The sequence below is a fragment of the Heptranchias perlo genome, chromosome 12 (genome assembly GCF_035084215.1).
Source record: "Heptranchias perlo isolate sHepPer1 chromosome 12, sHepPer1.hap1, whole genome shotgun sequence".
NCBI classification, from domain to species: domain Eukaryota; kingdom Metazoa; phylum Chordata; class Chondrichthyes; order Hexanchiformes; family Hexanchidae; genus Heptranchias; species Heptranchias perlo.
In genome coordinates this window covers 39,720,112-39,792,200 of record NC_090336.1, presented here as the reverse complement: position 1 = coordinate 39,792,200, position 72,089 = coordinate 39,720,112, and the positions used below count along the sequence as shown (strand labels likewise).

The following is a 72,089-nucleotide window of genomic DNA, read 5'->3' as shown; positions in this document are numbered from 1 at the left end:
CAAATACGGAGAAGCAAGTGCAGGTGCAATTGCAGAAGGTGCAACCCGATGGCGAAAGGGCTGGCTCCAGGGTTTCTTCAACCACTAGACCCAGGGATTGGGACCAGTACTTTGAGAATATTCCACTCAGTCTGTACAGTTTGGGGCATCCTTGGTGAAGTCCACAACTTATGTTCAGTAGCGTTGCATGACTGCCTGACTGAGCTACAGGCCACCATGGACAATGTGGCCACTCCAAGGCACTCTGCAGTAGAGCACCCACTGTTGAAGTCATAAATACATGCATAGCTACCATGACAAATGCTATGACTAGACTACACAGACCTTGGGCTCCTATTTACAACCGTGTCTGCATTCACCATGTTGGAGAATCAACTTGAGACGGCCAACACACAGAGCTTCAATAACCTCATCGCTATACAGCGGTTTGTTCTCAAACAGATCTGTAGCTATGCTGAGGGAGGTGTCCTTTAAGGTGAAGCCATATCCGAACTTCCCTGCAACTTCACTCAAATGGCACAAGATATGTCCCCAAACATATAGGCCCAGGCAGTCACCACATCACTCATTGTTCAGTCAATATCCTACCAAAGTTACGGCAGGAAACCAAGAGAACCCCCATGGGATTTCCAGGCCTAGGCTTTACACTGGGCATTTACGATCCTTCAGGCAATGTCACAGCCACTCAATCATCCTTGAAGTCTAGAAACTGGGCAGGCCATTCTAACACGTCAATCCATTGATTGTTTAGAAAGTCTTTTACAAACAAGATTATTTTGGTCAATGTAAGCTGAAATGTGAACCACCTTTCCATATAACCTTTCCAGGTTGCGGTAGGATCAGAAGTTTCTATTGATTGTCTCTGTTACTATGTCCATAATACTAGCAATGATATGCCTAACACCATTCAAAATGCAGCATCAGTGGGTAAATAGCCTGTTCTTGATTTCAGAGCTAAAGAAAACACATTGGTCACAATCACATACATATCAGAGGATAGCAGGTTATTTTCAAATTAATCCAACCATCCAAGGATGCATCAGCTTAAAACCATGAACTTTCACATATGATTTTGCAAATGCCTGCTTTTTCCTATGGTGTCCACCAGGCAGTGCTTTCTATAAGCCACCCAACTGGTACAGATGACTTTAACTGACTGTATGAAAACTGTCAGTTATTTCATCGTCCCAAAATTACTCATGAGACTGGGTGCTTCTTCTTGACCACATGATGTAGAGTTCATTTGGTAACTATAAGAGTTTTTCCAGGCTACAGAAACAGGAGTCGAATGTGGTAACACCTCTCCGCTGCTAGATTATGTCATTTGTGGAGAATTTTGTCAGATCAAGTCAAAAGGCTATTGCATAGTAACACTCAACTGGGCTTAATTAAGTCACATTGATTCAGAAAGGAGATGATTTTGGAAATCATGTGACACTGAGGAATGATTTATTGCACTATTACACATTTCTAACAAGCATTCTAGAATATTCTACAAGTGTGTAAAATTATTACATCTAAAAGGTTAAGTATTGTCACAATAGATTCTACGTCTGAAATATTAAGATGGCTAACTAACACTGTCCAAATACTTTTATCAGTAACCGAGTTACATCGAAACTACAGCAGAGAAACAGGCCATTCGGCCTAACTGGTCTATGCCGGCATTTATGCTCCACACGAGCCTCCACCCTCCCTACTTCATCTAACGCTATCAGTATATCTTTCTATTCCTTTCTCCCCCATGTGCTCATCTAGCTTCCCCTTAAATGTATCGATGCTATTTGCCTCAACCAGTCCTTGATGTAGCGTGTTCCACCTTCTCACCAATCTTTGGGTAAAGAAGTTTCTCCTGAATTACCTATTGGATTTATTAGTGACTATTTCATGTTTATGACCTCTAGTTTTGGACTCCTCCACAAGTGGAAACATTTTCTCTACGTCTACCCTATCAAACCCCTTCATTATCTTAAAGACCTCTATCAGGTCACCCTTTTCTAGAGAAAAGATCCTCAGCATGTTCAGCCTTTCCTGATGAGTATATCCTCTCAGTTCTGGTATCATCCTTGTGAATCTTTTTTGCACCCTCTCCAATGTCTCTATATCCTTTCTACATTATGGGGACCAGAACTGTGCACAGTACTCCAAGTGTGGTCTAACCAAGGTTCTATACAAGTTTAACATAACTTCTCTGCTTTTCAATTCTATTCCTCTAGAAATGAACCCCAGTGCTTGATTTGTCTTTTTTTATGGCCTTATTAGCCTGCCTCACTACTTTTAGTGATTTGTGTATCTGCACCCCTAGATCCCTTTGCTCCTCTATCCCATTCAAACTCTTATTATTCAAGCAGTATATGGCCTCCTTATTCTTCCTATCAAAATGTACCACCTCATACTTATCTATATTATAATTCATTTTCCAATTACACGCCCATTTTGCAAATTTATTAATGTCCTCTTGCATTTTGGCGCATTCCTTCTTTGTATTAACTAGACCTCCCAATTTGGTGTTGTCCGCAAATTTGAAAAATGCACTTCCAACTCCCAAATCCAAATCATTAATGTAAATTGTGAACAACAGTGGTCCCAGCACTGATCTCTGTGGAATGCCTCTTCCCACTTTTTGCCAGTCTGAGTAGCTACTCTTAACCCCTACTCTCTGTTTTCTGTTTTCTGTTTTGTAGCCAACTTGCTATTCATTCTGCTACCTGTCCCCTGACTCCACATGCTCTGACCTTAGTCATGAGTCTACAATGCGGTACCTTATCGAAGGCCTTTTGAAAATCCAAATATATTACATCTACTACATTAATCTTGTCCACTCTTTCTGTTACTTCGTCAAAGAATTCAATAATGTTGGTCAGGCATGACCTTCCCTTCTAAATCCGTGTTGACTATTCTTTATTATATTTTCATTTTCTGGATGTTTTTCTACTGTATCTTTGAGTAAAGATTCCATTATCTTTCCTACCACCAACATTGAGCTAATTGGTCTATAGTTCCCTGGACTTGTTCTATCTCCCTTTTTAAATACGGGAATAACATTAGCTGTCCGCCAGACCTCTGGTACTATTCCCTTTTTCTAATGAATTCTTATATATATGTAATAGTGCCTCTGCTATCTCCTCCCTAACTTCTTTTAATATTTGTGGATGCAATCCATCCGGACCTGGGGTTTTATCTTGTCTAAGTTTGATTAGTTTATCAAATATCTCCCCCCTTTCTATCTTAAATGTTTTTATATCTTTTTTGATCTCTTCTTCTAATGTCATGTCCACCTTGTTAGTCTCCCTGGTAAATACTGAGGCGAAGTAGCTATTCAAAATTTCTGCCATTTTGTTGTCATTATCCGTGAGTTTATTTTGTGCATCCCTCAGTGGCCCAATCCCTATCCTGATTTTTCTTTTATTATTTATGTGTCTGTAGAATACTTCACTATTTCTGAACTGTTTTTTTGAATTCTTTTCTGACCTTTTCATATTCCCTTTCGTTATCCTCTCCTTTATTGTCTATGTACTTGGAATTTAGTTTTTTTTCGTTAGTTTCACTTTTACCCTATCTCTTTATTCATCCTTGGTGTTTCATTATTGGCTACTTTGTTCTTGTTTTTTTAGAGGAATACATTTCTCCTGAACTCCACTGATCACTGTTTTAAATATTTCCCACTGCTGTTCTAGCTCTCTGTCTGTCAATTTTTTTTTCCAGTTTACCTGCCCGAGTTCCATTCTCATCCTCTCAAAATTAACTTTTTTCCAATCTATTACTTAGGTCTTTGTCTTACTTATGTCTTTCTCAATCATTATTTTAATCCTTATTATATTATGATTGCTATTGCCTAGATGTTCTTCTATGCTTACTTCTCTTATCTGCTGTGGTTCATTTTCCATGACTAGATCCAGCAGTGATTCCTTCCGATTGAGTTTCTGGGTAAGAAAGGAGTCATGTGCACACTGTAAAAACTCCATTCTCTTTTCCCCTTCCCCTACCTCTTCTTGCCAGTTTATTTGGGGGTAGTTGAAATCTCCCATGATTATTATTCGATATTTTTTACTCATTTCATAGATTTGCCTTCCTATTTCAACCTCCACTTCCCTTCCACCATTAGGTGGTCTGTAGAATATACCTATTAACATGATCGATCCCTTCTTAACCTTTGTCTCAATCCAATATGGATTCTGTTTCTATCTTAATGTTACCTTTGTCCCTTTTTTCTATTGCCATTATGTTGTCCCTAATTAGTACAGGTACCCCCCACCCCACCCCACCCCACTCCACCCCACTCCACCCCACCTTCTTCCTTCCATATCCTTCCTAAATATGTTATATCCAGCAATATTTAACTGCCAGTCATGTTCTTTACGTAGCCATGTTTCAGTTATCCCTACCACATCTGGTTCTTCGCTATGAATTATTGCCTCCAGTTCACCCGTTTTGTTTTGGATGCTGTCCACTATCCCACTCTTACAACCAACCAAATTCAAAAAGCTGTCTGTGTGGCATATGTTTGAGCTCTTGAAGAAGACCTCACTAAAGACTGACATCAAACCGGTTTGTTTCCAGCTTACCTTTCTGCAAGTTCCACAATTTTCCCTCGTAGGATGAACTCCCTTTCCTCCTGTGATCCAGCGCCGTGTCATGTTCCTCTTGTGGGATGTGGGAATTCAGGGCTCCTTCCTGTATCCCTGATTCCTTCACCTGCGGGAAGTGTGTCCAGCTGCAGCTATTGTTTGACCGCTTGACGGCTCTGGAGCTGCGGATGGACTCACTTTGGAGCATCCGCGATGCTGAGAAAGTCGTGGATAGCACGTTCAGTGAGTTGGTCACACCGCAGATAAAAATTACTGAGGGAGATAGTGAATGGGTGACCAACAGACAGAGGAAGAGTAGGAAGGCAGTGCAGGGGTCCCCTGCGGTCATCTCCCTCCAAAACAGGTATACCGTTTTGGATACTGTTGGCGGAGATGGCTCACCAGGGGAAGGTGGCAGTGGCCAGGTTCATGGCACCGTGGCTGGCTCTGCTGCACAGGAGGGCAGGAAAAAGAGTGGCAGAGCTATAGTGATAGGGGACTCGATTGTAAGGGGAATAGACAGGCGTTTCTGCGGACGCAACCGAGACTCCAGGATGGTATGTTGCCTCCCTGGTGCAAGGGTCAAGGATGTCTCGGAGCGGCTGCAGGACATTCTGGAGGGGGAGGGTGAACAGCCAGTTGTCGTGGTGCATATAGGCACCAACGATATAGGTAAAAAACAGGATGAGGTCCTACAAGCTGAATTTAGGGAGTTAGGAGTTAAACTAAAGAGTAGGACCTCAAAGGTAGTAATCTCAGGATTGCTACCAGTGCCACGGGCTAGTCAGAGTAGGAATGACAGGATAGCTAAGATGAATACGTGGCTTGAGAGATGGTGCAAGAGGGAGGGATTCAAATTCCTGGGCCATTGGAACCGGTTCTGGGGGAGGTGGGACCAGTACAAATTGGACGGTCTGCATCTGGGCAGGACTGGAACCAATGTCCTAGGGGGAGTGTTTGCTAGTGCTGTTGGGGAGGGTTTAAACTAATGTGGCAGGGGGATGGGAACCGATGCAGGAAGTCAGTGGGAAATAAAGTGGTGACAGAAACAAAAGGCAGTAAGGGAGAGTGTACAGAACATGACCGGACAGATGGTCTGAGAAAGCAGGGCAAAGACCAAGGGAAGACTAGATTAAACTGCATTTATTTCAATGCAAGAAGTCTGATGGGCAAGGCAGATGAACTCAGGGCATGGATGGGTACATGGGACTGGGATGTTATAGCTATTACTGAAACATGGCTAAGGGAGGGGCAGGACTGGCAGCTCAATGTTCCAGGGTACAGATGCTATAGGAAAGATAGAGCAGGAGGTAAGAGAGGAGGGGGAGTTGCGTTCTTGATTAGGGAGAACATCATGGCAGTAGTGAGAGGGGATATATCCGAGGGTTCGCCCACTGAGTCCATATGGGTAGAACTGAAAAATAAGAAGGGAGAGATCACTTTGATAGGATTGTACTACAGACCCCCAAATAGTCAACGGGAAATTGAGGAGCAAATATGTAAGGAGATTACAGACAGCTGCAAGAAAAATAGGGTGGTAATAGTAGGGGACTTTAACTTTCCCAACATTGACTGGGACAGCCATAGCATTAGGGGCTTGGATGGAGAGAAATTTGTTGAGTGTATTCAGGAGGAATTTCTCATTCAGTATGTGGATGGCCCGACTAGAGAGGGGGCAAAACTTGACCTCCTCTTGGGAAATAAGGAAGGGCAGGTGACAGAAGTGTTAGTGAGGGATCACTTTGGGACCAGTGATCATAATTCCATTAGTTTTAAGATAGCTATGGAGAAGGATAGGTCTGGCCCAAAAGTTAAAATTCTAAATTGGGGAAAGGCCAATTTTGATGGTATTAGACAGGAACTTTCAGAAGTTGATTGGGAGAGTCTGTTGGCAGGCAAAGGGACGTCTGGTAAGTGGGAGGCTTTCAAAAGTGTGTTAACCAGGGTTCAGGGTAAGCACATTCCTTATAAAGTGAAGGGCAAGGCTGGTAGAAGTAGGGAACCTTGGATGACTCGGGAGATTGAGGCACTAGTCAAAAATAAGAAGGAGGCATATGACATGCATAGGCAGCTGGGATCAAGTGGATCCCTTGAAGAGTATAGAGATTGCCGGAGTAGAGTTAAGAGAGAAATCAGGAGGGCAAAAAGGGGATATGAGATTGCTTTGGCAGATCAGGCAAAGGTGAATCCAAAGAGCTTCTACAAATACATAAAGGGCAAAAGGGTAACTAGGGAGAGAGTAGGGCCTCTTAAGGATCAACAAGGTCATCTATGTGCGGAACCACAAGAGATGGGTGAGATCCTGAATGAATATTTCACATCGGTATTTACGGTTGAGAAAGGCATGGATGTTAGGGAACTTGGGGAAATAAATAGTGATGTCTTGAGGAGTGTACATATTACAGAGAGGGAGGTGCTGGAAGTCTTAACGCGCATCAAGGTAGATAAATCTCCGGGACCTGATGAAATGTATCCCAGGACGTTATGGGAGGTAAGGGAGGAAATTGCGGGTCCCCTAGCAGAGATATTTGAATCATCCACCGCTACAGGTGAGGTGCCTGAAGATTGGAGGGTAGCAAATGTTGTGCCTTTGTTTAAGAAGGGCGGCAGGGAAAAGCCTGGGAACTACAGACCAGTGAGCCTGACATCTGTAGTGGGTAAGTTGTTAGAGGGTATTCTGAGGGACAGAATCTACAGGCATTTGGAGAGGCAGGGACTAATTAGGAACAGTCAGCATGGTTTTGTGAGAGGAAAATCATGTCTCACGAATTTGATTGAGTTTTTTGAAGGGGTAACCAAGAAGATAGATGAGGGCTGTGCAGTAGACGTGGTCTACATGGACTTCAGCAAAGCATTTGACAAGGTACCGCATGGTAGGTTGTTACATAAGGTTAAATCTCATGGGATCCAAGGTGAGGTAGCCAATTGGATACAAAATTGGCTTGACGACAGAAGACAGAGGGTGGTTGTCGAGGGTTGTTTTTCAAACTGGATGCCTGTGTCCAGCGGTGTGCCTCAGGGATCGGTGCTGGGTCCGCTGTTATTTGTTATTTATATTAATGATTTGGATGAGAATTTAGGAGGCATGGTTAGTAAGTTTGCAGATGACACCAAGATTGGTGGCATTGTGGACAGTGAAGAAGGTTATCTAGGATTGCAACGGGATCTTGATAAATTGGGCCAGTGGGCCGATGAATGGCAGATGGAGTTTAATTTAGATAAATGTGAGGTGATGCATTTTGGTAGATCGAATCGGGCCAGGACCTACTCCGTTAATGGTAGGGCGTTGGGGAGAGTTATAGAACAAAGAGATCTAGGAGTACAGATTCATAGCTCCTTGAAAGTGGAGTCACAGGTGGATAGGGTGGTGAAGAAGGCATTCAGCATGCTTGGTTTCATTGGTCAGAACATTGAATGCAGGAGTTGGGATGTCTTGTTGAAGTTGTACAGGGCATTGGTGAGGCCACACTTGGAGTACTGTGTACAGTTCTGGTCACCCTATTATAGAAAGGATATTATTAAACTAGAAAGAGTGCAGAAAAGATTTACTAGGATGCTACCGGGACTTGATGGTTTGACTTACAGGGAGAGGTTAGACAGACTGGGACTTTATTCCCTGGAGAGTAGGAGGTTAAGGGGTGATCTTATAGAAGTCTATAAAATAATGAGGGGCATAGATAAGGTCGATAGTCAAAATCTTTTCCCAAAGGTAGGGGAGTCTATAACGAGGGGGCACAGATTTAAGGTGAGAGGGGAGAGATACAAAAGGATCCAGAGGGGCAATTTTTTCACTCAAAGGGTGGTGAGTGTCTGGAACGAGCTGCCAGAGGCAGTAGTAGAGGCGGGTACAATTTTGTCTTTTAAAAAGCATTTGGACAGTTACATGGGGAAGATGGGTATCGAGGGATATGGGCCAAGTGCAGGCAATTGGGACTAGCTTAGTGGTATAAACTGGGCGACATGGACATGTTGGGCCGAAGGGCCTGTTTCCATGTTGTAACTTCTATGATTCTATGATTCTATGATCCCTGTTTCTGCATTGTCTTTTCATTTTTCGTGTCCATGTACCTTAAGAAATGAATTGTTTTACTCAGACAGGGAACAAACTGGCATGCATATGTGATTGGCTGGTAGCCTGGAGAATATATTCATAAAATAGCCACCCATTCTTATTTGTTGCCCATAAGGATTCTAATATCCATGTTTTTAAGTTTTTGAGGGTGTCTATTTCAAAATGCATAGAGCTGGATTTAGAAGTAAACAAGTTGTTAGCATTTCTGTTAACTGCCACAGCTGTTTTACATTGCTAGTGGTAAGCTGCCTATTTGAATACTTAAGTTTGCCATCAGTATTATGAGTCTCTTTGGTGGTATTGCACAAACACTTGATAAGCTCAAATCTCTCTCACTGCTATTTTAATGGAGGTATGTGTTAAATAGAAGAGAAAGGAATTTGATATGAACATGTTAAGTTTATATAACATCGCTCATAACAATTGCCCAACTGTGGTACCTTTACAGCTGAAATAAAGAGTAGCCCCAGTAGCTGCAAGAAAAATGTCTGGCATGGTGGCAAAGAGTGGGTAAGATGGGAATACTTAACATTTTTATTTCAAAAAACTCAAGTGCAAGGTGGCCCCAATAGGATGTGCAACATATGACAGTACCAATACACAACCCACTGATAACAGGTGCAACATAGGAGAGCACCAGCACACAACCCACTGATAACAGGTGCAACATAGGAGAGCGCCAGCACACAACCCACTGATAACAGGTGCAACATAGGAGAGCACCAATACACAACCCACTGATAACAGGTGCAACATAGGAGAGCACCAGTACACAACCCACTGATAACAGGTGCAACATAGGAGAGCACCAGTACACAATCCACTGATAACAGGTGCAACATAGGAGAGCACCAATACACAACCCACTGATAACAGGTGCAACATAGGAGAGCACCAATACACAACCCACTGATAACAGGTGCAACATAGGAGAGCACCAGTACACAACCCACTGATAACAGGTGCAACATAGGAGAGCACCAATACACAACCCACTGATAACAGGTGCAACATATGACAGCACCAGTACACAACCCACTGATAACAGGTGCAACATATGACAGCACCAGTACACAACCCACTGATAACAGGTGCAACATAGGAGAGCACCAGTACACAACCCACTGATAACAGGTGCAACATAGGAGAGCACCAGTACACAACCCACTGATAACAGGTGCAACATAGGAGAGCACCAGTACACAACCCACTGATAACAGGTGCAACATATGACAGCACCAGTACACAACCCACTGATAACAGGTGCAACATAGGAGAGCACCAGCACACAACCCACTGATAACAGGTGCAACATATGACAGCACCAGTACACAACCCACTGATAACAGGTGCAACATAGGAGAGCACCAGTACACAACCCACTGATAACAGGTGCAACATAGGAGAGCACCAGTACACAACCCACTGATAACAGGTGCAACATATGACAGCACCAGTACACAACCCACTGATAACAGGTGCAACATAGGAGAGCACCAGTACACAACCCACTGATAACAGGTGCAACATAGGAGAGCACCAGCACACAACCCACTGATAACAGGTGCAACATATGACAGCACCAGTACACAATCCACTGATAACAGGTGCAACATAGGAGAGCACCAGCACACAACCCACTGATAACAGGTGCAACATAGGAGAGCACCAATACACAACCCACTGATAACAGGTGCAACATAGGAGAGCACCAGCACACAACCCACTGATAACAGGTGCAACATATGACAGCACCAGTACACAACCCACTGATAACAGGTGCAACATATGACAGCACCAGTACACAACCCACTGATAACAGGTGCAACATAGGAGAGCACCAGTACACAACCCACTGATAACAGGTGCAACATAGGAGAGCACCAGCACACAACCCACTGATAACAGGTGCAACATATGACAGCACCAGTACACAACCCACTGATAACAGGTGCAACATAGGAGAGCACCAGCACACAACCCACTGATAACAGGTGCAACATAGGAGAGCACCAGCACACAACCCACTGATAACAGGTGCAACATAGGAGAGCACCAGTACACAACCCACTGATAACAGGTGCAACATAGGAGAGCACCAGCACACAACCCACTGATAACAGGTGCAACATAGGAGAGCACCAGCACACAACCCACTCATAACAGGTGACTCGTATTTGATTCCCTCACTCTGCTGAATTCTGCATCCGAGTCACCCTGCTGCAGCACCAGCGTGCACTGTAGGAACTGACCAGATTCCTGAACGCTGCCTCCCCTCAAGAGCTCATAACAGCTTTGTTGCTCCTCATAGACATGGACATGCACAAGATAATTAAAGTAAAACTAGATTTTGTTTTGTTCCCTTTTACAGTTTTTTGTATATATTTGTTTATTTTGTTTATTTTTCTCTCTCTCGTCAGTTTTATCCCTTCCCTTCCTTTCCTGAGGGTATCGATTCCTTGCTGGGGTATGGTTCCACAGCACCCAATGCTCTCCAGACCGTGCTCAAGTGGTTGTTGTTCATGCGTGAGCCTTGTTCAGTGCATGTCGGCAGGCCATTAAACTGCACGGAGCATGACAGCCGAACCCCACTGTCTCCTCACCCTGCATCCATAGTGCATTTTCAGCACAGGGGCCTCTGGATAATCATCAGGAGTGAGAACTCAGCCCGATTTTCCCATCCCTAACCCAGAAGGCCGAGTGCAGCACCGCATCACCTCCCTGGTATAAACCAAGACTCTTCTGGGACTCCTATGGTCTGTATGGCTCATTGGATAAACCTTTCTGAGCCATCGTGAGAGGATTTATTTAATGTCTCCAAATGACAGGTATTATTCCCCAGATGAAAGAACTGGCAGAGGCAGAGTGAAAAATAGAGGGAGACTTATGCCTAAGCTACTGTTACACACCTTATAAACATCAGCTTGGAACGGCATTGTTCTTTCCTAATGAGGGCACCAGGTATATCATTATCTGTAGTTTAACCAGAGAGTTCAATTGGTACCGAATGTAACAAGGGCACATGTCTCACAAACTTCACTCTGATGGAACCACAGAAAGAACTTGAATTAATTTTTATAAATTGGTACCAACTGTGGTACCAATGGGCCAATCACAGATATTGAAAAGGCTAATGTATGATCCAGAAACAGTCCATCCTTCGTTTGCTGTAATCCAAAATCTATTTAAAAATTGAGCTTGAGTTAGAGGGAAGAAATAATACACAGCTCCTTGTGGTCATTTACCTCTAATATTCCCCTCTCTGTGAGGGGAAGAACCTAACCTCTACTTAATACATTTACGACAATGCAGCTGAGTTTAGGGGAGGGTTTTGCCTCCAGGATTCCACCTGAAATTAGACGGGATCGCAGCGGAAATGGCAGGAAAATGCGGGGGTAAGGCTCTCTCCCCAAACCCCACTCCCCCACGGTAGGACTGCCGCTGCTCGCTTTTTCCCCACCCAGCGCATGAAATGGTGGGGGGATGAGGGATGCACCTGGCTCCAAGCGGATTTTTTCATCTTTCCACTTGGGTTACCACTGCTTCTCAGGAGGTTTCATGGGGAAGCTGGTGGTGGACCCTGGGAAGCAGTAGTAATTGCCCTGAATTTCGCCATGGAGGAAGAGGGCCTTGTATCAGTCTCCTCCCCCTCCATTCCACCCCCAGTGACGTACCTGTTGAAGGCCCTCATCTCCTACAAGGATTTCACCTTGTGTGTGTATATACCTTGTATATATCCTGTATGCAAATCCTATTAAGTAGGCACATTCCTAAACACTTTAAGGCTACCTATAGTACATTGCACACTGTAATTGAAAGAATATATAAAAAGTGATTAATGTACAACCAAGGCTTCTGATTATGTGATGAAAATTGTAAACATTAGCCTCAGAGCTAGATGATGTAATGTCTGTTAACTCCTCGAGGACTCAGGCATAGACAAGTATCTCCTCTCAATGATGGGAGATCACAAATGAATTGATTTAAAACTACAACAAAGCTATGCAGATACTATCACCCCTTCCCTCGCATGGTTATGTTACTGGGCTAGTAATCCAGAGGCCTGGACTAAAATCCAGAGTCATGAGTTCAAATCCCGCCACGGCAGCTGGCGAATTTAAATTCAATTAATTATTTAAATTCAATTAATTAAATAAAAATCTGGAATTAAAATACTAGTATCAGTAATGATGGCCATGAAACTTACCGGATTGTCGTAAAAACCCATCTGGTTCACTAATGTCCTTTAGGGAAGGAAGCCTGCCGCCCTTACCCGGTCTGGCCTATATGTGACTCCAGACTCACAGCAATGTGGTTGATTCTTAATTGCCCTCTGAAATGGCCTAGCAAGCCACTCAGTTGTAAAATCTCGCTACGAAAAGTCATAATAATAAAACCGGACGGACCACCCGGCATCGGACCACAAGGCACCGGACACGACAACGGCAAAACACCAAGCCCAGTCGACCCTGCAAGGTCCTCCTTACTAACATCTGGGGACTTGTGCCAAAATTGGGAGAGCTGTCCCACAGACTAGTCAAGCAACAGCCTGACATAGCCATACTCACAGAATCATATCTTTCAGCCAACGTCCCAGAATCTTCCATCACCATCCCCGGGTATGTCCTGTCCCACCGGCAGGACAGACCCACCAGAGGTGGCGGTACAGTGATATACAGTCAGGAGGGAGTGGCCCTGGGAGTCCTCAACATTGACTCTGGACCCCATGAAATCTCATGGCATCAGGTCAAACATGGGCAAGGAAACCTCCTGCTGATTACCACCTACCGTCCTCCCTCAGCTGATGAATCAGTCCTCCTCCATGTTGAACACCACTTGGAGGAAGCACTGAGGGTAGCAAGGGCACAAAATGTACTCTGGGTGGGGGACTTCAATGTCCATCACCAAGAGTGGCTCGGTAGCACCACTACTGACCGAGCTGGCCGAGTCCTGAAGGACATAGCTGCTGACTGGGCCTGCAGCAGGTGGTGAGCGAACCAACACGAGGGAAAAATTTACTTGACCTCGTCCTCACCAATCCACCTGTCGCAAATGCATCTGTCCATGACAGTATTGGTAGGAGTGACCACCGCACAGTCCTCGTGGAGATGAAATCCCGTCTTCGCACTGAGGACACCATCCAACGTGTTGTGTGGCACTACCACCGTGCTAGATTCAGAACAGATCTAGCAGCTCAAAACTGGGCATCCATGAGGCGCTGTGGGCCATCAGCAGCAGCAGAATTGTATTCCAGCACAATCTGTAACCTCATGGCCCGGCATATTCCTCACTCTACCATTACCAACAAGCCAGGGGATCAACCCTGGTTCAATGAGGAGTGTAGAAGAGCATGCCAGGAGCAGCACCAGGCGTACCGAAAAATGAGGTGCCAACCTGGTGAAGCTACAACTCAGGACTACATGCATGCTAAACAGCGGAAGCAACATGCTATAGACAGAGCTAAGCGATTCCACAACCAACGGATCAGATCAAAGCTCTGCAGTCCTGCCACATCCAGTCGTGAATGGTGGTGGACAATTAAACAACTAACGGGAGGAGGAGGCTCTGCAAACATCCCCATTCTCAATGATGGCGGAGTCCAGCACGTGAGTGCAAAAGACAAGGCTGAAGCGTTTGCAACCATCTTCAGCCAGAAGTGCCGAGTGAATAATCCATCTCAGCCTCCTCCCGATATCCCCACCATCACGGAAGCCAGTCTTCAGCCAATTCGATTCACTCCACGTGATATCAAGAAACGGCTGAGTGCACTGGATACAGCAAAGGCTATGGGCCCTGACAACATCCCAGCTGTAGTGCTGAAGACTTGTGCTCCAGAACTAGCTGCGCCTCTAGCCAAGCTGTTCCAGTACAGCTACAACACTGGCATCCACCCGACAATGTGGAAAATTGCCCAGGTATGTCCTGTCCACAAAAAGCAGGACAAATCCAATCCGGCCAATTACCGCCCCATCAGTCTACTCTCAATCATCAGCAAAGTGATGGAAGGTGTCGTCGACAGTGCTATCAAGCGGCACTTACTCACCAATAACCTGCTCACCGATGCTCAGTTTGGGTTCCGCCAGGACCACTCGGCTCCAGACCTCATTACAGCCTTGGTCCAAACATGGACAAAAGAGCTGAATTCCAGAGGTGAGGTGAGAGTGACTGCCCTTGACATCAAGGCAGCATTTGACCGAGTGTGGCACCAAGGAGCCCTAGTAAAATTGAAGTCAATGGGAATCAGGGGGAAAACTCTCCAGTGGCTGGAGTCATACCTAGCACAAAGGAAGATGGTAGTGGTTGTTGGAGGCCAATCATCTCAGACCCAGGGCATTGCTGCAGGAGTTCCTCAGGGCAGTGTCCTAGGCCCAACCATCTTCAGCTGCTTCATCAATGACCTTCCCTCCATCATAAGGTCAGAAATGGGGATGTTCGCTGATGACTGCACAGTGTTCAGTTCCATTCGCAACCCCTCAGATAATGAAGCAGTCCGAGCCTGCATGCAGCAAGACCTGGACAACATCCAGGCTTGGGCTGATAAGTGGCAAGTAACATTCGCGCCAGATAAGTGCCAGGCAATGACAATCTCCAACAAGAGAGAGTCTAACCACCTCCCCTTGACATTCAACGGCATTACCATCGCCGAATCCCCCACCATCAACATCCTGGGGGTCACCATTGACCAGAAACTTAACTGGACCAGCCATATAAATACTGTGGCTACGAGAGCAGGTCAGAGGCTGGGTATTCTGCGGCGAGTGACTCACCTCCTGACTCTCCAAAGCCTTTCCACCATCTACAAGGCACAAGTCAGGAGTGTGATGGAATACTCTCCACTTGCCTGGATGAGTGCAGCTCCAACAACACTCAAGAAGCTCGACACCATCCAAGATAAAGCAGCCCGCTTGATTGGCACCCCATCCACCACCCTAAACATTCACTCCCTTCACCACCGGCGCACTGTGGCTGCAGTGTGCACCATCCACAGGATGTACTGCAGCAACTCGCCAAGGCTTCTTCGACAGCACCTCCCAAACCCGCGACCTCTACCACCTAGAAGGACAAGGGCAGCAGGCGCATGGGAACAACACCACCTGCACGTTCCCCTCCAAGTCACACACCATCCCGACTTGGAAATATATCGCCGTTCCTTCATTGTCGCTGGGTCAAAATCCTGGAACTCCCTTCCTAACAGCACTGTGGGAGAACCGTCACCACACAGACTGCAGCGGTTCAAGAAGGCGGCTCACCACCACCTTCTTGAGGGCAATTAGGGATGGGCAATAAATGCCGGCCTTGCCAGCGACGCCCACATCCCGTGAACGAATAAAAAAAATATATATAATTTCTAAAAAAAAAATTATACAATTAAGTCTATTGTTAATCAAAATAAAAAGGAACTTGGTGATAAGGTAAGCATGTGGAACTGAGGATTTTGGTTAGATGTTATTTTGATAATTTTAACATGGCCTGGTATAGAAAAGGAAACTGCTGCTTTAATTTGAGAGATATGCAAATCAGTGGGACTGACAGCTAAAGCTGCTTTTATGCCCTTTACACCAAAGCAGGTTTGTGGTTAGTGTCCCTCAATGACATATCTAACCTACTACAGGAAGACAGCTGGATTTGGTCAACCTATCAGAACCTAACATGCAGCAGTAACTAGACATAAAGGAAGTAAATGCAGTAAACAGTTCCAGCGAAACCAGCTGGAGCATTCCGCACTTTCCAGAAAGATACAGTTCTAAACACTTGGGCTGGTTTTATTGTGGTTACTACCCTTTAAGCTGATTGACATCTTTCACATAAACAGGAAAAAGCGATATCACACAGACACACAGCCATACACATGAAACAACTACTTACCTGTAGTTAGAGCAGGATGGATTTCACTTTTGTAAGGAAAGGATGAGAAAAAGTAAAAAGAGGAAAAATAAAATTAATGATTAGACTGATACTAAAGTAGGATGAGATAATTCAGACAAAATAATCACCATTTTAAGTTAGATTCACACAATAGTTTTGCAATGTAAATAAAAAATATTACAGGCCACTTCAACTTTATTCTTTTTTATAACCAATTTTCTCCCCTCCTCTCCTGAAAGTGCTAAATCCTGCTAGTTTTAGTTCGACAGATGTCTGTAGCCTTCCAATACCATGTCAGAGAGCTGCTGGCACTCGACTGTGGCACATACCCTTCCCAGCACATAAAGAGAAAGTCAGACGCACCATGTGAGTCTTCCCTCAAGGAATCTAAGAGACTACATACCAGAAGACTAACTGCATCCACAGCCAACAACAAATGTCCCCATTTTTGTTCTGATGACAGAACTTTAATGTTTTGCTTCTGATACAACCACTATTCCTGTTGTATTCAGTTGCCTGGATCACAAATAACAAATTTAAAATAAACTCAAATATTGAAAAACTAGTTCAGAGATGCTAAAATGTTAATGGGCATTTCCAGGATTTTCCCCCTTGCACTCCTGTAGAATAAACTAACTACCTATGTTCTGTTTGGATGGGTCATACCATGAATCTCTTGGTGTGGATCTGTATTGGTCGTTTCACAGTTTTTGATTGGATATTGTACGTTTCTTGATGTTGCCTGGAAACAGGAATGTGTCGGAGGATCATGGACGACCTAAAGGCACTGGAAACAAATTGAAAACTTATTTTCCTCCATGTACTAAAAGGTTTGAAATAAAATTCACATAAATGTGGATTAGATCTAACTTATTAAAATACAACAAAAAGGAGTTATGAACCAGCTTTGGAGTCAGTGGAGCTGATTTTCATTTTGATTATGCCCTATGATCACCAATTCATCTTGCATAAGGGACACTGAAAAGAGCCATGACTCATGTTCCTGCTGGGCCTGGACCCAGGTGTAGGAAGTTCCTGCCTAAAACAAGCAAGAGCACCGTTATAATGTTCAAGTGTCACAGGAGTAACGTCATAACCCCTCCCTCATCTTTTTCCAGCCTTTATAATGCTACTTCCAAATCTCATCTGATGGTACAGATACCTGTGAATTACTGGTTAACCATTGCTGGATGATCCTTCAGAAGCACCCCAATCACAGAAGCATATCTTGCTTTCGGTCGTACTGTATGAAAGAAAGCATGTCAGGGCGATCATCAGCCTCATTGGCTGCACCCACAATCAGAGAACTAGATGCAGAGCAGTGCCATTTGCTGCAAGGACAGCTGGTGTTAACCTGAAGCATAGGATTGGAACAGCTAGAGACATTTTTCAGGGTTATATTAAGGCACTATATAAATGCAAGTCTTTCTTCAATAGGCAAGGAAGAACATCTATTTAATCTGTTTGTTATGCTAATCATCTCATGGTGCAATTGCATATCCTTAGCAGCCATTTCCAATGTGCACTATTTTAACTGTGAGCTTGGCTTAGTTCGTAGTAGATCTCTTGCCTCTAAATCAGAAGATTATGGGTTTTATGCCCCGCTGCAAGACTTCTATTTATATCCTGTACTGACACTTCACTGCAGCACTCAGGGAGTGTTGCAAAGTCAGAGGTACCATCTTTCCGATGAGACATTAAACTGAGGCCCCTGTTCAGGCAGTTGTAGAAGGTACCATGTCACTATTTGAAGAAAAGCAGGGAATTCTCCCAGTGCCTTGTCCAATATTTTTGCTTCAACCTGCCCAATCATAACTGGTCAATCATCTAATTTGATGTTTCTGGGATCTTGCTGTGTGCAAATTGGCTGCCACACTTTACCTATTTAACAAGTGACCACCTTCAAAAAGTAATTCATTGGATTAATGCAAGTTCTTTCTTTTGTTACACATTCTCATCAAAGATTAAAAACAATCTTTCCTATCAAAGGTTCTTGTCTGAGTTTGTAAAAATAAGAAAAATGTATTGTCCCTTTCAGTGATTGGCCTATTGTCCTGCCACGGTTCACTGTTTTATTTTAGTCACTTTCTTTTTTTTGACTCTGCTGCTGGCCATTCATGAGACTCTCCGGGGGGTCATATCAGCACACAGACCCACAACTCAGAGCTTCTTTGGGAAAAGCCATCTGGAGTTATTTTGCAATGTGACCAATTCTGTTAAGCTCACTTGCTTCCATAAGCCCAGATGGCAGTTTCATATTGATGAATTAAAAATGAGGGGGATGGGGAGGACATAAGGAAGAGAAGTAAAAGCAACAATGTGGAGGCAAACCCCATTTACTTCAAGAAAATAGTGTCTGAATTCTGTATTAATCTCTTCTGTGTATTGAGAGAATGATTTTCAATGCATTAGTGTCTATACCAATTTGAAAGAGTGCTCTTTGCTGGTAAGCTGCATGGTTTTTAGCTGGTTAAACTTGGGCAGGACCCCTGTGCACACTTGGGGTCTCTAAGCCTTGGCTGTTGCCAAGCTCTCCGGACTTCAGTAAGTGGGTATGCACTCCATGTTGGATGGACAGGAGTTCTACTTGTGTAGAATTCTCAGTAGCTCAGTTTGGAGACTGTTAATATGGTGCTGGATTCCCTTGCGTGTCAGAAACAAAGCTGATCAAAAAAATGCATGAAATGTTAGTGTAGAATAACATGCCTCAATAGTTTTGCTAAAAAGATTTTAAAATACCAAAAGATGTCTGTCAGCAACCTTGTACTTCTGCAAGCATTCACAGGAAGTTGTGCTATTCATAGCATTACGGCAGTTCCATGTCAGTTTAGGCAACCATCTGGCACAAAATACTTACTCATGTGTGCAGTCATAGACTAACTTTCTGTGTTCATTCGATAGAAACCTTTTCGCATAATAGTACAAAGGAAAAAGAACACATCACCAGTTTAAAATTCAGGTATTAAAATTATTGTTGTTTTCACCTCAGTAACGCAACTAAACCCAATAAATCTTATAACTAGCTCCAATGAACCTTCAAGTTCCTTTGCATTTAAAACTGCCAAATTTTATGACCAAAAAAATATAGATAAGACCAAATAAGTTTGACATGTCATTTGTTTAAATCCTGAGAAGCTCCTAAAAAATGTAGATGTATTTTAATTCCTCCCTCCATTTTCCCTTCTCCACCCACACCTCAGTGTTAAATCACAATTGATGCTTCCTCCACCTGGGATCAGGTCAGTTTTGGGCTATAGATTTCTGTGGCACAGAAGTTGTCTCATCAGGCTGTGCTTCTATTAAAGAAGCAATTTCCTTAATGAAAAGGGTAAATTCAGGAGGTTTTCCTAAGGAAGAGCAAGGCCTGCATTGAAATGCTTTACAAACAAAACAATGTAAAATTACAGACTAGACAATACTCTGAGTATACAAAGCTTTATATAGTGTAAAGTAGTAACTTTAATATTTAGACCAATTAATAATCAAATGCATTCCATTTATAATTAAATTTATATGGCTCACTTAATTGGTCACAAAGGAAAATCGTCCATTACACAACCCATCGCACGTGAATCCCTAATTCATCACATGGAATTCCTGAACTACCATTGCCCGGAACTTTCAGTAAATAACTGAATTAACCAGCTTTCATCTATAACAATGGGGCAGAAACCAGGCGGGGGGCAGTGAAAATGGAGCAGGGGACTTATCCATTCCTTTCTCATCTCGATCTGGCCAACTGCAAGTTTACATTGCAGGCAGCAAGGACACCCACACGAACGCCAGCAGGGTCCTCCTTAAATATGCAGATTGGACTCCAACGATGTCATCAGGGCCCAATCTGCTATTCTAACTTGAGTCCTGAGCGGGGAAGCAGAGATTGTTTTCCCGCCAGGCCAAACCTGTCGGCAATAGCAGCTGGAACCAGAAGAGGCCAATAAGGTGAGTTTTTAATTTTTTTAGTTCCTTGTGGGCCAAGAGGAGCAGGAGTGCTCTCCAGGCCCCAAAAGGAAACCTTGGGCCTCTCCAGCCACGGGCTTATATAAATTTTATAATGTATTGATAACATTATAGAAACCATTGTGCTAAATTAAGTTGGGCTTCTCTAGCTCGTAAAAAGTATCTGGGCAAATATAAGCTTGATATAAGGTGTTTTTGTGACTGGAAGGCTGTTTCCAGTGGGGTTCTGCAGGGCTCATTACGAGTTCCCTAGACTTAAATGTAGGGGGCATGATTAAGAAGTTTGCAGATGATACAAAAATTGGCTGTGTGGTTGACAGTGAGGAGGAAAGCTGCAGACTGCAGGAAGGTATCAATGAACTGGTCAGGTGGGCAGAAAAGTGGCAAATGGAATTCAATCTGAAGTGCGAGCTGATGCATTTGGGGAGGACAAACTAAGCAACGGAATACACAATAAATGGAAGGATACAGAGGGACCTTGGAGTGTGTGTGCCCTGAAGGTAGCAGGACAGGTAGATAAGGTGGTTAAGAAGGCATGCGGGATATTTTCCTTTATTAGCCAAGGCATAGAATATAAGAGCAGGGAGGTTATGCTAGAACTGTTACACTAGTTAGGCCACAGCTAGAGTACTACGTACAGTTCTGGTCACCACATTACAGGAAAGATGTGATTGCATTAGAGAGGGTACAGAGGAGATTTACGAGGATGTTGCCAGGACTGGAGAATTTTAGCTATGAGGAAAGATTGGATAGGCTGGGGTTGTTTTCTTTGGAACAGAGGAGGCTGAGGGGAGATTTAATTGAGGTGTATAAAATTATGAAGGGCCTAGATAGAGTGGACAGGAAGGATCTATTTCCTTTAGCAGAGGGGTCGGTGACCAGGGGGCATAGATTTAAAGTAATTGGTAGAAGGGATAGAAGGGAGCTGAGGAGAAATGTTTTCACCCAGAAGTTGGTGAGGGTCTGGAACTCACTGTCTGACAGGGTGGTAGAGGCACAAACCCTCGTCGCATTGAAAAAGTACTTGGATATGCACTTGAAGTGCTGTAACCGACAGGGCTACGGACCAAGAGCTGGAAAGTGGGATTAAGCTGAATAGTTCTTTATCGGCCGGCACAGACACGATGAGCCAAATGGCCTCCTTCTGTGCCGTAAATGTCTATGATTCTATGAATTGAAGTCCAACAATTTTCAGCAACATCACAAATTTAATTGTACAGCTCTGTCAATGCAGTACATTGTTGGTAAAGGCAGTATATAACTGAAACATTGCGCCTGATATTAGGAGGACAGCAGGTTCGCAGCGGGTGGTCGACTGGGCGCATGGGTAACGCGCCAGTGAAATCGGGGTGCTCCGCACGCGATCGCAGCCTAATTGCAGCCACTTACCTGTGCTTCCGGGTTTCGCACTGGAAAGCTGCGCAGCGGGCGGACTGTGCATGCGCAGCATAGGCTGTCAGCTGGAGAAACCCTATTTAAAGGGGCAGTCCTCCACTGACTGATGCTGCAGAAAATAGGAAAAATTACAGCATGGAGCAGCCCAGGGGGAAGGCTGCTCCCAGGTTTAATGATGCCTCACTCCAGGTATTATTAGATGGGGTGAGGAGGAGGGGGAGGACAGAGATCTTCCCCCCGGCAGGCGGGAGGAAGCGGCCAGCCTCTGCCACAAAGAAGGCCTGGCTCGAGGTGGCAAAGGAGATCACCTGCACCACCAACATATCGCCCACCTGCATACAGTGCAGGAGGCGCTGCAATGACCTAAGTAGGTCAGCCAAAGTGAGTACACTAACTCATTCCCCTACACTCCGTCTGCCACATCACCGCCCCCACCCCACATCTCCTTCTGCACTGCCAACACTACTCTATCATATCACTCCTCACACCCACTCGAAGCTCATCCTCATCTTACCTGCACTTACTCATCCCGCCACCACCACTCAACCCAATCCTCATACAATCTCATGGCTCTATCTCATACTCACCCTCTCATGCATCTCTTTCACAGTCAGCCTCACTCAACCTGCCACTACCTGTGCTGCAGCCACAGGGCATGCATCACATATGTGCAGTAGGAAGCATAAGGCAAATGTGTCGTGAGCATGAAGGGGATGCACAAGGGTGTTTGAGGGTTTGTCATGGTTTTTACTTATATTTAGTTTCTGATCAACTCACATCACATATTATATTGTCACCAATACTGCCATGTCTTTGCAAATCTTGTCTGGTTTGTGCAATAATGCCCTTTCCTGAGGATCACAATGAAGACCCACAACTGATGCCACCCATTGTGTCACTGCAGAGTGGGTGTAGGTGTATTTGCAGGGCTCTTTTGTGCAGACGACTGAGAGACGTCGGCGATGTCCCCGGTGGCACCCTGGAAGGATGCGGAGGAGAAGTTGTTGAGGGCAGTGGTGACTTTGACAGCGACAGGTAAGAAGATGGTGCTCTGGCCAACCAGGAGCAGCTCAGCATGAAGGAGGCTGCAGATGTCCACGACTACATGTCGAGTGACTCTGAGCATCCGTGTGCACTGCTGCTCAGAGAGGTCCAGGAAACTGAGCCTTGGTCTGTAGACCCTGTGGCGAGGGTAGTGCCCTCTGCGACGCATCTCTCTCTGCCGTTGCCCTCCCTCCTGCTGTGCAGGTGGATGTGTCACAGCACTGTGTTGTAGAGATGATGTAGAGATGATGCTGCCCTAAGCTTGACATGTATGGTCAAGCTGTCAGGAGATGCGTCAACGCCAGATTCATCAGCCGCACTCACAAGACAGTCCAGAATGTCACCCGAGCACAACGCAACGCCATCGACGCTCTCAAGACCAACTGAAACATCGTCATCAAACCACCGGACAAAGGAGGAGCCATCATCATACAGAACAGAACGGACTATTGCAAAGAAGCATACCGACAACTGGACAACCAGGAACACTACAGACGGTTACCCGCAGATCCGACCAAAGAACACACCCACCAGCTCAACAAACTGATCAAGACCTTCGATCCAGACCTTCAAAGCATCCTACGCACTCTCATCCCACGTACTCCCCATGTGGGAGACTTCTACTGCCTCCCAAAGATACACAATGTCAACACACCCGGACGTCCTATTGTCTCAGGCAACGGAACCCTGTGTGAGAACCTCTCTGGATACATCGAGGGCATCCTGAAACCCATCGTACAGGGAACCCCCAGCTTCTGTCGCGACACTACAGACTTCCTACAAAAACTCAGCACCCACGGACCAGTTGAACCAGGAACACTTCTCACCACGATGGACGTCTCAGCACTCTACACCAATATCCCCCACGATGACGGCATCGCTGCAACAGCCTCAGTACTCAACACCAACAACAGCCAATCTCCAGACGCCATCCTACAACTCATCCGCTTCATCCTGGATCACAATGTCTTCACCTCCGATAACCAGTTCTTTACCCAAACACACGGAACAGCCATGGGGACCAAATTCGCACCCCAATACGCCAACATTTTCATGCACAAGTTCGAGCACGACTTCTTCACTGCACAGGACCTCCAACCAACGCTATACACCAGATACATCGACGACATTTTCTTCCTATGAACCCACGGCGAAGAATCACTGAAGAGACTACACGATAACATCAACAAGTTCCATCCCACCATCAAACTCACCATGGACTACTCCTCAGAATCGGTTTCATTCTTGGACACATGAATCTCCATCAAAGACGGGCACCTCAGCACCTCACTCTACCGCAAGCCCACGGACAACCTCACGATGCTCCACTTTTCCAGCTTCCACCCTAACCACGTCAAAGAGGCCATCCCCTATGGACAGGCCCTACGAATACACAGGATCTACTCAGATGAGGAGGAACGCGATGGACACCTACAGACACTGAAAGACGCCCTCGTAAGAACGGGATATGACGCTCGATTCGTCGATCGACAGTTCCGATGAGCCACAGCAAAAAATCGCATAGACCTCCTCAGGAGACAAACACGGGACGCAACCAACAGAGTACCCTTCGTCGTCCAGTACTTCCCCGGAGCAGAGAAACTACGCCATGTTCTTCGCAGCCTTCAACATGTTATCGATGACGACGAACACCTCGCTAAGGCCATCCCCACGCCTCCACTACTCGCCTTCAAACAGCCACGTAACCTCAAACAGACCATCATTCGCAGCAAATTATCCAGCTTTCAGGAGAACAGCGTCTACGACACCACACAACCCTGCCACGGCAACTTCTGCAAGACATGCCAGATCATCGACACAGATACCACCATCACACGAGAGGACACCACCCACCAGTTACATGGTTCATACTCCTGTGACTCGGCCAACGTTGTCTACCTCATACGTTGCAGGAAAGGATGCCCCGGAGCATGGTACATTGGCGAGACCATGCAAACACTGCGACAACGGATGAACGGACACTGCACAACAATCGCCAGACAGGAGGGTTCCCTCCCAGTCGGGGAACACTTCAGCAGTCAAGGACATTCAGCCTCCGATCTTCGGGTAAGCGTTCTCCAAGGCGGCCTTCGAGACACAAGACAACACAAAATCGTCGCGCAGAAATTGATAGCCAAGTTCCGCACCCATGAGGACGGCCTCAACCGGGATCTTGGGTTCATGTCACGCTACATGTAACCCCACCAGCGGGAAAAAAAAGTTATCTGTTTTAATAAAACTGGTCATTCTCTCTCTCCCTCTGCCTTTCGGGTGTCTCTCTCTCTCTCTGTCTTTGTGATCTGACCGCTTGTGTATTCAGTAGTCTTGTATGTAATGTTCCCCTGTCTGAACACCATCCACTCCTTTGATTGCTGTGATTATCTCTCTGCCGAGGTGTGATAACGGGCAGTTGGAAAGATTATCTGTAATCACCAGGCATTGTTCTCTGACTATATATGCTGTGCCTTTATGGAACCCTGCACTCACCTGACGAAGGAGGAAAGCTCCGAAAGCTTGTGATTTCAAATAAAGCTGTTGGACTATAACCTGGTGTTGTAAGACTCCTTACATGTGTTGTAGAGCTCCATGTGTCAGAGGTGGATGGCGTGGCCGGCGAGGCTGGTGATGCTGTTCGTCCTCCAAGGAGGTCATGACTGCAGCTACGGCGGCCCCCATCCAGAAGATGTACATTTGAGGGGGTCCACAAGGTAGGTCAATGTGTCTGGACACCGGGGTAAGTGTGCAAGTTGGTGAATTTTATTGTTAGGAGGAGGGTGGTGGAGGCCAAACTTTGTCCAAAGTGACAGAGTGGCCTCCTGCAATGAGTGAGGGTCAGTTGTTTGGAAAATCCCACCCCTCCTAAAATATCATGTTATTCAGGTCTGTAAACGACCTGAAGTACAAAAATAATTACCTTAAGTGGCATCCCACCGGCTTTAATTGCCGGCGGGAGTCCCAAATGCGGGGGCTGCGCGCGCATGTCAGCACGTCACTGGGGAACCCGGAAGTGGGTGGGTTGGAGCCGGGCTCCGGACCCGCCCCAGAAATCCCCGATTGTCGCAGCCCCCCCCGCCACGAACACACCCACTCGGGGGTGCGAAAATCGAGCCCATTGAGACCAGAAAGGTCCCAGTTTTAGTCCCCATCTTTCTGTGCTGACTTAGCCAACCTCAGCTAAAGTGGCAGCAGAGGGCTACAACTGACCACCCTGGGCTAGGGTGGGGAAAATATCAACCAAGGTTCCCAATGCTGCTATCCGGTGATTTCTGATGGACAGTGTGTAGATGGTAAGTGAAGACACCTGTGGTCGCTAACCTGCTGGCACTATCTAGGCTCACACTGGAAAATGGTCAGCTGGGCAAGGTCCATAGAACCCATCCCAACATAGTATTGTAGTATGATCCAGCACAGAAGGAGCCCATTTGGCCCATCATGCCTGTGCTGGCTCTTTGGGAGGGCTATCCAATTAGTCCCATTCCCCTGCTCTTTCCCCATAGCCCTGTAATTTTTTTCCCTTCAAGTCTTTATCCAATTCCCTTTTGAAAGTTATTACTGAATATGCTTCCACCACCCTTTCAGGTAGTGCATTCCAGATCATAACTTGCTGTTTAAAAAAATGTTTCCTCATATCGCCTCTGATTCTTTTTCCAATCACCTTAAATCTGTGTCCTCTGGTTATTGACTCTTCTGCCACTGGTAACAGTTTCTCCTTATTTACTCTCTCAAAACCCTTCATGATTCTGAATACCTCTATCAAATCTCCTCTTAACCTTCTCTGCTCTAAGGAGAACAACATCAGATTCTCCAATCTATCCACAAAACTGAAGTCCCTCATCCCTGGTACCATTCTAGTAAATCTCTTCTGCACCCTCTCTAAGGCTTCGACATCCTCCCTAAGGTGTGGTGCCCAGAATTGGACACAATACTCCAGCTGAGGCCTAATCAGTGTTTTATAAAGGTTTAGCATGAGTCAATGTGTTCAGGAGAGGAGTAAATGAGATAACTGGGTGGTTAAAAAAGCATTGCATTGAGTGTGAAAGCGATGTCAGTTACTTTAGTTTTACTAAGAAGGAACTTGCATTTATCTTTTTTTTTATTTGTTCATGGGATGTGGGCGTCGCTGGCGAGGCTGGCATTTATTGCCCATCCCTAATTGCCCTTGAGAAGGTGGTGGTGAGTCGCCTTCTTGAACCGCTGTAGTCAGTGTGGTGACGGTTCTCCCACAGTGCTGTTAGGTAGGGAGTTCCAGGATTTTGACCCAGCGACGATGAAGGAACGGCGATATATTTCCAAGTCGGGATGGTGTGTGAGTTGGAGGGGAACATGCAGGTGGTGTTGTTCCCATGTGCCTGCTGCTCTTTTCCTTTTCTAGCACTTTTCATGTCCTCAGGACGTCCCAAAGTGCTACATCACCAATGAAGTATTTTTGAAATGCCATCACTGTTGTTTTGTAGGCAAACACAGCAGCCAACTTTCACACAGCAAGGTCCCATGAACAGCACATGAGATAAATAACCAATTAATCTGTTTGGTTGTGTTGATTAAGGGATGAACACTGGGAAAACTTCCTTTTTTTGAGAAATGCCATGCGATCTTTTACATCTACCTGAACAGGCAGCCAGAGCCCTCAGCTTAATCTGAGAGATGGCACCTCCAACAATGCAGCACTCCTTCAGTATTGCACTGAAATTTCAGCCTGGAATACAGGTTTAAATCTTGAAGTGGGGCTTGAACCCACCACCTTCTTAATCAGAGATGAAAGTGCTACATTTGAGCCAAGTTGACAACTCCTATCCAATTTTCTATTAATTTGACAGTGTAGAATCAATTTGATTTCAAAGGAATCCATCCAAACATTCTATTTCCAGAAGCCTAGCAGGTAAATTTTTAGAAAATTTGCATTTGACACCTATTCAGAATCTGAAGGCGATATTAAGGTATTCTTTTCATACAAATGGTAATTATTCTGTCAGTTTCTGGATTAGCCACACACTACTATGAAGTTATGTAAAGGGCTGAAATCAGGCAAGAAGCAGAAGTGAAAATAGCTGAGTGAAGATTTCCCAAAAGTAGTTTAAGCAAATGCCTTTCTTTTTATATAACTTACACAAATGCTGCTTGACTATCAGTTGAGTGGCCACTTCCAGAATAGGATAGATAGGAATTTGCAGTTTTGCTTTTGTTTGGCATCACATTAACAGAAATAGGATCAATGACATTCCAGATGAATAGCTGATACCCGCACACAATTTTCATCTTCTACATTTCAAAGGTTAGAACCAAGCATCATCGCCATCTTATAAAATGAATCTTCTGAAGTAATTAACCTCGACTAGCTTTCTCCTAAGGTATGAGCTGGATTTCTATCCATTGACTATAAATGGATGGAAAATCAAGACCAAGATCTTGTGATATATCATCCACTAATTCAACTTTAATGCAGATTTTCTGGTGACAATAAAGTACAAATCGATTCAGGAATTATATTTGACTTTGAATGTATTTCAGCAACATTTATGTGCCTCCCTTCTGTAAATAGTGTAGTGTTGCAGGCATGGTGCAGGAGGTCCACAAAGGAAGAACCAAGTCCACAAAGAAAAAACTGGAATGCTTCTTGTTAAAAGTATTTTCGTTTCCCCAATGGCTCTCCTGAGAAGGTAGGAGAGGAGGAGGATGGAGAGGAGAGAAATTTGCAGGGAAAATACACGTGGAGTGGTTGAAGTTGATACCATTGATGCATTTAAGGGGACTTGATGCATACATGAGGGAGAAGGGAATCGAGGGATATGGGGGAAAGTTGGGAAGAGGTAATTAGAGTGGAAGGAGGCTTGTGTGAAGTATAAATACCAGCATAGACCAGTTGGGCCGAATGGCCTGTTTCTGTGATGTAGATTCTATATAATTATGCAATAGTCTTTGAGTATTATAAATATCAATGAAGGTACCACCTACAGGTATAACAGATACTGAAAGTTTATGTTGACACTTTTAAAATGGTAAATAAAGTCTGAACTGGAAACCTAAAGATGATTAAATCTGCCCACAGAAGTTCCATTAAAATCTACCTGTGGGTTACAATCGTCCCTGATGCATGAAAAAGTACTAAAACAAATGAGATCATTGTGTTTCTGTAGCAGAAGTTTCAGTGATTTGAATCATTACTTATCAATGCATGGACTCAGGCCACATTTTTCTTGTTGGGTGCACGAAGTTAGGAAAATATATATAATCATTGAAATCAAGTGTTTTATAAACAAAGTGAATGTAGTTGTACCTGATACAACATTGCACCTTAGGTTGAGTCTCTTCTCCCATTCTCCAATAAAGCTAGAACTGTCAGAAGCATGGACCACAGGAAGATGTACAAGAAGGGGAAGAAGACGAGAAGGAGAGGAATTCATTATGATCCTTTCAAAAAGAAAAAAACAACACAAGTTCCCCTCCACCTCCCCCCATCCCCCCCCAATCCCATTCAGGAAAATAAAATCCAAAATTGCCGTGGCTGGATTTTTAAAAAGTTACTTTGCAATCATTTAATACTTTTCAATAAGAAACACTGATCTTGAAACATTTACCTGAGGAAGGAGAAAATCTCCGAAAGCTTGTGAATTTAAAATAAAATTGCTGGACTATAACTTGGTGTTGTAAAATTGTTTACAATTGTCAACCCCAGTCCATCACCGGCATCTCCACATCACAACTTACTTCATATTCTTGCTTTGAAATACATCTGGGAAAATCTGCTCCACGTAGTATCCAGTCTCGATATTTCTGGTTACCTGTACAAATAAACACAATATAATCAATGGATTTCCTCTGATAATCTTCCAAGGTCTTCAGGCAAAAAGCTTTTAAGAACATAAGAAATAAGAGAACGTAAGAAATAGGAGCATGAGTAGGCCATACGGCCCCTCGAGCCGGCTCTGCCATTCAATCAGATCATGGCTGATCTTCAACCTCAACTACACTTTCCTGCCCGATCCCCATATCTCTTGATTCCCCTAGAGTCCTAAAATCTATCTATCTCGGCCTTGAATATACTCAACGACTCAGCATCAACAGCCCTCTGGGGTAGAGAATTCTAACGATCCACAATCCTCTGAGTGAAGAAATGCCTCCTTCTGGGACTATGCTCTCTCGTTCTAGCCTCTCCAGCCAGGGGAAACAACCTCTCAGCATCTACCCTGTCAAGCCCCCACAGAATCTTATATGTTTCAACGAGATCACCTCTCATTCTTCTAAACTCCAGAGAGTATAGGCCCATCCTACTCAACCTCTAGCTGAGATGTGGTCACCCTCCACATTGCCTAAATGGCTATTATTTATTTATGAGCCTTCACAGTGAGTGTTTGCAAGTTATTCAATTGTTGGGGGATGGGGAATCACAGCCTGTCCACACCCAGTGTCCACATACCCGTACCCACATATTTCTTATAGGGATCATTCAATTTGATGTTGGAAACCCAGCCAATTTTCTGCTCCCTAACCAAGGGAGGCCTTGGTCTTGGCCGAGATTAGTTAATTTAGTACCGACTGGGGAATCAAAGCTGACAAAGACTTTCTTTGTCTGCATGGCTCAGCAACCAACTGAATAAACGCACCAAACTATCAGGGTAGCCTCGCAAGACACTTATTGAGTTATTAAAACAAAGCCATGTACATGATATGATCAGTCACTAGCTATTGCAAAGATCTTGTGAGTCTATACAAATGCACGCTGTCGGTATTGGGGTTGCACTGCATCATGAATTCTATGCTCCTCCACAATATTTTGATCTAAAGTTTGAAAATTAGAGTTCACACTGCAGTACAACCCAGTAAATGTACAAAAGACTCCCTGGAGTAGCTAAGTCCAGCTATTCCAGAAACCCAGCATATCTCTCCCATCCGTCGCCCCCCTCCCTCCCGCCACAGTCCTGCCTGCCTTTTCATGAGTGGTCTTCAGCAATCTCTTTAACGACAGTGGGTTAGGCTGCTCAGTACTTGGTACTAATGGGCGGGGCATGCACAACTGCACACAGCACCCATTTGTACCCTGAAAATTGCAAACAGGGTTCTACAACTGGCGTACAATTTTCATATTTAAACAGCCCTATGTCGGAAACTGGTGGGCGCGCTGTATGCACTGTATGGGTCTTGCCCCCCCACCCATATATACAACTGCCAAACACCCATTTTTCAGGCAAGAAGCACGTGGCTGGAGGTTGAAAATCACCCCCAATGTTTTCAGGAGAGACTATTGGTGAGAGAAAGTTTAATTTAAAAACTCTCCTCCATTTCATTTCAGTTAAAATGGGATATTTCACTAAACACATCCGAGTAGTTCATTTCATTTAAGTGAAGTATTGAATTAGGAGAATTGACTGTTCAAATGAACAATTGTTCGAGTACACTGAATTCATAATCTGATTCTCAAGATAATTGTTGAAAATATCAGTTTAAATTCTAACAATTCAATTCTGCACTGTTCTTTCTATATCTGACTGGGATATAGAGGCTGCACACCAGAAGTGCATGTTCTACGTGAACAGTTTGATTCCAGAACTTGGGGGTCTTCTGCGATGAACTGAAAAATTTATCTTCGCCTAAAATGATCAACGACCTCACATACTCCCAAATGCAATTGCTGAAATCACTTTTCTCTTGGCCTGTGGCCTTGTCATTATGGCACAGAAACCCATTTAAAATCTTGGCAGTGCTCAGGATCCTCATTACACTGTAACTATTTCATTTTGGGAGTATAGTTTTGTCAGAGATTTTAATGCGCCAGTCAGTCATTTTGAAATCTTATGACTTTCTGTGGAATCGCTAGGCAGAATGTTTTTTTTTACTGCTTATCTAGTTGCTTTTTCTAGTTTGCCTTATCTGCAAAGGACAGTGTTTACTGTTTATTGTTCTGTGAACCAAAATTTATTTATTAATTGTGCAAAGTTTATGGTTTCTTTTATAATCTTTCACTGCCTTCCTGACTCCATCATTCTTCTTCAACCAGGAAGGCAGCATGGTCTGGTAGGCAGATTTCACAGCTGCCATTGATGCCAGTTCTTATAGGCTGAAACAGGATGGATACACTTAATAAAGTGGGACAATCGGCCTTGCAGAGTTTGGCCTTGTTAAAAAGATCACTTTTTGCAAGATCGTCCCTGAAATAGGATCACCAGTAAAAAGACTGACTTAGCTTACATTAGTCTAAAAGGCTGGCCTCGTCATTCATCAACTCCCCTCCCAAAAATAACACGTTATCATAAACCTGCATATATTTTATCAGAGGGCACAGCCTGGCCTCTTCTTTATAGTTCGTGGAATTTTCAGGAGCTAATTGGTAGGAGTTCAGATAAACAGATTGCATTCTAACAGCCACAGCAGCACAGGATCCAAGTGTGCTGTAAAACTAGAGTGATAATATCCCTGTGAGGGAAACCAGGGAAAATGGTTAACTCCTCGAGGACTGCAGTAGAAGGTTCTGTATCATTTTAGAACTGATGCAGCATCAACATTGCCTTTCTCCCCTCCCATTCAGTATCCTAAAACGCGGGATGTTTATTTAAATCCATCAAGCCTGATTGGGATAATCTTTTTAATTACTTTCCAGTTTAATATAACAAGTTCACAGGACATTAAACCCATTAACTGTTTCTTTGATGTCGAAGTTGGCATATGTGATTCTGTTGTTCTTCACTTCCCCCTTAGTTTTGTTAAGTGCTACAAACGGGTTCACTCAATTCCAGCTTTCAGTTCTGAAAAAGGGGGCAATTTTCAAGTAGCACCCAACATGGGTGTGGTCAGTGGAGCAGCTGCTCCATTGTTGGTGCCTGCTTGAGGGCCAAGCCATTTTGTGGCCCGAGCCTCATTAACATGCCGCCAGTGAGCTGCAGGCACCCTGCTTCAGCTGGCCAGTTCTGGAAGGGTGGAAGATTGGCTGGCTTCCACTCTGAGCCGGCCAGCAGGTCAGGCCTGGGGAAGGGGGCAGAGGGAGGCGGTGGGAAGTCAATCCCGAGGATGGGGCTTGAATGGCCCAGCAAGAGTGCTCCTCCTGAGCCCACCAAAACAAATGAAAAACTTCCTGGACTATTTTTTGAGTGGCCTACAGTGATCCCTTTGAGATCCGCTGATTAAGCCACTTGGCAGAGTGTGGACCATGCACGCTTCCCCCATTTGTATTTGAAAATTGCAATCAGGATCCTACAACCGGTGTAGGACTCCAGTTTGCACATTTCAACAGCCTCCTGCCTGTTTCAGGAGGGCGGGCTGCTTGCCCATTCACAAGCCCGCCTGAAAATCGCATCAGGTGGGCACTGAGCATTAATGGGGAACCCAAGGTACCCCCCGATTTTCAATTGCTGGCCACCTGTTTCTCAGGCGAAACGCAGATGGCTGGCAGTTGAAAATCGCCCCAAGGTGTCTGCATCTGAAATATTATCCCGTCTTTTCTTATTACAGATACTGATGAACTTGTCAATTTCAGCATTTTCTGGGATTTTTTCTCGGTGTTCACATTAAAAGTTAAAGACCAAACTCGCAGAAGCCAAACTGCACCCAGTTATGCATATTTCCTGTTATTATGGGTTTCTGTTGAAAACTGTGTGAACTGTTTTGGCCATTTGCTAGTGTGCAGAGTCACTTACAATCCTATTTTGGTCACTCCTCCTAACATCTCCTTCTTTGGCTTGCTATCAATTTTTCTCTTATTAATCCTCTATGAAACACCTTGGGATGTTTTTCTACATTAAAGGCACTATATAAATGCAAGTTGTTGTTGTTGTTGTTGGTTTCAAGGCTGCGGCTAAGATTCCTGCTTCAGCAAAATAGCATTCCAAAACAGCCATTATTACCATTAATAGATGGATTTGACTCCATAGAGGATAGTCATCAGGGTCCCATCAGGTAAATATTTTATGCGAACAGATGCTGATGTGTTTTCTTGTTGCACACTGGTGTAACGATTTTAAGGCAAATGGTTTTACATGCATTTTATTTTCTCCCCTCATTTAGGTCACTGATGCCATGCCCCATTCCTCAGTCATGGAAGCCCGCAGAGTTTCTGTGAGGAAATGGTGAACCTTTGCATGGGCCTCCACTTGATGCCATACCCAGGATCAGGAACTCATTGTGTAGGAAACTGAGTGCCAGCACACATTTTACCACTCTGTGCCATGACCCATCAGTTCAATTTTAAATTGGGGTTATGCTTGTGTTATAGGGAACTATGTGCACTTGAGAGTGGAAGGACCTTATAGTGTTCCAATCCATAGCTACCCATCCTCATGTGCATGTGGAAGTGACACTACTAAGGTGGTACAGAGAAGATATAAAATGTTACTGGTCTTCAATGACTCATGAAGATTATTATATTGGCTAGTTTCCTGCTAGCTAGAAAGCATCCCCAGTTTAATACCTGTGACAGATAGAGACCCTGTCCATTCCCCTCTCAATTCAATAACTGTAATTTTTGGAGTCCCATTCCCCTATCCCTCTTCCCAGTTTAATGCAATGGACCGAGATGGGCTCCTGCTCCCTTGTGAAGATTCTGCTGCTCCATCTTACAAAAACATGCATGCTCTTGGATTTTAGGTAGTTTGACAGCAGCATTGGATCTTGTGTGGCCACTTTTCCACTCAAGAGCGTCATATTTCTTGATTTTAACCAAATAGTGATAATCCTTTTGAACAGCCTCCATTTCAGATGTCTGTAGTATTTCCATGATTTTATCCATTATCTATTGGGCCAAATCCCAAGTCCGAATGACTGACAACTAACTTTACTTGGAAGTCACTTTACACGAACTACAGAGTAACTTGGTATATTTATCACTGCCTCAACTGACACACCCTGCAGGGTGTTCCGTCTCTAGGTGCACACAAGAGCTTAAACACAACATACTGGTTCCTCAGTATTCACTGTGTAAGGTATTTAGTTGGGTTTCAATAGCCAATGTAAATTGCATTTCAAATATAAAAATGTCCTTGAAAGTTTAACAAATAAACTTAGAATAATAGTTTGCGATGAGTTATAAGGTAATAATTCAGCCGACCAGTTCTGGTGAACTCAGTGAGAATGAAAGCTAGTTATAAATGTCAGTAGAACAAAACAATTGAATTCCTGGCTTAAATTGCCAAGTGTTTGTTGTCATTATTTATAATATACAATCTACAGTTGATTTTATTTTAAATGAATTGTTAACTTTATACAATAAAAATTGCCTTTCTCCAATAATGGCTGAACCCCCTCCAACAATCTCCAATAATGGCTGACCCCCCCCCCTACAATCTCCAATAATGGCTGACCCCCCCCCCTACAATCTCCAATAATGGCTGACCCCCCCCCCTACAATCTCCAATAATGGCTGACCCCCCCCCCCTACAATCTCCAATAATGGCTGACCCCCCCCACACACAATCTCCAATAATGGCTGACCCCCCCCTCACAATCTCCAATAATGGCTGATCCCCCCCCCACAATCTCCAATAATGGCTGACCCCCCCCCACAATCTCCAATAATGGCTGACCCCCCCCTCACAATCTCCAATAATGGCTGATCCCCCCCCACAATCTCCAATAATGGCTGACCCCCCCCCACAATCTCCAATAATGGCTGACCCTCCCCCACACACAATCTCCAATAATGGCTGACCCTCCCCCACACACAATCTCCAATAATGGCTGACCCCCCCCCCACAATCTCCAATAATGGCTGACCCTCCCCCCCCCTACAATCTCCAATAATGGCTGACCCCCCCCCACACACAATCTCCAATAATGGCTGACCCCCCCCCCCACAATCTCCAATAATGGCTGACCCCCCCCCCACAATCTCCAATAATGGCTGACCCTCCCCCACACACAATCTCCAATAATGGCTGACCCTCCCCCACACACAATCTCCAATAATGGCTGACCCCCCCCCACACACAATCTCCAATAATGGCTGATCCCCCCCCCCACAATCTCCAATAATGGCTGATCCCCCCCCACAATCTCCAATAATGGCTGATCCCCCCCCCACAATCTCCAATAATGGCTGACCCTCCCCCACACACAATCTCCAATAATGGCTGACCCCCCCCACACATCTCCAATAATGGCTGATCCCCCCCCCCACACATCTCCAATAATGGCTGACCCGCCCCCCCCCACAATCTCCAATAATGGCTGACCCTCCCCCACACACAATCTCCAATAATGGCTGATCCCCCCCCCACAATCTCCAATAATGGCTGATCCCCCCCCCACACACACAATCTCCAATAATGGCTGACCCGCCCCCCCCCACAATCTCCAATAATGGCTGATCCCCCCCCCACACATCTCCAATAATGGCTGATCCCCCCCCCACACATCTCCAATAATGGCTGACCCCCACCCCCCCACACATCTCCAATAATGGCTGACCCCCCCCCACACACAATCTCCAATAATGGCTGACCCCCCCCTCACAATCTCCAATAATGGCTGATCCCCCCCCCACAATCTCCAATAATGGCTGACCCCCCCCCACAATCTCCAATAATGGCTGACCCCCCCCTCACAATCTCCAATAATGGCTGATCCCCCCCCGACAATCTCCAATAATGGCTGACCCCCCCCCACAATCTCCAATAATGGCTGACCCTCCCCCACACACAATCTCCAATAATGGCTGACCCCCCCCCACAATCTCCAATAATGGCTGACCCTCCCCCCCCCTACAATCTCCAATAATGGCTGACCCCCCCCCACACACAATCTCCAATAATGGCTGACCCCCCCCCCCCACAATCTCCAATAATGGCTGACCCCCCCCCACAATCTCCAATAATGGCTGACCCTCCCCCACACACAATCTCCAATAATGGCTGACCCTCCCCCACACACAATCTCCAATAATGGCTGACCCCCCCCCACACACAATCTCCAATAATGGCTGATCCCCCCCCCCACAATCTCCAATAATGGCTGATCCCCCCCCACAATCTCCAATAATGGCTGATCCCCCCCCCCACAATCTCCAATAATGGCTGACCCTCCCCCACACACAATCTCCAATAATGGCTGACCCCCCCCACACATCTCCAATAATGGCTGATCCCCCCCCCCACACATCTCCAATAATGGCTGACCCGCCCCCCCCCACAATCTCCAATAATGGCTGACCCTCCCCCACACACAATCTCCAATAATGGCTGACCCGCCCCCCCCCACAATCTCCAATAATGGCTGATCCCCCCCCCACACATCTCCAATAATGGCTGATCCCCCCCCCACACATCTCCAATAATGGCTGACCCCCACCCCCCCACACATCTCCAATAATGGCTGATCCCCCCCCCCCACAATCTCCAATAACGGCTGACCCCCCCCCCCACAATCTCCAATAATGGCTGACCCCCCCCCCCCACAATCTCCAATAATGGCTGACCCCCACCCCCCCTCACATCTCCAATAATGGCTGACCCCCACCCCCCCACACATCTCCAATAATGGCTGATCCCCCCCCCCCCACAATCTCCAATAACGGCTGACCCCCCCCCCCCACAATCTCCAATAACGGCTGACCCTCCCCCCCCCACAATCTCCAATAATGGCTGATCTCCCCCCCACACAATCTCCAATAATGGCTGATCCCCCCCACACAATCTCCAATATGGCTGACCCCCCCCCCCCCCACCCTGAAGTCGTCACTAGCTGACACCTCCCCCTGCTCCCTACTGCTGGCTAACCGCAACCCCCCCCCCCCCCACACCCACCAATGTCGTCCACAGCCCCCCACCTCCGATTTTTTTCCAAGCCCGATGATCTCTCTCTCCCTCCTGGCCCCCTCCCTGATTTGCAGCTCCTTTTACTGCCGACAGACAGACAGCCTGTCAATGTGGTTTCCAGGTGCATAGGACAACCGGAAGCTCAAATACTTACCCTCAGTTGAGTTGCGATCGCAGATTGCGACACACACAATTCGGTTCCAGGTTTCCCACGCGAATACCTGCGGGTGTGTGGGGTACCTGGCTTGGTGTAAAAATCATGCCCATAGCCATTGTGTTCCTATCAATGCATAGCCTGCAAGTGATAAATTTGCTTGAAGGGTAACTCAGTTCTTTTACCCTGGTGGATTGGTGAGTCAATAGACATAATCCACTTGGTGTAGGAACTGCCTGATATCTCCAAAATAATCATTTTTAACTCAGCTAATGGCCTGAATATGCATATCAGCCTTTTGTAGATGTAGCGCCTTGGATGATGCAGTGCCGATCCACAGTGCAGTCGAAATAAATTGCAACACAATTTGCTTCAGTTTGCACCTAATAATCCCTGACATTTCTCAATTTTGACTACATATATCACAGCTTGACTGATAGTTTTTCCATTCCTCACAAAAATTTGTTTCAGTGACATTTATGGTGAAACGATTGAATTAACCATAGTACATTGGTACCTTGAGTGCAGCTTGGCGTTTTGGACTTCATTGACATGATTTTGATCCCGAACCGGGAAGGGGGCAGGGGTGGGGGTCAAACTGCGGACGGGAAACCTGGAAGTACAGGTTTCCTGGACGTCCTTACGATTTTGAAGTAAGGACGTCTTTTATTTTTGACTGACCGGCCTGATTGACAGGCTGGTCTCAGTCGGACGGGACAGTAGCCAGGGAGAAGACATGTTCAGGTAAGTCTTCAGGTAAATCTTTGATCATATGGATGGGGGGGGCCACGGGGGACATGGGGACATGGGTGGGCATGGGGGCACTGAAATGGGAGCTGGGGTAACATGTCATATGCGGTGGTGAAACCTCATGCTGGTTAATGGTGGAATTCTATCTGCTGATTGACACAATGTGGGGAGAATTCAATTTACTTTTGCCCGTTTTTTGGGCGTGAAATCGTGATTGGGCATATAAATATTGGGCCACAGTTGCTCGTGCCCAGTCTACCCCAAAAGCGCATCGAGCATCATATTGGATTGGCCGACTTTTTGGCATCCAGGACGGCCGCCTGAAAGCAGCGAGGCCTTGTGAATATATTAAAATTAAGATCCTGTGCTTGGTTAAGGACTATTTTGCCAAGTTGAACTGTGGGTGCACTGTTAAGTCTTAAACCGGCCCCCTAATCCTTGGTGCTAACAGTCAGGAAGGAGGTTGTACAAATGTTGTTTAAAGGGAGCCATAGCTGCATTCAGGTAAGTCTCTGGGTAGTTTTTCTAGGCTGTGTTGACTGTTCTAACTGAGATTAAAAATTTTGGACAGTGACTTTTTGATTGCGACGCTAGTTGAATTTCTCTCCCAATGTACCAAAGTAAAGCTCTACAAATGTTGGTGAGAGAAAAAGGGAATCATTGAGCTTTCCAGAAATTAAGATGGCAGACCAGGGAAGGAAGTAGGATTGAAAATAAATTAACCAAGTGGTAGTTTGACAATTTTTTTTTAAATGATGCATTGCAAAAACTGAACACAATAGTAGAAGGAAAATGATCACAAAATTACATCAAATCAAAGATCAGGGGAATGATATGATGTGGAGATGCCGGTGATGGACTGGGGTGGACAAATGTAAGGAATCTTACAATACCAGGTTATAGTCCAACAATATAGTCCAACAAAGTTGGACAGGTGAATGATAGTTAGACTTTAGAATTTCATTAATTACTAATAGCAGATTTATTTAATGATAACAACCAGAAAAACCATATCGTTCCCATAAGTTATCTAGGTGACATTTGTTTTTCAAAAAATCAATAAAATTCAATTTACAATACAAATCTATCAATGCTATGTTTTGGCATTTATTTGGCAGTGTTTGTTAACTCAAAACGCATACATAATGGACAGAATACTTCACAGGCAACTGCAGAGCATTATTATGCTAAGAAAGAAGACCATTTAACTCCTAACTAAGCATCAGTTAACTATTGGGTTATCTATCTTGAGTGGGACTGACTCCCCACCTCCCCCACATCAATTTATCTCCTGCTCTTCCTGAAAGCCTCAGCTCCTGCTGAGATACAACTCTATACAGATATCAGCAGCCCTCATCCAAGATTCTTAATGTGTGACTTCAGGCAGTAAGTGTTGGACGTATTTATAAGCAGACAATATAATTATAGGAAAATCAGGGGATACAGCTAGTTTTTTTCCAGCTGATTTCAGCTCTCAAATGTAAGTTTATTGGACATGTGACAGCTAGATTTGCAAAAACTTTCAGTGTGCTATTGTGTATATAGTTGGGGGGTGAGGGGAAGGCAGATGGTGGATTACACATTTGTTCCATAGGTAGCAGGATATCTCTGTTGTCAACAACCCATTAATCCTCAGTCACTGTCAGAGAAAATATTAGTGCAACCGATGAACATTCCAAGAGAAAAAAAATGACTGAGAGGGGAAGAATTCTATTTGCAAATCTGAAACATGCTCTAAAAGTAACAGTTGTTTAAAAGATTTGCCCTAGAGTTACTTGACTGGCGGTGACAATTAACTTGACTTGAGTGTGGATCTCCTTTCAGAGTTCTAAATGAGCTTCTTTGTTTTTTATGTGCATTCCAAAACAAACTAAGTTGAAATCATCAAAGTTTACATTTTTTTATCCCATCACAAATGCTTTTATGTAACTAATTCTGAGCAGCATGTTCGTAAGTTCCTATCTCAAAACTGACTCTCCGGGAGACCGGAATTGTTTAGGTTACATCCTTCACCCACAGTGTCTCCAACCCCTTCCCCCATCATAAAATACCATGTGTAGTGAGGGTGGGTACCTTCTGTTAGAATCTAGGGAAACTGAAATAATTGAACTGCTTTGTATAACATGGGAAGAATGTTAGTTTAAATAAAGAGAAGACATTCTATGGGTAAATGTGGAACATTTTTGTCCAGGGATACAGGAAGACCAGTTAACTCTCAGTAGAATACAAAATGGCCATTAGTTAACTATTCAGTTGTGATACTAACTTGAATGAGTTGATTCCTTTCCATCCCCTTCCCCCCCATGCACACCAATTCTCTCTTTTGAAATGCCTCAATTTTCATTTGTCCTACAAGTTCTACAGGTGCTGTGGCACTTTGCCCAAGTTGTGTGAATACAAATAGTGAGCGTCAGTAAACTCTATGACTGTGATGGGACATCACGGTAAGACCAGTCATGTCCTGACCTGATGTCTATATACATATTCAAAAAAAAACACCTATCTGCAGGCACCTACAAGATAGCAACCAGCAATGATATCCCTCACTGATTGATGTCGTCCTTAATTCAGGTACATTGAAGCAAATTATAATAATCATACTACCACCTCGGCTAAGGTTAGCTAACTCAGCACTTTAATCCTGAGACGTCTGTTTAGTCCATTAACATAGCACATGGCACATTTACTCAGTATGCCATTAAGGAGCCCAGCTCACCTAAAGATCATAAGGCCTCTTAGTATTACAGGCAACTTTCTTTATTTTGGAACTGCTAAAAAGGTTTGCTGTATGTCTGAATGTTAGTTCAGTAATTAGTTGTGATGACAGGTCATCGACCTGAAACATGAGCTCTGTTTCTCTCTCCACAGATGCTGACTGACCTGCTGACTGTTTCCAGTATTTTATTTCAGTAATTTAAAGCTGTTTTACATATTTGCTCCAAAATGCAGATTCTGTGGGAGGAGTTCCTGGGTTTGCTACTTGTAGAAAAATGAATGGAAAGGACTTACATATATATAGCACCTTTCACAACCTCAGGACATCCAAAGCACTTTACAGCCAATGAAGTACTTCTATGAAGTGTAGTCACTGTTGTAATGAAAGGAGACGTGACAGCCAATTTGCACACACCAAGGTCCTACAATGAGATACATGGCCAGATAATCTGCTTTAGTAGTGCTGGTTTTTGAAATCAAAAAAAAGATTGAGGGATAAATATTGGCCAGGACTCCAGGGAGAATTCCACAGCTTTTCTTCATGGGATCTTTTACGTCCACCTGAGAGGGCAGACGGGGCCTCGGTTTAACGTCTCATCCAAAAAACAGCACCTCCAATAGTGCAGCACTCCCTCAGTACTGCACTGGAGTGCCAGCCTGGACAATGTGCTCAAGTCTCTGGAGTGGGGCTTGAACCTGTGACCTTCTAACTCAGGGGTGAGAGTGCAACCATTGAGCCAAGGCTGACACCTATTGGAAGTGCATTCTTTATATTTCAAAATTTATATTTTTAAAATTTCAGAAAAGAGGAAATTCCACCCGTGAGTACCACTGCTTAAAGTAATATAGATATTCATAGCATGCACAATTTTTGGCAGAATATAAACACTGTTGGAATTGCTTTCAGCATTTATAGTATTTGCATTTCACCAATTTTGAGTATTAATCAAAATGCCCTATTCAGCCACATAATTAAATGTTATCACCAGCCCTATGACCAAAGAACTCCCATTTATATAGCGTCTTATCATATCTCTCAGAAGCAATCTAAAATGTTTCACATACTTTGACTGCACTTTGAAGTGCAGTTATTGTTGTTATGACCAAAAAACTAGAAGACGAATCCTTTTGGATCTGTACGAACACAAATTGTTTAACCTAAAAAAAGGTAAGGTATCAAGAGATATGGAGCTAAAACAGGTAGATGGAGTTACGATACAGATCAGCCATGATCTAATTGAATGGTGGAGCAGGCTCAAAGGGACGAATAGCTTACTCCTGTTCCTATGACTCGCAGTTTACCTACGGTTGGAAAAGTAGACCCATGGAGTGATGCTCAAAGATCCTTGATCTTCACGCACTCCTCTCCCCATTTAATTTTCTTCTCGCTTTGATCCAAATTAAGGCTGATTAACATTAAGGTGCTTTTATATTTGTTACTTCTGTAGATTTGATCATGGGAGAGTGCACTCTGTACATTGGTTCCTTAGGTTAACATTGCTAAAATTGTCTCCCTTATCCTGACAGTTGAATTATAGACCCAGATTTTCATGGACTTATGCTTCTACTGCTGCGATACGGTGGTACATTTTACATTGTAAACATGGGAAGCCAACGTAAGATGTCACTCTCTTATCACAAGAACTACAAAAGCACCAAATATAAAAACACGTTTAGTTGTAAATGGGGACCTGATGGCAGCATGCAAGACTCAGGTCGAACTAGGTCTCCAGTATTATTGGCTCTCTAGACTATGGGTCATTTAAGTGAAAGTGCCATCAATGGCACTCTATCTCCATCAATATAAACCATCCTAACAGAAAGCCATATAAGCAAATAGAAATAAGATTGACATGATCATGCTTCATCATTTAATTATCTGGACCCTAAAATAATTATTTTTCTTGTGTTTAGATGAATATTTTGGTTGGAAAATCATATTCAGTATTTTACCGTTTTAAATTACAGAAATGAAGTCAAATTAAATGAACTTCATCCATAAAAATGTGATTATAATTCGGGTCATACCATAAAATCTGTTCTATTATATGATTTTACTTAATGTGAATGTAACATGTGCTGTCATATTATGCATATTTGATGTAAAAGTTGGGTTTAGGGAGATTGACAAACTATTCAGTAATTGTAATGCTGCAATTGTTTATACGATTAATGTGTCCTGTGCCTTTAACGATAGCAGGACACTGCCTCTTTAAAAGTGATGAGTGTTGTTTAGTAGGAAGCGGTCCCTTGGCGACGCTTCAAAGCTGCGGCTTTAACACGAATTTCCGCGCATTGTCCGAGTCGTGATGAGGAAAAGGAAACGTGTGATCTGGGGCTGAGCGCAATATAAAAAAAAAGCCAGCGGCAGCTTCGGGGCCTTGCAGAGCTGCTCTCTGTAAGCAAGTCGCCGATCAGCAGACAGATAGCCCAGCGAGCCGACCCCACCGGGCTTCCCGAGCAAATGTCAGCAGCAATCGAGAGGAAATCGCTGGAAAATGCGGAGTAAGTAGTTACCGGCTCGATTTCATTTCAATTCCAACCCCGGGTAGAGATTGCGTTGGAGTCAGCCAAACGGATCAAGGATTTAACAATTTCGTCAAACATGGGTCTCTGCAGCAGTCTCCCATCCACTCAAACCAGATGGACGGACACCATCTGAACATGTTAGAGAAAATCATTATTATCCTGATTCCTTCAAGACCGCATAATGGCCTAACATGAGAAAAAAACACATTGGAACCATTGGGGGTTTTGATAATGGTAACATTTTGTGAAATGTATTTATTTTCATTTAATTGCTTCATAACTTTAAGTGGATCTGCGGCAGGCAATTATTTTTTTTAAAGTAATGCAGCACATGTATTATTTCAGTTTTGATTTATTAGGTATGTTACTCTTTGGGATTTCGTTGATCTGAGCAGCTGTTGCAACTTTCAGTTCTTTTATGTACAGCACGGCTTTGTGGGACTATTCCTAGTCATTCAATTATATAAAATATGTTTTAGAAAACACTGCTGGATATGGAAGGAAGGTGGAGCGGAGTTATGTACTAGTTAGATCCCACCAGTCCAAAACTGCACCTGATCTGATACTTAGCTGATAAACATTTTCATTATCAATTTGACCTATGACCTAAATATTAATATTTTGAAGCCACTGTACCTCGGAGGAATTCTTGTGACCTCTTCATATACTTTTAAGCTGAACTTCCCCTTCAGATAACTGCAACTGGATTAAACCTATAGCCATTTTTTATTTAGTTTTAAACTATGTACTCTTACATTTTACTGGATGACCATGATTGGGCAAATTGCAGAAATACATTGAAAAAGTGAGCATTAAACTATTTTTGAAGCAGCAGAGTTTCTATTATATATTTATAATATTAGAAAAGTATATGAGCATGGGAAAGGTAATATTTTATTAGATACAAAACAATTAAAATGCTGCATGCTTCTGATCTAAGCCTCAAACTGACAAGTACTTTCCAATCAGCAGAAATTAAACTGAGAATGACCTTAGACTCCATTTACTTAATAGTTAGACTTTGTAGCCTTAAATGGACACTGTTCCACCTTACCAGCAGAATAGTAAGTACATTGTACATTACTTAGTATAACACTCCTATATCATTCAATTTACCATTACCAATCCCACAGGACATCGACTAAGTATATCAATATTTTTGATACACATTCATCGCTTCAGGAGTTAAATGCAAGCCTGGCTCATTGGTAGTACTCTCGCCTCGGAATCAGAAATTTGTGGGTTCAAGCCCCACCACAGGATTTTAGCACATGATCTGTTGGCACACCAGTACAGTACTGATGGAGTACTGCATCATCAGATTTGCTGTCTTTCAGATGCAAAATTAAACCAAGGTTCATTGGCCTGTCAGGTGGATGTAAAAGATTCTATTCCATGACTTGCAGAAAAGCTGGAGAGTTCTGGCCAAAATTGTACCCTAACCAACATTACCAAAACAGATTATTTGGTCATTTATCCCATTGCTGTTTGTGGGACTTTGCTGCCCCATTTGCATATATAACAAGAATAATTCATTAACTATAAAAATGCTTGAGATATCCTGAGGATATGAAAGGAGCTATATAAATACAAGTGTTTACACATGCAATTTGCCGCATTACACTTAAAAAATGTTAAAAAAAAAGAGAAAGAAAACCTACTATTTTCATGGCACAGCGAAACCTTCCCACCAACAGAAATGATCTTGTAACTGATTTCAGGAGTCATATTTCAAAAAAGTATTTTTTTTAAGTAAGAAATTCAGTCTGATTGATTTGAGGAGTTGCCAAAGAACAATTAGGTTCTAAATGACTCAGGAATTCACAGCAATTACACCTCATGGCCTTAAAAGGCCTCAAGTTACACATAGCCGCACTTTAGCAACAGAATAAGACATTTGGGGTGAAATTGGAGATGGGCAGGGGCTCGAAACAGGCAGAATTGCATTTGCTGACCGTTATACCACACATCCAATATTCAGTTCTATTGAAGTCACTGGTACTGAATATCAGCTGAAGCTTATATCAGGTGACCGATGTGTTATCGCCTGTTTTGCGTCCCCGCCCATGTCCAAATTCATCCCCATTGTGTGTTATATGGTATAATGCTCCTGTCCTTCCAAAATAATCTATCCTCTCACCGTCAGTAACGCTATGAAAGATCACCTAGCATATGTGTATTTGTATATAGTTTAAAAAATTGTATTTCACAAGACACCCATTTTGGAAGTTTTGCTATAATTTTATCCTCCACTGCAAACATATGTCAAAATAAGGGTGGCAGTTCCACCCAAAACTTCAAATAGCGCTAGCTCATTTTAAACCATTACTGTAATGAAACAGAAAAGCTAGTTTATCACGAGTCTGAGCAGACTGTGGCATCTTTCAGGGGTACGTCATGGGCAGCATTGTCAAAAAGCTATAACATTTTTACGAGTCTGATAGGAAATAGCAAATCCATCAATTTTTAAAATTCCATTCAGTAGAAAGAAAATACTTCACATCCTCAGGATGTCCCAAAGTGCTTCACAGCCAATTAAGTAATTTTGAATTGTAATCACTGTTATAATTTCCAATTTGTGCACAGCAAGGTCCCACAAACAGTAATGAGGTAAAGAACCACATAATTTGTTTTAGTGGCATTGGTTGAGGGCTAAATGTTGGCCAGGACAACAGAAGAATTCTCCTGGTCGTCTTTGAATAGTGCCGTGGGATCTTTTACATCCAACCCAAGAGAGCAGACGTCTCATCCAATAGACAGCACCTCCAACAATGTAGCACTCCCTCCGTACTACACTGAGGTGTCAGCTTACATTGTGTGCTCAAGTCTTTGGAATGGAGCTTGAACCCACAACCTCCTGACTCTAGAAGCAAGAGTGCTACCACTGAGCCAAGGCTGACGCTTAATAAGTTTAATTGAAATGGGTCGTTTTTCTCTGAGGAAATTTGTAGACGTTTCGCAGTTGTCATATGTGGCATGCAACACTCCAGAGTTACAGGCTTTCTGATTTTAGCAAACAGTTGGTTAGACTGGTGAGGAATGTATTGGTTTCACACAGATTGTTAGTCCTTGGTTCTAATTTCATCCCTCTGCGTTTGACTTGTACAGAAGCAATGGTGTTTTTAGACAATTGCACCACATTTTTGGACGGGCTTCAAACTTTTATGCTGCTCACTGGTGCAAGCTAGGAAGTAATGTTAACTGCAGGGAGTGGTCCTGGCTATCTGAATTCAGGGTGGGTACCACACCTAATTTCCCTTTTGTTTTGCAAAGCCATGGAAAATATGTGTGCAGATAAGACCCCTGTAAAACTCTAAAACTGTGATCATAGAATCAGGAGACCATTTGACCCATTGTGCCTGTGCCGGCTCTTTGAAAGAGCTATTCAATTAGTCCCATTCCCTTGCTCTTTCCCCATAGCCATGCAGATATTTTCCCTTTAAGTATTTATCCAAATCCCTTTTGAAAGTTACTATTGAATCTGCTTCCACCACCCTTTCAGGCAGTGGATTCCAGATCACAACTTGCTGCGTAAATTTTTTTCCCTCATGTCACCTTTGGTTCTTTTGCCAATCACCTTAAATCTGTGTCCTCTTCTGCCATTGGAAACAGTTTCTCCTTAGTTACTCTATCAAAACCCTTCATGATTTTGAACACCTGTATCAAATCTCCAATTAACCTTCTTGGCTCTAAGGAGAACAACCCCAGCTTCTCCAATCTCTCCACGTAACTGCAGTCCCTCATCCCTGGTACCATTCTAGTAAATCTCTTCTGCACCCTCTCTAAGGCCTTGACATCCTTCTTAAAGCGTGGTGCCCAGAATTGAACACGATACTCCAGCTGAGGCCTAATCAGTGTTTTATAAAGGTTTAGTATAACTTTCTTGCTTTTGTACACTATGCCTCAATTTATAAAGCCAAAGATCCCGTCGACCTTTTAACAGCCTTCTCAATTTGTCCTGCCACCTCCAAACATTTGTGTACATACATCCCCATGTCTCTCTGTTCCTGTACCCCCTTTAAAATTGTATTGTCTCTCCTCATTTTCCTACCAAAATGTATCACTTCACACTTCTTTTTAAATTTCTTTTGCCATGTGTCAGCCCATTTCACCAGTCCTCCTCAAGTCTGTTACTATCCTCCTCATTGTTTACTACATTTCCGAGTTTTGTGTCATCTGCAAACTTTGAAATTATGCCCTGTACATCCAAGTCCAGGTCATTAATATATATCAAAAAGAGCAGTGGTCCTAATACCGACCACTGGGGAAACCACTGTAAACTTCCCTCCAGTCTGAAATATAGCCATTCACTACTACTCTCTGTTTTCTGTCCTTCTGTCCCAAAGCCAATTTTGAACCACGCTGCCACTGTCCATTAATCCCCTGGACTTTAATTTTGCTATCAAGTCTATTATGTGGTACTTTAGCAAATGCTTTTTGAAACTCCATATACACATCAACCACACTACCCTCATCAACCCTCTTTGTTACTTCATCAAAGAACTCAATCAAGTTAGTCAATCACGATTTTCCTTTAACAAATCCGTGCTGACTTTCATTTATTAGCCCATACGTTTCCAAGTGCCAATTAATTTTGTCCCGGATTATTGTCTCTAAAAATTTCCCCACCACCGACGTTAGGTTGACTGGCCTGTAATTTATTCCTCTCCCCTTTTTTGATCAGGGGTGTAACATTTGCAATCCTCCAGTCCTCTGGCTCCACCCCATACCTAAGGAGGATTGGAAAATTGTGGCCAGAACCTCTACAATTTCCACCCTTACTTTCTTCAGTAACTAGGAAGCATCCCGTCTGGACTGGGTGACTTTTTTTACTTTGAGTACTACCAACCTTTCACGTAGCTCCCCTTTATAAGAACATAAGAACATAAGAAATAGGAGCAGGAGTAAGCCAATCGGCCCCTCGAGCCTGCTCTATTTTTATCTTATCCAATATTGCTACTTTACTACTCCATTGGCAGCACATCTTCTCTAGTGAAGACGAATGCAAAACTCATTGAGTACCTCAGCCATGCTCTCTGCCTCCACAAGATGATCTCCTTTTTGGTCCCTGATCGGCCCCACCCCTCCTCTGACCACCCTTTTACTATTTATATGTTTATAAAAGACTTTTGGTTCCCTTTTATGTTAGTTGCTAATCTATTCTCATAGTCTCGCTTTGCCCCTCTTATTTTTTTTAGATCTACTCTGTACTTTCTGTATTCAACTTGGTTCTCTACTGTATTATGAACCTTACATTTGTCATAAGCCTCCTTTTTCTGTTTTCTTTCAGTCCCTCGAGCCTGGTCCGCAATTCAGTTAGCTCATGGCTAATCTGCACCCCAACTCCATTTACCCATCTTTGTTCCATATCCCTTGATACCATTACTTAACAAAAATTTATGTATCTCAGTCTTGAAAGCTGCAATCGTCCTCACATCCTCAGCCTTTCTGTAATGTGGAAAAGGAGATGCAAGTACTTGGGTGCAATGGTTGTACATACTAGATGAAGGCTGGTGTTGTCATCATTTGATCAATTGGCGTAAATGTGGTGCAAAAGTCGTAATTACAGAGCAGCCAAATTGTGCACAGGTTTAGCTGCTCCATCTCCACCACTGGGTGGCTTAGAACCGAGGCAGCACCCATACTGGTTTAGAGTAGAAGATTAAAGTGGCAATACATTTGTACAAGGCAATGGTTATGCCACTGTTAGAATATTGTGCATGGTTTTTGGATGCCCCATTATAGAAAGGATATTTAAAGCCATCTAGAGTGTGCAGTGTAGATTCACAGGGATGATATCAGAGATGAGAAACTATAGTTATGATACCAGGGCTTGGAGGGTTAAATTATGACAAAAGTTTGCGTCGACTTGGCTTGTATTCCCTTGATCATAAAAGATTGAGGGATGATCTGATCGAGCTGCTTAAAACGTTAAAAGGATTTGATAGGGTAGATATGGAGAAACTATTTCCTCTAGTGGGGGATTCAAGAACATAGGGTCATAATCTTAAAATGAGGCCATTCAGAAGTGAAATCAGGAAACACTTTTTCACACAAAGGGTGGTGGAAAGCTGGAACTATCTCTGCCTAAAGGCAGATCAAGGGCACTTGCAATGTCCATCATGATATTCACGGGATATTATATTAGCTTCAGCTGTTGAAGCCATAAAATCACAGCAGTTTACAGAACAGAAGGAGGTCATTTGGCCCATCGTGTCTGTGTCAACTTTTTGCTAGAACAATCTGAAAGTAATCACACTGCCTCACTCTCTCCCTATCGTCCTGTACCTTTCTCTGTTTCAAATGTTTATCCATTTTTCCTTTAAAAGATGTAATGGTCTCTGCCTCAATCACTTCCTGAGGCAAAGCTTTGCATGCTCCAAGAATCTGATGTGTAAGGAAATTTCTCCTAACAAGACTGAGATAGATAGATTTTTGTTAAGCAAGGGTATCAAGGGATATGGTGCAAAGGCGGGTAAATGGAGTTGAGGTGCAGATTAGCCATGAGCTAACTGAATGGCGGAGCAGGCTCGAGGGGCTGAATGGCCTACTCCTGTTTCTAATGTTCCTATAGTTCTGAGGAGAGACCTGAGATACCTGGACTATTTCCACTGGAGCAGAGACAGCTAAGAGGAGATTTAATAGAGGTTTTTAAAATTATGAAGAGTTTGAATAGGGTTAATAGGGAAAGACCTACCTCTGTCTGGGGAGTCAGTGATGAGGGGTCATCAATTTAAAATTGTTACAGAGAAAGAGAAGTTAGGAGAAATTTCCTTACACATCAGGTTCTTGGAGCACAGGAAGTGATTGAGGCAGAGACCATTACATATTTTAAAGGGAAAATGGATAAACATTTGAAACAGGGAAAGGTACAGGATGATAAGGAGAGAGTGAGACAGTGTGATTACTTTCAGATTGTTCTAGCAAAAAGTTGACACAGACACGATAGGCCAAATGACCTCCTTCTGTTCTGTAAACCGCTGTGATTTTATGGCTTCAACAGCTGAAGCTAATATAATATCCTGTGAATATCATGATGGACATTGGATGTGCCCTTGATCTGCTTACTGATATAAAACTTTCCCCTCAAGCTGATGGATCCAAACTAATAAATAGATACAACATGGGGAAGCTTTTACACATTAGCATAATGCTGTGTTATAATGCAATTTTACACCATGGTGCAAGCACGCTGATTCAACATATTTGGTAGGGAATTTTGGGAGGCAGTAGTATCGGAAGCTAATCGAGAGATCCAGGAAAAATATAGGTCTCTAGTGCCTTCAACTGAACTGAGGCCGAGGACTTTATATTTCAGTTCCATTGGCTGTGTGAGACCCACATGTTAGGAATTAATAGTGCTGTAGTGATATAAAGGTGACATCTGTTACATCTTCAGGCTGCATTAGAGTCTATTATTAAGGCAAATTAACACCCAAACAGCAAGCAGTTGTCAATGGGACAATGGGGTACATTTTAGGTAATCATTAGGAGGGACAGACAATGTATGAGCCTTCCCTTCAAAGTCATGAGTGTTGTATTGATGAAAGACCTTAGCTAGTCTAATATCCAGTTCAGTATACTACAATGGAAAGATTCCTATGCTAATTCTGAATTCAGAAACCTGTCTTCGATATTTTTTGCTTGAAACCCACACCTACTAGAGTTCTGCTGGACCGTGGCTCACTAAGCTGCATGCAGGCTCTAGTCCTTAATGTTATGTACCTAGAAAATGCACCATCACTTTCCCCAATCTTCCTCTTCCAATTAGTGCCTGTGGAGGGGAGTAATCCTCAGAGAACCATGGCCACTTTCTGTTGACTAACTGAAGGTAAGACTTTTATGCCTCTTTCACTTTGCAGTACTGCTGCCACTAGAAGTCAAATGACTCAGCACTGGTGCCTCTGGAGGCAGTGATCAAAATGAAGAGGCATTTTTCCCTGGTTCCTACAGATAAAGGTAATATGAATGCTGCCACCAGAGGATGGCGCCATCTTTTCTGACCATGGTGATTGTGGCAGATCTGTAGAGACCTGCAATACAAATGCAGTCTTGCTAGCACTCTGCTCTGCTGCTGATGGCAGCGTTTGTATTGGCCACTATCGATGTGCTGCTTCTGGTAATCCACCTTTTCAGATGATTCGGCGCTGCTGTGGAGAGGCAGCAGAGCCACATCATTTATACCCCTTGTAGTGGATCGCTCAGCCCGTACCCGTTTCTGTTGTGCCTGACCTGTCCTGTTTATATTGTGGGGCGAATTTAGCAATAGCAGGAAACTAGGCTTGGGTGAGGTTTGCACATGGGCACTTCATAGTATCATAATAGTTACAGCACAGGAGGGGGCTATTCGGCCCATCGTGCCTGTGCCGGCTCTTTGACAGAGCTATCCTATTAATCCCAATCCCCTGCTCTTTCCCCATAGCCCCGTAAATTTTTTCCCTTCAAGTATTTATCCAATTCCCTTTTGAATGTTACTATTGAATCTGCTTCCACCACCCTTTCAGGCAGTGCATTGAAGATCATTACAACTCGCTGCGTAGAAAGATGTTTCCTCATGTCGCCTCTGGCTCTTTTGCCGTTCAGCTTAAATCTGTGTCCTCTGGTTACCGACACTTCTGCCACTGGAAACGATGCCTTATAGGGGCTGCAACAAAGGTTCACTAGATTGAAAACCTGGGATGAGAGAGTTGTCCTATGAGGAGAGATTGAGTAAAATGGGCCGATATTCTCAGGAGTTTAGAAGAATGAAAGGTGATCTCATTGAAACGTAAAAAATTCTTAGAGGGCTAGACAGGGTAGATGCTAAGAGGCTGTTTCCCCAGGCTTGAGAGTCTAGAACCAGGGGTCATAGTCTCAAGAGGTCGGCCATTTAGGACTGAGATGAGGAAACATTTCTTCACTCAGAGAATTGTGAATCTTTGAAATTCTCTACCCCAGAGGGCTTTCGATGCTCAGTCATTGAGTATATTCAAGATCGAGATCAATACATTTTTGGACACTAACAGAATCAAGGGATATGGGGATAAGGCAGGAAAGTGGAGTAGAGGTAGAAGATCAGCCATGACCTTATTGAATGACGGAGCAGGCTCGAAGGGGCATATGGCCTACTCCTTCTCCTGTTTCTTATGTCCTTATTTACTTTGTCAAAACCGTTCATGATTTTGAAAACCTCTATCAAATCTCCCCTTAAACTTCTTGGTTTTAAGGAGAACAACCCCAGCTTCTCCAGTCTCTCCACATAAGAAAAGACATACTTGCTTTCGAGGCAGTACAAAGAAGGTTCACTCGGTTAATCCCGGGGATGAGGGGGCGGACATATGAGGAGAGGTTGAGTAGATTGGGACTCTACTCATTGGAGTTCAGAAGAATGAGAGGCGATCTTATTGAAACATATAAGATTGTGAAGGGGCTTGATCGGGTGGATGCAGTAAGGATGTTCCCAAGGATGGGTGAAACTAGAACTAGGGGGCATAATCTTAGAATAAGGGGCTGCTTTTTCAAAACTGAGATGAGGGGAAACTTCTTCACTCAGAGGGTGGTAGGTCTGTGGAATTTGCTGCCCCAGGAAGCTGTGGAAGCTACATCATTGAATAAATTTAAAACAGAAATAGACTGTTTCCTAGAAGTAAAGGGAATTAGGGGTTACGGGGAGCGGGCAGGAAATTGGACATGAATTTAGATTTGAGGTTAGGATCAGATCAGCCATGATCTTATTAAATGGCGGAGCAGGCTCGAAGGGCCGATTGGCCTACTCCTGCTCCTATTTCTTTCTTTTCTTATAACTGAAGTCCCATAGCCCTGGCACCATTCTAGTAAATCTCCTCTGCACCCTCTCTAAGGCCTTGACATCCTTCCTAAAGTGTGGTGCCCAGAATTGAACATAATATTCCTTCTGAGGCCTAACCAGTGTTTTATGAAGGTTTAACATAATGTCCTTGCTTTTGTACTCTCCGCCTCTATTATTAAAGCCCAGGATCCCAAATGCTGTTTTAACAGCCTACTCAAATTGACCTGCCACCTTCAGAGATTTGTGTATGTGCACCCCCAGGTCTTTCTGTTCCTGCACCCCCTTTAAAATTGTACCATTTAGTTTATATTGCCTCTTCTCATTCTTCCTACCAAAATGCATTTCTTCACATTTCTCTGTGTTAAATTTCATCTGCCATTTCACCAGTCTATGTCCTCCTGAAGTCTGATTACTATCCTTCACATTGTTCATTACATTTCCGAATTTCATGTCATAAGAACATAAGAACATAAGAAATAGGAGCAGGAGTAGGCCAATCGGCCCCTCGAGCCTGCTCCGCCATTCAATAAGATCATGGCTGATCTGATCCTAACCTCAAATCTAAATTCACGTCCAATTTCCTGACCGCTCCCCATAACCCCTAATTCCCTTTACTTCTAGGAAACTGTCGATTTCCGTTTTAAATTTATTTAATGATGTAGCTTCCACAGCTTCCTGTGGCAGCAAATTCCACAGACCTACTACCCTCTGAGTGAAGAAGTTTCTCCTCATCTCAGTTTTGAAAGAGCAGCCCCTTATTCTAAGATTATGCCCCCTAGTTCTAGTTTCACCCATCCTTGGGAACATCCTTACTGCATCCACCCGATCAAGACCCTTCACAATCTTATATGTTTCAATAAGATCGCCTCTCATTCTTCTGAACTCCAATGAGTAGAGTCCCAATCTACTCAACCTCTCCTCATATGTCCGCCCCCTCATCCCCGGGATTAACCGAGTGAACCTTCTTTGTACTGCCTCGAGAGCAAGTATGTCTTTTCTTAAGTATGGAGACCAAAACTGTATGCAGTATTCCAGATGCGGTCTCACCAATACCTTATATAACTGCAGCAATACCTCCCTGTTTTTATATTCTATCCCCCGAGCAATAAAAGCCAACATTCCGTTGGCCTTCTTGATCACCTGCTGCACCTGCATACTAACTTTTTGATCTTCTTGCACTAGGACCCCCAGATCCCTTTGTACTGCAGTACTTTCCAGTTTCTCGCCTTTAAGATAATAACTTGCTCTCTGATTTTTCCTGCCAAAGTGTCATCTGCAAACTTTGAAATGATACCCTCCATACCTAAGTCCAAGTTATTAATATATATCAAAAAGAGCAGTGGTCTTAATACTGACCCCTGGGGAACACCACTCTATACTTCCCTCCAGTCTGAAAAATAACCGTTCACCACTACTCTCTGCTTTCTGTCCCTTAGCTAATTTAATATCCACGCTGCCACTGTCCCTTTAATCCCATGGGCTTTAATTTTACTAACAAGTCTATTATGCGGTACTTTATCAAATGCCTTTTGAATGTCCATATACGCAACATCTGCCGCACTACCCTCATCAACCTGCTCCATTACTTCATCAAGCAGTTGGTCTAAAGTCAGAGACGTGGCTTGACCGCCACTGCGTGTGCACAAACCTCATGTGTGCATTTAGTGCAAAATCAAGTGTGCCAGCAGACTTTCCCTGATCTGTACATGCCGGTAATATCAAGAGCACATCAGGGTGTAAGGTTGGCCCACCGGCAGCCAGATCCCCAAATAACAACCCAACATCAAAAGCTGTCAGCCTGCACTGTTTATAATCTCTGCTGCTGAAATTCTCATCAACGCAGCAGGCAAAATAGTTTCAAGAGAGTTTCATTACCTCTCTCCAATGACTGGAGTGTTGCGTCATTGATACGACAGGGCTGCCTTCACTTATCAAATTAGCACATGAATCTGACCTCTTGACACATGATGACATCAGTGTTAGAAAAGTGATGAGACTGCAGCTGTTGCAATATCCTATATATACACGAACTTACTGAAGGCAGTTATAAATGTTAGGTAACAACATTTGTGTATAACTCATTTGAAGGAACTCGTACCACAAGTGGTACATTTCTGATCCTTTCAGAATTCTAATTTGTAAGGAAGGTAATGAGATGATGCAGTGTAAATGCCAGTGTTCATACAAATAGTATCATGCTCCATTGCTCACTCATTAAATAATGAACCTAATCGGAGGAATACTTTGTTTTTAAATTTAGTAGTTATTTAGACCGATACCACAGTTCATTGATGACAAAAACAAAAAATGCAGAGAAGATCAGTCAGCATCTGGAAGAAAAGACTTGCATTTATATAATGCCTCATCAAGTCTCTCAAAAACACCTCAAAGAAAGAATTTGCATTTGTATAGCCACATTCACGTCCTTAAAACATCTTAAAGCAGTTCATAGCCAATGATGTATTTTGATGTGTAGGTAAAAACAGCAGCAAATATAAGAACATAAGAAATAGGAGCAGAAGCAGACCATACGGCTCCTTGAGCCTGCTCCGCCGTTCAATAAGATCATGGCTGATCTTTGACCTCAACTCCACTTTCCCGCCCGATATCCCCATAACCCTTGATTCCCTTAGTGTCCAAAAATCTATCAATCTCAATCTTGAATATACTCAACGACTGAGCATCCACAGCCCTCTGGGGTAGAGAATTCCAAAGATTCACAACTCTCCGAGTGAAGAAATTTTTCCTCATCTCAGTCCTAAATGGCCGGCCTCTTATTTTGAGACTATGACCCTTAGTTCTAGACTCTCCAGCCAGGAGAAACAGCCTCTCAGCATCTACCCTGTCAAGCCCTTTAAGAATTTTATATGTTCCAATGAGATCACCTCTCATTCTTCTAAACTCCAGAGAATATAGGCCCATTCTATTCAATCTCTCCTCATAGGACAACCCTCTCATTCCAGGAATCAATCATTATGCACACAACAAAGTCCCGCAAACAGCAAATGAGATAAATGACCAGTTAATCTATTTTTGCTGGTGTTGGTTGAGGGAAGAGTGTTGGCTTAGACTCCCAGCTGTTCTTCCTTCGATGCCATGGAATCTTTTACATCCACCTGAACGTGCAGACATCGTATCTGAAAAATGGTTCCTCTGACAATGCAGCACTCCCTCAGTAATGCACATAATTATCAGCCTAGATTATGTGCTCAGATATTGGAGCGTGGTTTGAACCTACAAATGTATGACACGACATGTGCAAATAGAGGGCTTAACCCCTGTTTGATGCCCCCTTTGTAAAATTGGGCTGCCCTGAACGCAGCTTGCATTGGGCCAGCTGTGGTCAGGAAAATGTGGTCTACACACGGCCCAACCAGCCGTCCTTAAAGGGGACGCTACGAAAAAGGTAAGTTTTTCAAAAAAATTACTTAGTTGAACATGGAGCTGAGAGGAGCATTGTGCTCCAACCTGGTTCACTGCAGTGCTGAAGACCGTTGCCAGCCTCTGCTTGAGCCCCTGCTGATCACCTCGTCCTCTCTCCCAATCGCTTCCCACCCCACTCTCCCGATCAACCCCCTCCCTCCCGATCACTTTACACTTCTCTCCCAGGATTTACCTGATCATCGCTGCCCGTGACGCAGCAGCCCAGAATTGCAATTCTCTCTGCCTTGTGTCACCCAGCAGCTGTCTGCAGCTCGCCGGCCTCATGTAAATAAGGCTTGAGACCCAATATTGGGTGGGCTTCGGACCTGCCCCTTCCAGCGCAGGGATTGTTTCCTGCGCCCCGTTCATGCCAGCAGGCAGGCGTGAACCAATTTCTAGGCTAATGTTCACAAACTAGCCAGAAGCAATTTGTTTTAAAATCCTGGAATTTACCTCAGATTTTCTTAAAACTCTTTTTTATATTAATGAAACTGCTTCTGTCCAGTTTAGTGACTCCCATTGAATACACCTATTTCTATTATGTGCCTTTCATACCTAAATCTTTTCCCCCCTTTTGAGCCAATATGATACAAAAACTGCGGACCACAGTGAACTCAATCGATTTTAATCAGATCTGATTAACTCCTGGCTCACTTTTGCATGAATAAAAACCTATCACACAGTTTCTAAAAATGTTTTCATTAAAACATGAATAGTCCAAGAAACACTAATGGCATTCAACTAATTGAATGTGGTGCCAGTAAATCCTACTGAGAATTGTAGGCCGCACCCTTGTACGTCAGACCTTCATACCTTGTAAATGAAACTATTGATTCAACTGTTTCCTTCTGAACAGCAAACAGGATAATGAACACAAAGGTTTGATTTTTCCTGGAAAATAGTAGTTAAGAAAGTTCAGTGTCATGTGATTGAGATCCTTTTAAAAATAATCAAATAGTTATACAGAATTACAATTACCATCCTTTGCTGACTTTTGGATAGAATTATAGAACTTTACAACACAGGAGGAGGCTATTTGGCCCATCGTGTCTGTGCTGGTTCTTTGCTAGAGTAATCCAATACTAATCCCACTGCCTTGCACTCTCCCCCATAGCCCTGTATCTTCCACTGTATTTATCCAATATTCCCTTATAGGATGCAATAGTCTCTGCCTCAGCTCTTCCCTGGGGCAAAGCATTCCATGCTTCACTAATCCTGTGCATTTTCTCTGAACCTCTGTCCTCACTCTCAGTGACATTTTAAAATTGAAAATATTTTAAGTCTTGAGAACTGATGACATTATTGAGATGTTGAATGTGAATGAGGTACTGACAGTATGAGGGAGCTGAACTAACATCAGCAGAGATACAACAATTGAAGGATATTTCAGCACTAACTGCTTGTACAGGTCTCACCCAAAACATTAACCCATCTTCTTTTCTTTAAGATACTGACTGACTTTCTGTATATTCCCAGCATCTTCTATTTTTGTTAGTAACAATTAATAATGAACCACGAGCTGCGAGTTTCCAAATTTAGGAGCGTAGAATGTCTGTCATTTCAGCACTTTCACATCAGTCTCAGTAACTTTTCTAAGCCAGTATCTCTGGTGATGTCATCAGCACACAATTCTTTGAAAAAAATATTCACAGCAAAATGAAAGGGTTTTAAAATGACACTGTGGTGCAGTTGGCAGGTCCCAAAGTTCAAATAAAAACTACACCAACAATAACTTGCATTTGTATAGTGCCATTTACATAGAACAATGTCCCACGGCATTCACTGAAGCCTAATCAGACAAAAATGGACAACGAGACAAAGAAGGAAATACTGGGAGAGCTGACCAAAAGCTTGGTCAAAGAGATGGGTTTTAAGAGGGTTTTAACAGAGAAGGAGGTGGAGAGGCAGAGGGGTTTAAGGAGGGAATTTCAGAGCCTATAACATCAACAACTTGCATTTATATAGTGTCTTTAATATAGGAAAACGTCCCAAGGCAGTTCACAGAAATATAATCAGACAAAAATTGACATTACCAATGAAGGAGATATATGGAGGGGTGACTAAAAACTTGGTCAAGAAGGTGTGTTTTGAGGGTTTTAAAGGAGGAGAGAGAAATGGAGAGGTTTCAGGAGAAGACAGCTGAAGGCATGGCCTCTAATGGTGGAGGGGGGGGGGGGATGCACTGGAGGCCAGGACCTGGTGTGGAACAGGATAGAGGCAGCAGAGTTTGGATAAGCTTAAGTTTACAGAGGGTGAAGGATGGAAGGCCAGCCATGAGAACATTGGCATATAGAGGATGGGAGGCTGGCCAGGAGAGCATTGGAATATGGAGGATGGGAGGCTGGCCAGGAGAGCATTGGAATATGGAGGATGGGAGGCTGGCCAGGAGAGCATTGGAATATGGAGGATGGGAGGCTGGCCAGGAGAGCATTGGAATATGGAGGATGGGAGGCTGGCCAGGAGAGCATTGGAATATGGAGGATGGGAGGCTGGCCAGGAGAGCATTGGAATATGGAGGATGGGAGGCTGGCCAGGAGAGCATTGGAATATGCAAGTTATCTGTTTAAGCTGAAACACTGTTACTGGATGCTCCACAAACAAATTAAGGACTATTGACTTCCATTTGTGAAGAAGCTCATTACATCAACCTAGACAAAGCACTTCAGGGTCCTTCATTCTGCAATAGTACCATTAAGAACTGGTCCAAAAGAATATTAATAACCTGTCGTTGTTCACTCTCAAACTCCGTGTATTATTGGGAAAATCATTTTACTGTCAACTTACTGTCAGCACTACACTGTGGGAGAAAGCATAGCAAAAAAAATATCAGCACTCAGCAGTCACTTCCTTTTGAGTTTCTTTTTTGCAATTGACTTTCCATTGGCCTTTTTTGTATGCAGTGTAGTGTATCTTCTATATTGGAGTTCCCCCTGCAGGCCTTATTGATGAGTACTACGCCACATCTAAAAAAAATTATAATTCTCTCAATTTTCCCCTCCTCCTTGAAGAATTGATTCCTTGCAGGAAAATGGTACCATGGCAGCACGGCACCAATCACATTGGAGTACCTTGCCTAAGTGACCATTATTCATGTTTAAGCCTTGAAGTGAATGTTTCCTCCAAACACCACACACAAACACTTCCAGCATGGGCTGCTGGATAACAAACAGGAGGGAATGCCCTGGCTGATTTTCACCTCAGGTGCTAAATTGCATTATCCATTCACTTCCACTGTCTCAGCTGACTAACCTGGCACAGAATGGACTAAAGACACGATCTTCCTACTCTCTTACTAATTGACTATAAGGGGATCTCAGTACTGTGCCCAGATTTTAATATAAATCGCCTCTAACCTGAATTGCTTCTTTACAGAGAGCCAGTGGACGAGGTTCTACAGATACCCCCTTCATTATTAACGTGTGGGGGTTGTCAGCAGAATATTGGAGATCGTTATTTCCTGAAAGCCATCGATCAGTATTGGCATGAAGACTGTCTAAGCTGTGACCTTTGTGGCTGTAGACTGGGAGAAGTGGGTAGGAGACTGTACTACAAACTAGGCAGAAAGCTCTGCCGAAGGGACTACCTCAGGTACTACAGCTTTGTTTGAATTTTAATTCTTAATATACTTAAGCTCCTGCATCTATAACAAAGGGACTATTCATGACCTTTGTCATTGGATGAAAAAGGTGTGTGTGTGACTGCTACAAGTTTAGAGTCTTGCCTTAAATATTCACTCCCGTAAACGGTCTGAGTGACTTACATTTAAGGGTGTGCCTGTATTGCCCAATATCTAACTATGGGATAGCATAACCTAGAGATGTAACAGTAGTGACTCACCTCCTGACTCCCCAGAGCCTTTCCACCATCTACAAGGCACAAGTCAGGAGTGTGATGGAATACTCTCCACTCGCCTGGATGAGTGCAGCTCCAACAACACTCCAGAAGCTCGACACCATCCAGGACAAAGCAGCCCGCTTGATTGGCACCCCATCCACCACCCTAAACATTCACTCCCTTCACCACCGGCGCACAGTGGCTGCAGTGTGTACCATCCACAGGATGCACTGCAGCAACTCGCCAAGGCTTCGTCGACAGCACCTCCCAAACCCGCGACCTCTACCACCTAGAAGGACAAGAGCAGCAGGTACATGGGAACAACACCACCTGTGCGTTCCCCTCCAAGTCACACACCGTCCCAACTTGGAAATATATCGCCGTTCCTTCATTGTCGCCGGGTCAAAATCCTGGAACTCCCTTCCTAACAGCACTGTGGGAGAACCTTCACCACACAGACTGCAGCGGTTCAAGAAGGTGGCTCACCACCACCTTCTCAAGGGCAATTAGGGATGGGCAATAAATGCCGACCTCGCCAGCGACGCCCACAAATTTTTAAAAAAGTATCCCCTTGCGATCAGAACTGGATATTCATATCTTTCACACGTGAGCTTCTTCAATCTCTTCAAAGGTGAGCTGAAGAAACACTTGGTAAGATGAAGTCAGACACAAATCGTTAAGCTGCTTTATTTCACAGCGAGTGAACAAACAAAGCAACAGTTATGATTTGTGTAATAATACAAAATAACAAACATGTCACAGTTCTTCCCATCAGTGGGTTTTCTTACTAGACTTAAGCAAAATAACACTGAACTAAGCTCCTGCGTTCTCCTTCTGAGACTGGCCAAAACTTGCCCTCACAACTTTGTGTTAAAAACCTGACTGACTTTGCAGCCTTTGCTGGACCTGACTCGGTCTCTTTCTCTGTTTTCTTTTTTATCACGCTCTGTTCACAGATAGAAGGGGCCAGAGACTTTCTATCACAAAGATTGTGAGGTGCTTATTATTGGCTGGGACAGACTAATAAATTGCTTATTGTTCTCTATCTATGAGGATATCAACTCTATTAGCACTTTAAATGCCCTTCATCTAGATTCTTTCTTTCCAAATTTGTGTGAATACATTTTGCTTTAAAATCCCAACATTTGAAAATAAATCTTTTTCCAAATCCTTTCTGTGGAAGAATGGTCAAGAAATTCAGAAACGTGACTGTGACATTCTCAGTGTTTCACAGCTTCCACTATGCAACTATTTGGAGGCTTTTTCCATCCACACATCTGAATTGCTGCACAGATGGGAACCCTGTGCACGAACTAAAGCATTACTGTGTCTCCGTTTCTTTATTAATTTGAAAAACATAGCTGAAGATCCAAGTTGTGTAGCTCAGAGCATCGTCAAAGTTGAAAAGTGTACGAGAGGAGATGAGATAAATCAAGAAGTAACGATTAGGTGACACTAAATTATTCATGCATGTGTAGGTCCTTCAATATGCGGAAAGCAGATGTCCCCCATATAGCTGACGATGAAACTTTGAGACTTGGGATGAGAGTTGCTGGAAGGTTTTACTTAGAGGTCAGGTATGAGAACACATACTCAGTGCCTATCATGATTAGATTTCAGAGGATGCATGCAGCAGCTGCTGAAGTTTTACACCTCCAAATGTTCAGCCATTGTTTGACAAACTATGGTGTATACCCATGCTACAGTGGATAGGGTCAAGTCAGTCAGGTGGATAATGGCAGTGCAGTCATATGTTTTATGGTGAATTGTGCAGCTCACCATAGTGTTCATGAGAAGCTCCCATTTCCTGCTCTCCCCTTAGCGAGGGCTCAAATGCACACTTTCCAATTGTATTGACCAACTAGTTACTGTCCTCCTTGACAAAGGGAGCAAAGGTAAGCAGAGTGTCTTTAGGGTTGAGGTGGCTGCAAGATAACAAGCCTGGTGATAGGAGTTCAGACCCAAGTCAACCCTCTGGAAGACTCAGTAATCGAGTACCCGCATTGGGCAGGTCTGCAGTACTTCAGGGCACTGTTGATGATTGACCAGCCAGCCTAGCTCTCTAATGGAACCTGGAGGGATTGATCAATCGCTGGAGGCCAGTTAAGGTGGTCTTGGCAGGACAAACAGCAAAAAGATTACCAGTACTTATTTGGAAACTACAATACACAAACAGGCCATTCGACTCAACCAGTCTGTGTCAGTGTTCATCCTTCCAGCGATCAATAGTCCTAATCCAATGTAACCACCCTGTTCTCATATTCCTTAATTCCCTTTTCTCATAACCACCCATCTAACCTATTCTTAACTGTTGACATGGTCTTCTCTTCAATCACTAACTCTGGTAGTTCATTCCACAGTTTCAAAACTCTCGGTGTAAAAATGTTTCTGCTCTTCTCTATCCTAAGCTTCTTACATTTAATCTTATATCTATGTCCCCTTGTTCCAGACCCCTCAACTACTGGAATCACCCTGAATATCATGGGGTGGTGGTTAGGCGCTCTCTTGTTGGTCATTGCCTGTCACATATACGGGATTAATGTTACTTGCCACTTATCATCCCAAGCCTGTATGTTATTCAGCACTTGCTGCATGTGGGAATGGACTGCTTCATTATGTGAGCAATTAAGAATGGAGTTGGGTCTTATCAGTATTCCCTTGCAGCTTCCTTTGGTCCTCAGAATTATTTACTATGCTTCCTATTTTAGTATTGTCTGCAAATTTGGAGACTACTCCCTCTAACCCTATATCCAAATCATTGATGTACACAGTGAACAGAAGCGGTTCAAGAATAGAACCCTGTGGGACACCACGACCACTTCCAACCACCCTGAGAAACTGCCCTTAACTCATACTCTCTTTTTTTCATTCCTTCTAACCAGTTTTTAAACCCAATTTGCTTCTACCTCTAATTCCATACCCCTTAATCTTGTTAAGTACTCTTTCTACATTTCCTCTCAATGTCTGTCACCCCCTCAAAAGAATTCTTACCAGGTTTGTCAAGCACAATCTACCTTTCTGAAATCTGTTTTGGCTGCTTCTAATTACTTTCTCTCCATCGAGATATTTAGTCATTTCATCTTTAATTATAGATTCCAAAATGTTCCCTACCATAGTTAAACTAATTAGCCTGTAATTACCTGGGTGAGCCCGGTCTCCCCTTGTTGAAAATGGGTAATACGTTGGCCACTCTCCAGTTCTCTGGAACACGTCCAATAGAACCTTGAAATTCTGGACTATAAATTGGGCCGCATAGCGCCCATTGTGTAAGCGTTACACGGCCTCTTAAGGACTCAAAATGGCGTCCGGAATGCACGTGCACACTTCTAGCGTGACATGTGCCGGATGCCATCTTGGTAAAGGCGTTTGCGCAAGCGCAGATAACGAACACCGACACCATGTAAAGTAGGGAGAATATGCGGTAGATCAGTGTGCAATGCTGATTTAAAGAGACAGATGCGATTTTGGAACTCAACGCTCCAACCAACGCACTGTCTTAACCTCGACCAGTTGACCAGGTTATAGGCAGCTTGAAGGACCCCCCACCAGCACTGTTTAAAGGGGTCATGCAGGTGTTGCAGGTTAGTTGTTGGATTATTGCTTCTGGTTGCTGTACAATTGTACGTGTTTGTTGAAACTTCCTATACTTGTAGAAAGTTGTCTAACAGGGTCTGCATTACTGTTGGTGGCATTTAAAACATTGTGCTGAACAAGGTTTCTGCCAACTATGGGTGGCCTGCTAGGGCTTCTGCTGGACATCTGAACACGACTGGGAGCAGAGAGGCCACTGAGCAGGAGGCCATATCCAATGAGGGCCTTCAGGGACCAATTCTCTTACCTCAACCTGAGTGAAGATCAGTGCATCCGATGGCTGCGGTTCACAAAAGAGAGCATGACGGAGATTTGTCAACTGCTGCAGCCACAACTGCAGCCTCAGAGCGGGGCAAAGACAGCATTGCCTGTAGCTGTGAAGGTAACCGTGGCGCTGTGAACTTTTACGGCTCTGGATCCTTGCAGGCCGCTGATGGCGATATGTGCAACATCTTGCAGTTTGCAATGCACTGAAGCATAAGGGAGGTCACTGAAGCACTGTACGAGCTGTGCAACAGATTCACAACGTTCCTGCTTGACAGAGAGAAACAGAATGAGCGAGCACGAGGGTTTGCTCGCATTGTAGGCTTCCCCATGGTGCAGGGTGCCATTGACTGTACGCACATTGCCATGTGTGCTCCACATCTCAACTCGGCCATCTTTATGAACAGAAAGGGGTTGCACTCCCTCAATGTGCAGCTGGTGTGTGACCACATGCAGCGCATCATGGAGGTCAATGCCCGCTACCTGGCAGCAATCATAACGCCTTCATTCTATGACAGTCCCACCTATCTTTCAACCGGCACGGCAAGTCAAAGGCTGACTACTGGGCGACACAGGCTATCCCTTCATGAGGTAGCTCATGACTCCGGTCAGGAAGACATGCACACGTACACAGCAGGCCTACAATGAGAGCCATGTGACCACACATAATGTCATCGAGCACACCATAGGCATCCTAAAGCAACGCTTCCATTGCCTGGACCGTTCTGGAGGAGCCCTGCAGTACTCAGCTGAATGGGTGTCAAGATTCGTCGTTGCGTGCTGCATGACCTCGCCCTAATGAGAGGACAGCCCGTGCTGCCACCTATCCAGCAAGACCCTGAGCCAGAGGAAGAGGCGGAGGAGGAGGAAGAGACGGAGGAGGAAGTGGAGGATGAGGCAAGGAGGCAACAAGGTGCACAGACCCTGTCTGCCAGGGCTTTGTGTGCTCACCTTATTAATGAGTGATATCAGTAACCTCAATGACACTTCCCAACTCACCAACAGTCCTACACTCCTCACCATTCCTCTCCCACATGACCATCAAATCATCCTCCTAATGATTACACATTGCTTCCTCCCTCAGCTCATCGCAGAAATAAAAACCACCACCAACTACGACTTCAAATACAAATTTATAAACTTACACATGAAATCATGTATACAACATTACTCTGTTCACCCTTGTACATTCCCTTAGTGCACTCCCTTCGTTTGTGCCTTTTCCTTTCCTAGTGTTCCTATGAGGTGTATCCCCATTGGCTGGAGCATGGGTGGTGGAAGGCTGCTGACCTTCGATTGAGAAGTGTGCAGATGGCCATGGAGGACGACCTCGAGCAGCTCTGGGATGGGAGGGCCTGTCTTCAGGCTGCACCATCTCAGCCTGGGCTGCAGCAATCTGGCCCGGCTGGTTGACAGGCAACAACAGGGGCACTGGCGGAGTGGCAGGGGTGGGAGCAGGAATGCTATCATGCTGAGATAGGACTGTAGGTTCGACTGCCATGGCACCACTGCCACTCTCCTGGGATGGCATCTTAGCAATCCTGGTGATCTGTTGGAGAACAGTTTGCTGGAGTGCTGAGATGCCCTGGAAGCCCCGTTCCACAATGGTACCCAGAGCCACGATAGCAGCCTGAGTCTGGTTTCGGGGGTGAACCGATTTAACCCCCATAATTTCTAGGTCCTCCGGTATTTCTTCTCCCATTTACCTCAGGATCCTCTCATGTATCCCATCGCATCTTGGCATTTTCATTAAAAATTCCGTAAATCTATATTGAATTTTGTCCACCAGAGGGCGCATTTCATAACATTTTCTCAGACATCCTACAGTTCAGAACCCTAAAAGATCATTGGTTGGGAATTTCCTCAGCTGCTCCCGTTCCACTGTCATAGAAGTGTGGCCTGGAGGTTTGGAGAGGGTGTTCTTAGTGCTGTTGCCTCATTGATGGGTAAATCCTAAATCAGAACACCAAGTATCTGCAGCTTGAGATATATGCAAATTAATGGGAATATTAATTTAACATTTCCAGATGGCCCAAGGCTCCATCACCAAAGAAGACACTTAGCTTGCACACTCCTGGTGTAAGGGGGCACACCAGGCCCGATGTCCACTTTTCAGCAATTAGGAGCCGAAATCTTTACTAAAACTGGGACCTTCTGGTCCGTATGCTTCACTACACAAACTGGTCCTTTTACCCACTGGATCATTGGGGAACTCTACTTTTATTTTCCACTGATCAATGGGTATACATTTGAGGGAGTACAGATTTAATTTGTATTTTTCACCGTTTCTCCATGCTGACTAACTGCCTTTCTCTCCTCTAAGGTTATTTGGTCAAGATGGACTTTGTTCTGCCTGTGACAAGCGAATCCGGGCCTACGAAATGACAATGCGAGTCAAAGACAAGGTTTACCACCTGGAGTGTTTTAAATGTGCTGCCTGTCAAAAGCATTTCTGCGTGGGAGACAGATACCTGCTCATCAACTCAGACATTGTCTGCGAACAGGACATTTATGAATGGACTAAACTCAATGGAATGATCTAGAATTACACCTGATACCCTGCATTGCTGGGTTTTACAAGTACTGTGTATATGTGAATTCACCCTTTTGTAAGAGACTGTAAATGTTAAGGACTTGTACAGATATTTTATTAACACAAGCTGTGAAGGTTTAATTTGTATTTACTGTGAACTATTAACTTCTGCAGCTTCATTAAAGAGATTGAAATAAATGCCATCTTACATATTTGACAAATACGTACTCCTTATGAATAAATTAAATAATTGATCAGTTTGGGTTCGGCCAGAACTACTTAGCTCCAGACCTCATCACAGCCTTCATCCAGGCGTGGACACAAGAACTGAATGCCCAATGAGAATTGAGAGTATTTGCCCTTGACATTAAGGTAGCATTCAACCTAGTATGACACTAAGTCTTGGATGAGTCATAACTTGAACGGACCGAAGCCACTGGGGGTAATTTTAATCCCCAAGAATGGGTGGGCTGGGGGCGGGTGGGTAGTCAAAATTGTAGATTTCATCAGTGGGACTGCAACCCGGCTCCAACGTGCCCGCTCCCGCATTTAACTCAGGCGCGTTTGAATGCGCGCATGCAACTGAAACCTGGAAGTCAGGTCCCCTATTAATGCCAGTGGCCAGCTTGTTAAAGGGGCAATTTACCAACTTGAAATAATTAAGGTAGCTAATTTTTTGTGGATTCTGAACCTGAAACTAATTTAACATTACCTGCACGGGTTTCCCATGGCTTCTCACACTCGCCAACGAAACAGAGGCGAGATTCATGCAGAAGTTGATTTGGGGCCTTTAACCCTGTGATTGAATCATATCAAGAAAAGCTCAGGGATTGCACCTGGTCTCTCAGTTCTCTCAGGCAAACATTTGGCTTCAGGTGCCTGATAGAACTGAGGGTCACAGGTGAAGGACGATGACGGTGCTCGTCAATCATCCTCTGCTTGCAGCAACATTGAAAAGGAAGAAGATGAGGAGGACGAGGAAAATGAAGATGGGGCACCCAGCCGCGCACATTGCTGCTCGTGATGCCAGGGGTGACCTCATATCCAACACATGCTCATAATGAGAGTTGCAAAATAAAGAAATTGAGATATTCAGGCCACCTGGAACAACCACAACCAGCACCACCATCACCAACACCCACCCCCCACACCGCCCTTTGCACAAAACAGTCCTTCAACCACGCATACATCCATTACACAGCCGCCCAGTGGATATTGTCATGTATTGGCATTCATGATGAAGCAAATGAAAGGATGACTTCACACTCGGCATGGAATAATGGCCAAGACGTGAAGTGGTGATATTCAATAAATGTAATATGCCAATAAAAGAAAAGGAGACTTCACAACATAACATTTCTTCAAACATCCTTGTGCATCCCCTTGGTGAACTACAATTGCTTAACCTCACGCTGAATACCGCTTCTACATGGTGCATCCCCTGTGACTTCAGCAGAGGTAGAAGCAGGCTGCTCAGATTCCTGCCCTGACTGCTGAGATGCGCTCGGCCTCCGACCTCTGGGTTTTGGAGCCTGTGAGGACCCCGCCAAAGACTGCTCCACCTGCACCTCTGCAGGGGCAGATTCGGCCATTGGGAGAGGAGGCAGGGGGGGGCAATGGTGAGTCATGAGAGCGCTCTGAGTAGAGTTCCCATTTCCATGTCCCCTCTCGCCATCACCCCTCTCCTGGGCCAGTGCCACATCACTCTCACCACTCTGCTGGGGAGCAGTTTGGTGCAGAACAATGCTGCCTTGTAAGGCCACAGATAAGATATCTGTCATCCTGTTTAAGGCGGTAGGCATGTTGGCTTCCAGAGTTTACACAGCCGTTGTCATGGCCTGCATCGACTCACTTGAGAGTTGTGCTTGAAGCTCAATGGAGGCTGCCACTCTCTCCATTGCAAACATTGTCGCACTTACCTGCGACAACAATCTTCTAGCGATAGAGTTAGACTCCTCCATCCTCTCCATTATGTGCTCATGGCACGTCTTCCCGTACCTCACAAAGGTGAATCTGTACTTCAATCATTCTCCTTCTCAACAAAGGCCCTCGAGGTTCAGCATCTGTCTCCAGCTGAGCAATGCATGGAGAGGAGTGTGCCCTCCGACGCAGACTCTCCACAGCTGCCCCGCCATCAGTGTCTACTCATGTTCACTTGTGCGTGGTGAATCATCAGGTGACAACCCAACTATCTGTATAATAGCACCCACCAAAGTGCCAGTATCTGCTCTGGCATGCTGTATGTCCTGTGATGGTGCACCCTCAGAGGGAATGAAGTCCTCTGAAGAATCTATGTCTTTCATCTCGCCACGTTCTTCTTGAACTTGTGAGGCCCTGGAAGAAAACAGAAAGCGACATTAATTGTTCATCAGCAAAGTGTCAATCTTTCCAATCACCATACTGAGGTGTGTCAGAGCTCAGTCAATGATGAAATAAAGTCATCATGTGTGTGAAAGATATTAAAGTTCTGTCACCAGCCATCTGCGGGTTCCCAGTCTCTCCATCTCCGATGGATAGGGATGTAGCTGTCCCTCTTATCTCCACAGCCTCCTTCTCCACATCTGTTAGCTGCACTATCTGTGGTGGCCCACCTCCAGTCCTCATCCTCTCCCTTGTATTTTGCACTCTCCCACAAGGGGAGAAAGAACAGACCTATGAGTGACTGAAGGTGCCATGTTCAATGCATTGCTTTGCCTGAGGTTGACTATGAAACAGGTGCATTAGAGGGTGACGATCAGACAGATGCATCACATTGCATCAGGATTGGGGTGAGTGGCAGTGGTGGGTGCACAAATGGAGAGATGAGGAAGTGCATAGAGAGTGAAGGATGGTTGATGCTGAAACTTAAGTGGATGTGAGGAGTGATGTGATGGAGTAGGTGTGCCAACACAGAGTGGGGGGGGGGGGGGGGCGAGGATGTTGCACAACACAGAATGTGGGGGAAGTAGCAAATGTGCTCACTTTTCCTGACCAGGTTTGGTCATTAAAATGCTTCCTGCACTGCAGCCAAGATCTAGGCACCGTGCTCCTGCTGCTGACCTCTTCTGCCAACTCCAGCCACACCACCTTGGTGGCACAACCAGGTTTCTTCCTTCGATCAGCTGGGTAGAATCCTCCCTCCTGCTTCTCACAGCACCTCCAGTGACATGTCCAAGAACCTCAGTGCTGCCTTTCCTCTATGTGAATCCATGTCTTCACTTCCTCCTTTCTCCTCCAAAATCCATTTTTGCATTGGCCCTTTAAATAGTGGACTTCGGATTGCTGCACAGCCTGGAGACGGAAACCCAGAAGTAAAATTAAGTGCCTTCAATTTAGTTGCAATTGAAGATTCCGACGCTCTCAAATTGCTTCCGGGTTTCCCACACAATTATCTACCCACCCGCTGAGTCCTGGCTCCACCTAAAAATCATACCCATTGTCTTTGGCTCCTGTTACATGCTCTGCTCCCTTGCCACCTCCCCCCAGCCATTGTATCAGGCTGAGTCAGACTGTTCACAATGTTTGCAACCTGTTTCACCTTGAGCTGAGTTTCATTGCAGACCACTTCCACTTCCACGATATTGCCTCCTTCCTCTTCTTAGCTGCTGAAACCATTCATCAGCTCCAAACCGAACTACTCCAATGCTCTCCTTGCTGCCCTCTCATACTCTACCCTCTAAAGCTTACAACTTGTCCAAAATTTTGCTGTACGTATCCTGTCCTGCACAAATCCTATTAGCCTATCTCTCCTATCCTCACTGACCTACATTCACTCCCTTCCCCAATGCAATAAACTTAAAATCTTTGTCTTTAAATTCCTCCAAGGCCTTGCCCCACTTTATCTCTGCAATCTCCTCAGTCCTTACAACCCCTCCCCGAACCCCGAAGCACTCTGTTCCTCTGACTCTGGCCTTTTGTGCATCCCCAGTTCCCTTCAGCGGCAGTGCTTTCAACTCTCTGGAATTCCCTCCCTAAACATCCCTGCCTCTCCACCTCTCTTTTCTTCTTCAAAAACCTCCTCAAAACCCATCTGGTGAACCAAGTGTTTGGTTCAAGCCGAAGTCTCTCCCTTTCCTGGCCAAGTGTTGTTTTCCCTTGCACCTATCTGTGAAACACCTTGAGTCATTTCTTATATAAAAGGCAATATATAAATGCAAGTTGTTGCTGTTGTTTGATGGCCATGTGTGATCCTGCACCAATGTGTTGTTGCTACTGCCAGTCTGATTGGTATTCCTGTCCAGTTACTTATATCATCCAGCTCTCTTTTCTTTATTCTTCCTCCATCCCTTTGGCCTTTTCTTTCTCCCAGTACAATCACCTTGGCTGAACAACAACAACAACAACAACAACAACAACAACAACTTGCATTTATATAGCGCCTTTAATGTAGTAAAACATCCCAAGGCGCAATTATCAAACAAAATTTGACACCGAGCCACATAAGGAACGATTAGGACAGGCTTGGTCAAAGAGGTAGGTTTTAAGGAGTGTCTTAAAGGAGGAGAGAGGCGGAGAGGTTTAGGGAGGGAATTCCAGAGGTTAGGGCCTAGGCTGCTGAAGGCACAGCCGCCAATGGTGGAGCGATTAAAATCGGGGATGCGCAAGAGGCCAGAATTGGAGGACCGCAGAAATCTTGGATTGTTGTAGCGTTGGAGGAGATCACAGAGATAAGGAGGGGCGAGGCCATGGAGGGATTTGAAAACAAGGATGGTAACTTTAAAATCGAGGTGTTTCTGGACTGGGAACCAATGTAGGTCAGCGAGCACAGGGGTAATGGGTGAATGGGACTTGATGCGAATTAGGATTCGGGCAGCAGAGTTTTGGATGAGCTCAAGTTTATGGAGGGTGGAAGATGGGAGGCCGGCCAGGAGAGCATTGGAATAGTCCAGT

General features: G+C 44.2%; 1 protein-coding gene across 1 annotated transcript; it reads left to right on the top strand.

The window, feature by feature from the left end:
* The first annotated feature begins 43,503 nt into the window (after window positions 1–43,503).
* lmo2 (LIM domain only 2 (rhombotin-like 1)) lies at window positions 43,504–67,418 on the top strand. The gene is made up of 3 exons (XM_067994023.1): window positions 43,504–43,764; window positions 60,371–60,586; window positions 67,011–67,418. Exons 1-3 carry the CDS (start codon window positions 43,724–43,726, stop codon window positions 67,228–67,230), a joined length of 477 nt encoding a protein of 158 aa, XP_067850124.1. The 5' UTR covers window positions 43,504–43,723; the 3' UTR covers window positions 67,231–67,418.
* The last annotated feature ends 4,671 nt before the right edge of the window (window positions 67,419–72,089 follow it).

What these genes read in the sequence shown, in the direction of transcription:
- lmo2 (XM_067994023.1), top strand. Translation starts at nt 43,724, where the DNA reads ATGTCAGCAGCAATCGAGAGGAAATCGCTGGAAAATGCGGA. An exon ending in AAATCGCTGGAAAATGCGGA is followed by an intron (nt 43,765 to 60,370) that starts GTAAGTAGTTAC and finishes GCTTCTTTACAG; the next exon opens with AGAGCCAGTGGACGAGGTTC. An exon ending in TGCCGAAGGGACTACCTCAG is followed by an intron (nt 60,587 to 67,010) that starts GTACTACAGCTT and finishes CTCTCCTCTAAG; the next exon opens with GTTATTTGGTCAAGATGGAC.